Source organism: Pagrus major, chromosome 14, assembly GCF_040436345.1.
Source record: "Pagrus major chromosome 14, Pma_NU_1.0".
In the NCBI taxonomy this organism is placed as follows: domain Eukaryota; kingdom Metazoa; phylum Chordata; class Actinopteri; order Spariformes; family Sparidae; genus Pagrus; species Pagrus major.
In genome coordinates, this window is record NC_133228.1 from 24,908,317 (window position 1) to 24,980,405 (window position 72,089).

General features: G+C 43.6%; 4 protein-coding genes across 6 annotated transcripts in view; all 4 read right to left on the bottom strand.

Moving 5' to 3' along the window:
* LOC141008613 (protein NLRC3-like) overlaps positions 1-4,109 on the bottom strand; it is an 11,537-nt gene extending 7,428 nt beyond the window's left edge. The window contains exons 1-5 of one of the 2 annotated variants that reach the window (XM_073481055.1): positions 3,854-4,109; positions 3,394-3,529; positions 2,963-3,082; positions 2,263-2,441; positions 1-1,656 (exon numbers count right to left, since the gene is read on the bottom strand). The exon at positions 1-1,656 is cut by the window's left edge and continues 259 nt beyond it. In XM_073481055.1, the coding sequence (XP_073337156.1) occupies positions 1-1,656; positions 2,263-2,441; positions 2,963-3,082; positions 3,394-3,529; positions 3,854-3,959 (2,197 nt within the window). In that variant the 5' untranslated portion in view covers positions 3,960-4,109. Of the gene's footprint in view, positions 1,657-2,262; positions 2,442-2,962; positions 3,083-3,393 lie in introns of both variants that reach the window. The other variant, XM_073481054.1, reaches the window with a different exon arrangement.
* Positions 4,110-20,413: 16,304 nt separating this feature from the next.
* On the bottom strand, positions 20,414-38,103 carry LOC141008612 (NLR family CARD domain-containing protein 3). Of its 2 annotated transcripts, XM_073481052.1 has the most exons (9): positions 37,130-38,103; positions 35,493-35,628; positions 34,793-34,971; positions 32,298-34,185; positions 28,800-28,973; positions 26,665-26,838; positions 24,785-24,958; positions 22,379-22,556; positions 20,414-21,244 (listed from the first exon to the last, which is right to left on the bottom strand). In XM_073481052.1, exons 1-9 carry the CDS (start codon positions 37,233-37,235, stop codon positions 21,221-21,223), a joined length of 3,033 nt encoding a protein of 1,010 aa, XP_073337153.1. In that variant the 5' UTR covers positions 37,236-38,103; the 3' UTR covers positions 20,414-21,220. The 2 variants fall into 2 exon arrangements, with proteins under 2 accessions (XP_073337153.1, XP_073337154.1); XM_073481053.1 differs by lacking the exon at positions 37,130-38,103 and having other exon boundaries at positions 20,414-21,270; positions 22,383-22,556; positions 35,493-37,117.
* A 1,473-nt stretch (positions 38,104-39,576) lies between these two features.
* LOC141008635 (histone H4) lies at positions 39,577-40,301 on the bottom strand. Its single transcript, XM_073481081.1, has one exon. The coding sequence runs from the start codon at positions 40,145-40,147 to the stop codon at positions 39,836-39,838; it is 312 nt and encodes a 103-aa protein (XP_073337182.1). The 5' UTR covers positions 40,148-40,301; the 3' UTR covers positions 39,577-39,835.
* A 545-nt stretch (positions 40,302-40,846) lies between these two features.
* On the bottom strand, positions 40,847-41,669 carry LOC141008633 (histone H2B-like). The gene has a single exon (XM_073481078.1). The coding sequence runs from the start codon at positions 41,664-41,666 to the stop codon at positions 41,292-41,294; it is 375 nt and encodes a 124-aa protein (XP_073337179.1). The 5' UTR covers positions 41,667-41,669; the 3' UTR covers positions 40,847-41,291.
* Between the last annotated feature and the right edge of the window lie 30,420 nt (positions 41,670-72,089).

Below are 72,089 nucleotides of genomic sequence, written 5' to 3' on the forward strand. Positions count from 1 at the left end.
TCTCATCACTGTTCATCTCCTTCAGGTTGTTGATGGCTCTCTGGATGATTTCTGGACTGTTGTCTGTCTGACCCAGCAGACCTGCTAAGAGTCTCTGGTTGGACTTCAGAGAGAGGCCATGAAGGAAGCGAACAAACAGGTCCAGGTGGCCATTTTTACTGTCGAGGGATTTCTTCATGGCGCTCCTCAGGAAGACATCCAGGGATGGGCAACAGATCTCATGGTCATCAACACTTCCAACAAAAAACGTAGAAATCTTCTCAAGAAAAGACTTTGGTTCTGAGTCCCTGTGTTTGTAGTATTTTCCTGTGAAGTCCTTCAGCACCTCTGTGTTCCTGTTGGTGTGACAGTGGAGCATGTAGACTGCAGCCAGAAACTCCTGAACGCTCAGATGAACAAAGCAGTAGACTGTTTTCTGGAAGATCACACTCTCTCTTCTGAAGATCTCTGTACAAACTCCTGAGTACACCGAGGCCTCTGTGACATTAAGACCACACCGCTCCAGGTCTTCTTGGTAGAACATGATGTTTCCTGTCTCCAGATGTTCAAACGCCAGCCTCCCCAGCTTCAGAAGAACTTCCCTGTCAGCCTCCGTCAGCTCCTGTGGACTCTCACGTCCCTCATCGTACTTCTGCTTCTTCCTCTTTGTCTGAACCAGCAGGAAGTGTGAGTACATGTCAGTCAGGGTCTTGGGCAGCTCTCCTCTCTGGCCTGTAGTCAACATGTGGTCCAGAACTGTAGCAGTGATCCAGCAGAAGACTGGGATCAGACACATGATGTGGAGGCTCCTGGAGGTCTTGATGTGTGAGATGACTCTGCTGGACAGATCTTCATCACTGAACCTCCTCCTGAAGTACTCCTCCTTCTGGGCGTCAGTGAAGCCTCGTACTTCTGTTACCCTGTCGACACGTGAAGGAGGGATCTGATTGGCTGCTGCAGGTCGGGAAGTTATCCAGACGAGAGCCGAGGGAAGCAGCTTCCCCTCGATGAGGTTTGTCAGCAGGACGCTGACTGATGACTCCTGTGTGACATCAGACACGACCTTCCTCTTCTTGAAATCCAGTGAAAGTCTGCTTTCATCCAGGCCGTCAAAGATGAACAGAAGTTTACAGACAGCGAGCTTCTCTGCTGTCACCTTCTGTAATGTTGGATGGAAAACATGGAGCAGCCTGAGAAGACTGTACTGCTCATCTCTGATCAGGTTCAGCTCCCTGAACGACAGCAGAACCAGCAGACGGACATCTTGGTTTTCGGAGCCCTCGGCCCAGTCCAGAGTGAACTTCAGCACCGAGAAGGTTTTTCCAACTCCAGCGACGCCGTTGGTCAGAACCACTCTGATGCGTCTCTGTTGGTCAGGTGAGGCTTTAAAGATGTCGCAGCACCTGATTGGATCGTCATGGAGGGCCTCCATCTTGGAAACTGTCTCAAGCTGCCTCACCTCATGTTGGGTATTAACCTCTTCACTCTGTCCCTCTGTGATGTAGAGCTCAGTGTAGATCCTGTTGAGGAGGGTTCCACTTCCTGTTCCATCACTTCCTGTTCCATCACTTCCTGTTCCATCACTTCCTGTTCCATCACTTCCTTCAGTCACACGTTCACATCTCCTCCTCAGACTGATCTTATGTTCATCTAAAACCTCCTGAAGACCAACATCCACTGAAAAGAGACAAATGTTGGAGAAACGTTGACAATCTGTGGATTATTTTCATGATCAATAACAATCCATCAGTATCAGAATATATAAAGTTTGAGTCTCTTCAGGTCTTTTCATTGACTTTGTGTGTAATCGAGACAATCTAGTAATTTGTCCTGGTGTTTGTCTGAATGCCTCCTGAGTCTCTAAATAAATGTAATGACATGTAGAAGGTGAGATGTTTAAAGCAACATTATGTAACTTTGTGAGGTTAAAGTAGCAGCTTCAGAGTCGTGTTGATGGTCCAGTGTGTTGTAACAGGTGAACGGTGTCTCTGTCACTTGTAGGATCGCAGCCTTACATACGTGTGGACTTCAACACGTAACACTGTGATGATGTCATGAGTTGTGTTTGTAGTCAGCACCTATATTACGTCTGACAAACTGTGACACACCTGGATTTGTTTTTACTACAGTGGTGTTGCACTCACAAACTGTGGGGGGCGCCAAATCACACAACGTGACAATTTCTACATAATGTGGCTTTAACATGTTCAGATGTTCAGTCTGACTCGGTACAGTTTGTCTCTGACTGTCTGTCCACAGTCCAGCTGTTGTTCTGGGTCTTACCTCCACACTGGGGACAGGAGGAGTCTCCTGGTGAAGCAGACTGGTCCCAGTCTGAGGTGATGCAGCGTCTGCAGAACCAGTGTCCACAGCTGGTAGAGACCGGATCCTTCAGGACGTCCTGACACCGAACACAGCAGGTGGGCTGCTTCTTCACAGAGACATGACTCCTCTTCCTCTCTCTGTGGACACATTTCTTTATAACTACAATGATTTGATGATTGTTGGTAAAAACATCCAGATTTGGTCGACGCTGCTGAGAAGCTCAGATGGTCACAGAGAAAAGTCAAAGTGTCGATACTTTTCAGCTTGAATTCAGCGTTTAGTCTGTCATGAAAATGATGTGTGAAGATTATCTCTCAGAACAAAACGTGTCAGTATCATAAACTTGTGTTTGTCACAGACATTATTTTCTGCAATAATCCAAAATCCAACTCAAACATCTCTCAGGCTTTTTGTGGAGGGAGCCAGAGCGACGCTGACTTCAGGTCAGCCTACAAAAACACGTCATGGTGACACCGATCTATTTCATCCTGGTGAGATCTGTTAGTGTCCTCCAGGATCTGACTGAGTTCAGACATGTTAGTGTTCAGGAGACTTTCAAAGAGTTTCTGTTAGTGTGTCTTCAGTCCTGGAGCCTGATGTTACTCTACAGCAAAACATTACCAGCAAACACTCAATGAGTCCGTCTCAGTCCTCTTACTTTGTGTCTGATGGTCCAGGTTCAGTACTGAAGAATGGAGGTTCACTTTTGGACCGGTCACTCTTCATAGAGGGACAGATGGATCCTGGAGACTCTGCTCTCTGTCTGCTGGACTGAACTCTGCAAACACCAACATGTTTTTATTCACATCACATGAATCCTTCATCAATAAAGTGATTTAAGAAGCTCTACACACACAAACTGCTGCTGCTGTGGATAAAAAGGAGGTTTCAAAGTTTCTGTTTGTCCTCTTAGATCAGATTACAGATTTATAGCAGACACACAGAGGAACATGAGGCGGAACAAGTCTTCAATATGGACAGAAAAGACATTTTAGTGGAAATTTGAACACATGAACACAAAATCAACTAAACAAACATGTGATCATCACTGAAACATGAGTCATATAAATGAGTTAGTATCAGTCTTACTTTGTGTCTGATGGTCCAGGTTCAGTACTGAAGAACAGAGGTTCACCTTTGGACCGGTCACTCTTCATAGAGGGACAGATGGATCCTGGAGACTCTGCTCGGTCCTCTTCCTCCACACAAACACTCATCTTCAGGTCTGAGAGGTGAAACATGAACTGTGAGCTCAGAACACACACACACACACACACACACAACACACACACACACACACACACACACACACACACACACACAGTATACAGTACCATAGAGCAGGTCAGGGTTCTGGTCTTCACCTCTGGGCTCCTCGTCTTTAGTTACAGTAGTTTGAATGTGTGTTATTCAGCCTCTCAGGACTTTGTGTCCACAGAAGAATCAAAGTGTTGAGTTTATTCTAACATGTGTTTCCTCTACAGTCCACAGACACACACGGACTCACACTCTCACAGTCACATCAGAAACACGTTGTTTGAACACTCACCTGCTTCACACTTCACTTCTCCTGCTCCGTCTTCTTCTGTCTGCTCTGATCTCAAAATGGAGTCTGAGGACTGAACACTTTCACTTTCAGCCTCCTTCCTGTTCATGAGTCTGGGTCACATGATCAGTGTTGCTCCTCGGGGTTCTGACTTCTGAGCTTTGTGGGTCTAATAAGGAACCGGGAGTGACTGGAGGAGCGGAGACAGATGACTAACACCGGCATTAAAGGCGTCTCCACATGGGACTGACTGACCTCTTGTACTCGGGTCTCTGTGCAGATACACAGCTGCATCTCAGAGACGAAACGATATCAAAGAAAGACTTATAATCATGTGTAACGTTTGCCGAATTAACAAGTAGGTCCAAACAGTCCAGAATGTGTTGTATACAGCATTTCACACAGCTCACACAGTTTCTCCTGACGCGATGACTCTAGAAAATGAGCATTTCTTAAGGGAGTCTGGTGACAACGACGCTGAAGTTTGCATCAGATGCACAGCTTCTTATTGACCAGTAGATGGCGCTGTTCAGTCGGGTTCAGCCCAGTTCACGGACTGGAAACCGTCATAAATGTGGGAGGTGAAATGAACCGGTCTGTAACTGCTCTACAATCCTAAACTTTGATCATTTAAACTCCAGCGTTTGTTCTTCTTGTCTCGCTGGTGGTAACTGAGTTCAGTCTTATTTCCTGCCTATTGGTTCTGGTTCTACTGGCTCAGTGTTAAAAGCCTCAGAAACACTCCAGTGTGACAGGAGACATCACAGGGTGTGATAATCCTGACTTTTATTCATATTTACTGCAGCATTTATCTCCTGTTCACCGAAAAACCTCGATTATATTTGTGAAATGACAAAAAAAAAAGGGCCATTTCACTGCTTTTTTTTGACATCTAGAACACAAGGTCCAGATCAAAAACCGGTATACTAAGAATCATCAAGTGTGGACTGTCAGCCAATTACAGACCGGTTCATTGTATATTTCATTCTCATTTCATCACCTTTACCAAAGGGGACTGTCATTATATCATCATTTCACTTCAGTGCTCTCTCATCACCCTCTACACCAACATGAGCAGGAACCCAACAAAACTGCACATTAAGTCCAAGTCTTTGTGGTGTCAGCAGCATCATCATTTATATTTCCATCAACAGATCCTCTCTGACTGTTTCTTTTGAATTCAAGCTTTCCAGAGCTGCAGCTGAATCTGAGCAGATGACAGCTCTCTCAGGCTTCACCTCCTCCATCCACTGCATCCCTAAAATTACAGCAGTGAGTTCTGCTGTAAACAAGATAATCCAGTATTAATTCTTTTGCATGTGACGACATCAGACTCCGGTATGAAAACTCTCTGGCTCTTTGGATCCATCAGTAATTATTGGTATGAAGTTATAATAATGCCAAGAGTCCAATATGACCCTCATTTCTTTTAATCCATTCAGGCTTCTGGTCCACAAGTTGTAAGTCCACATTGTGCACTGGAAATATGGAGGAACATTACCCCAAACAACATTTGGCCCAAACTCTAACTTATTTATACCATATTCTCCTGCCACTGAATTCATATGGCAGCCACATCCTTCACCTTTTCACTGCTGCGAGTCCTCCCAGTAATCACTGACCACCTTAGCACGACCCTGAGGAACACCATTTACTATATCAGCCTCTTCTGACACAACATCTCCAACTTTAACACAGAACGTCCTGTTAGATAGGAAACCCAGAACCCAGTTATCCAGCTGACCACCAACACACATTTTAATCAGGAGTTGTTTTCTCTCTTGATTCTACTTCTCTGCTTGCACCTGTCTGTACTGGCAGCCGTTCCTCATCACTGCTACTCTTCCTCACTTGAGTCTGGAAACTCCTCTATTACCCTGTATGCCTGTCTTTTTGAGCCCTGCAAAAAATATGGATATAAAAAAAAAAACTCAAATTACATTCTAAAAACATAAAGCAGTTGATTTACAGCCAAAACATTACAGGATATGAATTATTTTCAAGAACAACATTGGTAGAAATTGACATTGTATTGAAGTTGAAACATAGCTTGTGATGCATGATGTACAATTGAGTGGACAGATAATTAATCGGTATTTCCTCCAAATATAAAATCCAAACTTGGAAAATCTTTACATAATATGTCACCTTAGATGTTACTTGATGTGATTATATTTTTTTCACCTGCAATGGCATCTTTTTATAGAAGGTAGAAACCGAAATAGCTGAGCTGGTTGGTCTTTCTCTCTGTCTGTCGGCCATCTTGGTTTCACTGACTACTTTTTCCCATTGCAATGACCTGCCAATGGGATTTTTTTGTATGGGATGATGCAATCGCTTCCACTAGAGTGGACTATATGCAGCAGTGCCCAAAATTGCTGGTATATATAGAGAAAAAACACTTTTAAACAGCCGTACACTGTAGTGACCTCCATGCATGAAAGGGTTAAAATGACCCTGCTTGTAGTGAATTGTGAGACACATGAGAAAACCCTGCCTGAATAAACTCAGTCCACTGCAGACAGTTTAAAGGTGTATTTACTTGTTACTTTAATACAGTTATGAAAAGACAATTGTAGAAGGGAGAGAAGGAAGATAACTGGATAAAATGGAGTTGTAGAATTAGAAATGTGAGTTATGGTTAAGGCGTCAACAATGTCCTTTGGGAGGTGAACATAGGTGTTTAGTTTAGTTTATTAAGATCCCCATTAGCTTTTGCAAGGCAGCAGCTATTCTTCCTGGGGTCTTTCATTTACATAAGTGACAAATACAAACCATCAACAAACAACACATACTTAATACATCAAAACAAAAATACATACAGAAAACACATACTTAATACATACACATACAAACAAAACATCCAAGACAAACACCTAACAGACATTAAGCTCCTACATTCAATCACTACACAACATTTACTGTGTATCCTGTCACACAGGATGCCAAGACCCAATTTACAGATTTATACTAATGGTTAAAATTACGATCTAAATAACAATCTCTTAGTTTCATTTTAAAACTAACCATGTTTCTTTGTTGTATAACATAATTCGGAAGGGCATTCCTCTCCTTCATAGCTCTGTATAATCCTGTACATTGAGAAAGTGCCCTGGGTAAAATAAAATAACCTCCAGCAGCATGTCGAGGTGAGTAATTATGTATGTCTGAACTAAAAGATAATTTTCTATAAAAAAATATGTGGCATTTTAGTTGTTATAATATTTCTAAGAAATACCATCAACAAATATGACAATCTGTGCTTAACATCCAGCCAACAAAGACTGGCATGCATTTGACAAATATTCGACCTTATTCCACAAGTAAGTGCAACACGTGCTGCTTTGTTTTGTATAAGTTGCAGTTTTCTGATGTTGGCTAGTGAAGTATTGGACCAAACAACTGTACAATAATCCATATGTGACAAAACCAGTGCTTGAATGACTTGTTTAGTAATTTGTACTGTTAGATATTTAGAGCATCTCCTAATCATTGAAAGAATGTTTCCAATTTTGGTTATTATCCTCCTAATATGCATGTCCCATGATAGTGTATGATCTATGATAATTCCTAATAATTTTACCTCTTTCACTTGTTTGATTAATTGATTATTGATCATAACATTAAGCTCTGAGTTTGAACGCAATGAATAGTTTGATCCAACAACCATAGTAGTTGTCTTTGACACATTCAAAATGAGTCCACTGCAGCTAACCCACTCAGAAACCAACTTCATTTCTTCACTTAGATTTCTATTTAATTCATCAATAGTTCCTTCAGCTAAATAAATTGTTGTATCATCGGCATACATTGTCATGCGAGCTGTTTTTAATGCCAAGGGAAAATCATTGGTAAAAATTGAGTACAACAGAGGTCCAAGGCAACTTCCTTGAGGTACTCCATGTTTAACTTGTTTTAAGTCTGACTCAGTTCCATTAAAATAAACCATTTGCCATCTTTCACTCAAATAACGTTTAATAATTAACAATGCTGATGATGAAAACCCATAATGTTTCAATTTTGCCAATAATAATAATTCATGATCCAGAATATCGAACGCTGCAGAGAAATCCAGGAAAACAGTTCCTATAATTTTCTTTTGCGTGATTTCATTACACCAGTCATCTAACATTTGTGTCATAGCTGTTGATGTAGAGTGTTTTTCCCTGTAAGCTGAAAATCTGTAAATAAACTATTATTAGAAAAATATGACTGAATTTGTTCATACACAATTTTTTCCATGATTTTACTCAAAATTGGCAATAAACTGATAGGTCGACTATTTGACTCAGAAAACTGCAACTTTTTGTTTTTTGGAATTGGTATTATTTTTGCAATTTTCCATCCCTGTGGCCATATATTTTTAGTCAGACATAAATTAATTATACGTGTTACCACTGGGGCCACAATACCAACAATAGGTTTCAATAACCTTCCATCTAGAAAATCCACCCCAGGTGACTTATTTTTGCAATTCATTCATAATAACTCAACTTTTGAAACTGTGAGTCTTGAAATCAAAATGACATTCTTTACCTTCCATAATTTGGTCTATTAGTCTATCTGCGAGGTCAGTATCATTATGCTGTACAGTACTTTTTAGCTTATCGATTTTATTAATGAAATAATTATTCAAATGATTAGCAATATCCTTGGGTTTGGTCAAGAACTCTCCTCCAGTTTCTAAATAAGATGGTGAAGACTTTGTGTGGCCCTTAACTAAAACATTTAGTGTGCTCCATAATCTTTTACTATCGTGCTTCATTTCCTGAACTATATTACCATAATATTCTTTTTTTTTTCCTATTTAACTTTGTAACAAAATTTCTTAATTTACAATAAATTTGCCAGTCTGATTTAATACCAGATGATAAAGCGATCTGTTTTGCCTGATCGCTTTCAATCATATGTTCTGTTGTTTCTCTGTCCAACCATGGTGAGTTAATAGTCACTGTGGCTTTTCTCAAAGGTGCATGTCGATCTATGACACTTGTTAATGTGTCATCAAAAACTTTAAAGGCAGCTTCCGGATCTTCCAGCAACAGAACATTTGATATCTTAGCATTTGAAACATCTCTTACATATTTTTCTTCGTCAAATGCTTTAAACGACCTCTTTTTAATTATTCTCGACCCTCCTTGGGCACCTTTGATTTCCTGACTATTGCAATTACATTGTGACCGCTGCATCCTATTGGCATAGATATAGCTTTGGATAGAGATGATCAATACAAGTGGCCACTCTCCTGCCATCATCATTAAAGCTAATTCTTGTTGGTTTATTCATTGCTTGGGTCAATCCTGAAGCTGCACATGTATCAACCAATTTCCTTCTCATTGGACAGGACAACGACTCCCAGTTTACATTCATATCTGCCATAAAATATCATTCAAAATTAGTACAACAAGCAGAGTCAAGCATTTCACACATTTTATCTAAATATTCATAATTAGCACTGGGGGGTCTGTGACCACATCCTATGAGTATAGGCCTGAGATGCTTTAAGTGTACTTGCAACCAAAGGGCTTCGATATCAGTTTGCATTAGGTCATGCCTTATTTTTACAGGTAGGTGGCGCTGCACATAAATGCAGATCCCACCTCCATAAGCATTTCTGTCTTTCCTATAAATATTAAACCCCTCTATCATCAGTGATGTGTCCTCAAACGTAGAATCTAAATGCGTTTCAGACAAAGCTAAAATATGAAAATTATTTGACAAGATTATGTTCTCCACTTCATTTAATTTATTCCTAATACTACATATATTTATATGGGCCATTTTTAGACCTTTCCTTGGTAATTTATGTGACATTAAACAGGGTGTACATTCTTATCAGTCTTATTCGAATTGATTTAACTTCAGAGCAACATAAAATACATTTAACATTATAACAAATACCCACAAACATTAAAAAAACAAATAAATTAACACTTTGTGTTGTCACAGAAATCATACAACTCGTCTATCCGTGAGAATCAACCAACCTCCTATATTGACATTTAGTAAACTCAGTTCTGTTTAATCCTCCTGAAACCACACAATCACATCACTGAGCCGATAAACTGCAAATGCATTTAATTAAACTTTTTTCTGCCCTTTTATCACTCTTTTTGGGTTGGAAATAAATATGAGATAATAATGATAATCATAGCGGAAACCTCACTTATTTCTTGATATAAACGAAATCATATGTTCTTTATTGATCACCCATAGTTTATCCAAGTTTAAATTTAAACAATTAATCATCACACATATGACGAGTGATCATTCAGTCTGTATTCCGCATGCTTACCACACAGGTTTACCAGGAGTCCACTGACTTTTTCTTTTCAGGGTAGATCATATTGAGTCCGTCTCCACATTACGCACCAGCTGCGCTCGCGCTGTTCGCCACTCTCCCGCATCTCTGCGACTGCGCATCCCCTTGAGATTGTCTTTGGGTTCAAATGTCCTTCCATAAACTTAATCCAAAATCCAAGTCCTGTTCCTGTCCATTGCTCAAACACACACTGCTTCATATGAGCTGCGATGGTTTAACCTTTTCCTCGAAGAATTTCTCCGCTTCACTAACTTTCTGGAAGATCCTTTTCTCTCCGTTGAGAGTCAGGATAAGAGTGGCCGGATGAAGGAAACCACTTTGTATGCCAGCCCGATACAACCTTCCTCTGACGTTGTTAAACAGCGCTCTCCTCCTTGCCATTTCTGTTGTCAGATCAGGGAACATCTTCAGTTTCATGTTTTTATATTCTAGCACCTTTTCTAATTTTGCAGTTTTCAAGATGGCTTCCTTCACCATGAACCGCTGCGATCTCACGATCATGGGTTTTGGACCAGGGCCTTTGCCGGCGACTCTATGCGCAATCTCTACGTCGGGAGGACCAGGGAGGTTCTTTTGTCCCGTGGAAACGTCTCTCAGAAGCGCAGACATGTATTCAGTGGCATTATCACCTTCGACACCCCGTCCAGTCCAAAGACCCTGATATTAAATCTTCGACTGCAACTTTCCAGTCTGTCGGTTTTGTCTTTTAGCTCTTGATTTTCCTGTTGGAGCGCGTTACATATTTTCCAAAGCGCACCACATTCTCTCTCCAGTTCATTTACTTGGTCAGACTGACGAGAGAGCACCGTCTCCATGCCAGTCACTTTTTCTGCACATGACTTCACATCAAGTTTTATAGAGTCAAGCTGCGGTTGCAGTTCATCCATGTGTACTTTTAACTCCTCCCGTATTATCGAGCGGATTCATTCAGACATTTCTTTTTTATCCATCTCTTTTGCTGGTACCTGTACCGCAGTTGAAACAGGTGAATCAGGTAAATCAGTGCCAGGTGGAGCGGTGATTGGCGTCTGCTTCTCTCCTCGCTTTCTTCTAGGCACTTAAAACCTTCAGACCACTTTGCTTCGGTTCAGGTCAGAGGAATCCACAATTCTATCAGGGATCAGGAGTTTTTCAGAAAAAATGCATCACCAAACTCGGAATTTATCCATAATATCTTGGATTTTTGGCGCGCTCCGCGCACTCCTCACGTGCCACCGGACATGACGTCTCAGCAGTGTGTCGGGGCAGGGTGCTGCTCCCATTGAGCCTCCCCCCTGTTAAAAATGAACAAATCACCTACTGCTCGCAGTGACAGCTGAGGAGTGTCTCTTCATGTGTGAGTCAGATGAAGCTTCGGAGGTTTTTGTGTTTTGGTTTGAAGCCTTTAAAGCCCCCATCTCCCGCTGTGTGAGGCACTGCTGCGGGACTTCTTCTGCTTTCTCTCCTGAATCCTTTCAAACACTTAAAACAGTTGAACAGTGAGACGAGATGTTCGTTCAGACACACAATGTAAAAACACTCCACTCATGTGGACATTTCCTCATTAATCAGAGGTTATTTAGATTTCTGCAAACACACTCGGGGTGGTCACTGCCCCAAACCTCCTGACACAGGCTGTGGCCTTTATACCACCGTTGTTTCTTGTTAATATATATTATAATCATACTTTGATCATAGTTATTATAATGAGAGATTTATAACTGCAGGCTCCTCCACACACTGACACACACACTTCATTAAACTCATCTTGTCCATGGACTTTTCAACAATACCAAGAAACTCTAATTCAAACAGGGTTTATGAAACACACACAGCTGGGCAGAGGCTCAGGAAGGACAAACAAGCGTCATCCACTCACATAACAGACTGACTGCACACTGAGGCTCTCTGGTGATATAAAGACACTCTGTAGTTTGAAACAAGGAAGAAGAAGAAGAACAAACTCAATAATCAAACTGTCTTTGTGTTCATGACTGAATAAACTGAATCAACAAACTGACCTTAAAGGACAACACACTTTATACTGGTTCACTGTGTGTATCTGTGGCGGACCCTGCCACCTCTCTAGCTTCACACAGTGTTCTGGGACCTTATTTTCCTCTGAGAACAGCTGCTTTATTCACTGATGGAGAAAATACGTATTTCTGAGTTTGTGTTATTAACTCATTAATAATCAATGAGTTTGGGTTTCTTCTCTAAAACTACATGTTGCCCCTTTAAAGTACTTTAAGTAACATTTTCACACACAAACCAGCCCAACGTCTGTAGATGTGTCCCTGAAACAATGAGTCAACTAATCACAGTCACTTTACAGACAATGAATGAGCAACTATTTTAATTTGTATTATAAAAACATTTGATGGTTTTCAGCTGCTTCACCTTTTAGTCACAGGGGACATTTTTTCTGCTCTGATGCTTTTATTTTGTAGACTTTAAGCACATTTCCTGATTAAACTGATATACTTTCACTTAGGCAACATTTTCAGTGCCGGACTTTAACTTTGAAGAGGTTTTATTTGTTGCAGAGCTGTATCAGTACTTTTACCTGAGTAAAGTATCTGAATACTTCCTCATCACTGACAGCCGTCATATCTGTCATGCTGTTAATACACTCAGTTATGAGGTACAACTAAATTAATGCAGTTTAACTTTAAAAGCATAAAGTTGTTAATGGAGTGGTGAAGTAACGAGTGTGAAATAGGTGCAGATTTGAGACCCTTTAATGAATTGAGCTGATTCTTTTTAACTGTCTATCTGCAATCGCCACAGGCTGTCCTGCCAGAACAGTTGAAATTATGATATTTCAGTCAATGATGCACACACTTCCTCTCATGCCACTCATTTATTTATCAGATGCTTGATTTTACTTGTGTGTGGTTTCTACAGAGAATTAAAAGAAACATAAATGAAAATGAATTATATGCATGGTTATTATTGCATTATTATGAACATAAAATGTGGCATAAACAGACAAATTATATAATATTAATAAAGAAATATTGATACAGTAATGTATGCATTCATTTAACACAATGCAATCATTAAACACATCCCTGAAAGCAGTGCACACTGAAAAGGCATGCAACAATTGAGTGACGGTCCCTTAATTATTTATTATCCCTCGCAAGCGGCAAAATATAAACAATTAACTCCGGCGACGCCGTCACATATTAATAAATGGACCGGGCGGCCCGTGCGAATATTAACCGCCACATAAACATACGTCCTCAACAATAAACAAAACAACTTGAACACTTACAGTCTCATGGACGCACAATCTGAATGAATGAAGGAAGAATGAATGAGTGAGTCCCGACTCCCGACTATGACGGCTCCTCCGCTGCTCTCCCTCCGTCGATCACTCAGCCAGGTGATCTGATTGGTTAGGAATACCGCGGGTTCACGTGAACACTACATGCGAGCTGAGTGCGAGCTGAGTGACCTTCTGTACAGCCGCCCCCAATTTTGCAAAGCAAAATTGAATCAGATGAAGGTCAGCCAGGAACATCGTGAGGAAGTGCAGGGAGTCTAATGAGCCGAGCAACTGCACGTGTGTACATCTTGTCCTTAACTTGGACCTGTGCAGTTCGCACCTTGCCATCAGAACCAGAGATGACTGCTGTAACTTTCCCTACTGGCCACAGAGCCCGTGGTAGTTGCTGATCCACTATGAGAACGATTGTCCCAACCGTTAGGTCATCTGTGTCTTGTTGCCCCTTGGAACGAGTCTGGAGGGAAGGCAGATAGTTCCTGATGAAGTGGATCCAAAATTGATCAGCCAAGGCTTGACAATGCCTCCATCTACGACGGCTGAGGAGCTCTGTATCTGAGTAGATGACCTGTGGTGTGGAGGGGTCAAGCCGCCCCATAAGGAGCATATTGGGCGTGATTGCATCTGGGTCTGCAACATCCGATGAGGTGTAACCCAGGGGTTTGGAGTTGACAATGTTCTCCACCTCAGTCAGTATCGTCCTCAAGACTTCTTCTGTGACACTCTGAGACCCCAGTGTGGTGTGGAGAGCAGACTTGATAGAGCGGATTTCTCGCTCCCAAGAACCACCGAAGTGTGGTGCATATGGGGGGTTGAACCGAAAATGAATTTGCTGACTAGCAAGCTGTTCCTGCAGAGCTGGCGAAAGTGAGGTGAAAGCATCTTTAAGCTCAGAGCTGCCGCCTTTGAAGTTTGTACCCTGGTCCGATAATAACTCGAAGGGCTTTCCTCGCCTCGCTATGAAGCGCCGAAGGGCCATCAGAAATGAGTCAGTGTCCATATTGGCGAGCAGATCAAGATGGACACCATGAGTTGTCAGACACTTGAATACTATCCCCCATCTCTTCTCTGTGCGCCGCCCCATCTTGACATGGTATGGTCCGAAACAGTCCACACCTGTGGAGTAGAACGCTGGACGGTGTAGTCGCAAGTTGGATGGGGGAAGGTCAGCCATCTTGGGGATGATTGGACTGCTGCGCCATCGGCGACATTCAGGGCAGTTGTATTGATGCTTCCTGACAGCTTCTCTTCCACGAAGGATCCAGAACCGTCTGCGTAGCTCAGCAAAGACTCTTTCTGGTCCTGGGTGAGCAAGACGACCATCAAAATCCTGAATGACCAATTTGGTGATGTGATGATGGGGATCGAGTACGATTGGATGTAGATTGTCTTGATTAAGCTCATCGCATCTGCGAAGGCGACCCCCGACTCGGATCAACCGAGCTTCCTTGTCGTACTCAGGTGCCAATGTAAGCAATCGACTGCTGTTAGGGACTGATTTCTGAGAGGCCAGGAGAGCGAACTCTTCCGGGAAACAGTCTTCCTGCACTTTCCTGAAGAGTGCCATTTCAGCTTGTCTGTAGTCGTCTGCTGTTGGGCTTGAGGAGGCGGCCGCCCCATTACCTGCCTGGACTGAGGCTTCAAGCAGCTCCTTGAAGTTGTTGAAGGTACTAGGATCAGGCAAAGGTTTATCAGTAGTCACTGAGACATGTCCACAGAAGTTGGCCTTACGCAGTTCAACTGGGTCCTCTGACAGGGAGATGTCTGGAGAGGCTGGCCAGGATGATTCGTCCTGCCACAAGAAGAGAGGTCCGTGGCTCCACCGGTTGCGACCAAGGAGCTGTGACAAAGCCAGCCCTCTGGTTATGTCATCAGCAGGGTTGTCTCCAGAACTGACATATCTCCAGGGACTATCCTCAGTCAGCTCCTGAATGTCAGCAACTCTGGACCCGACAAATACCTTGTAGCGACAAGATTGTGACTGCAGCCACTTCAAGACTGTGGTGGAGTCTGTCCAATAGGTGATACTGGAGACCTGGACAGTTAGCTCCTTCCTTAGGACAGCAGAGAGCTGTGCTCCAATATGAGCAGCACAGAGTTCCAATCTTGGGATGGACTGCTGGCGAACTGGGGAAACTCGGGATCTGGCAGCTAGAAATGCCACTTGAACATTACCTGAATGATCCACTGTGCGAAGATAGGCTACAGCCCCATAAGCTTTCTCCGATGCATCTGAAAAGATGTGAATAGTCTGAGTGCAAGCTGAGATGTCTGTCGCCAGGTCAACATAACATCTAGGCAGAGAGATAGAAGGGAGCTGTTGTAGTTCACTCTCCCAGGCATACCATTGCTGGAGCAGATCATCTGGCAACTGTGGATCATCCCAGTCTCTTTTCTTACTCCAGAGACGCTGCACCAATATCTTGGCTCGAGTGGTGAAAGGGATGAGCAGGCCAAGGGGGTCATATTGTCTCGCTAAGACCCGATAGATGCTGCGCATCGTTGGTTGGTGCTGCTCTGTTTGACGAAGCTGGTAAGTGACGGTGTCAGACGTGCAGTGCCACAACAGCCCCAAAGCTCGCTCTGGTGTGTCAGCTCCATCCAGTGATAGCCACAGTTCCCTACTCTCTGCTTTTGATTCTGATGGCAGGTGACTGATGATGTCAGGAACATTGGTAGCCCACTGGCGTAGTTCAAACCCACCTGAGAGGAGAAGTGGGTGTAGCTTTGTGATGAGCTGCTTGGCTTCTTGCTCGGAGATGAAACTCTGGAGAAGGTTGTCTACATAAAAGCAGTTCTCAACAGAGTGACGGATGTCCTCACCTGGGCTACTATGATCTAGGACGTGTCTTTGAAGCGCGAAGGTGGCGCAGCAAGGACTGCACGTTGTCCCGAAGGGCAGCACTTGCCACTCGTAGATGTCCGGTGCTGCACTGCGATCCATCTCTCTCCAGAGGAACCGGAGGAAGGGCTTGTCCTCATGCAGGAGGCGCACTTGATGGAACATCCCTTTTATATCGCTACTCACTGCCACCGGATACTCCCTGAACCGGAGCAACACTCCCAGCAGAGTGGATCCTAATATGGGCCCGGGAAGTAGCTGTTCATTCAGGCTCGCACCTTGATACGTGAAAGAACAGTTGAACACAATACGATCCTTACCATTATGACGGACCATATGATGAGGAATGTACCACGAGTTGACTTTGGCTTGTGCTCCATCTGCGGTTAACTTGACGACGTAACCCGCATCCAGCAAATTCTTGATCTCCTGGTTGTAGGTGTCTGCTCTGACAGGATCCTGGGAAAGGCGCTTCTCAGTCCCGCGCAAATGACCTAGCACGGCCTCCTTAGGAGAATGGAGAGGAGGAGCATCTTCCTTCCACAGCAGGGGCGTTGCGTACCTTTGCACACCATCCACTTCCACTCTAGTGGTCTTATCTTCCAGTCTTCTGATTGCTGCCGTGTCCTGTTTTGACCGAGTGATGAGCTTCTCGTTCCGGTACGGCAAAATATCCATTTGCCAGAGTTTAGTCACATGACTCAGGAGTTCTGCAGATGGTGATAAGGTGTTGGTCAACAGACACTGAGGAGTGGAGGACTGATGCATGAGGACTTTAGCAGGCCCCTGGAGTGTCCAGCCGAGGCGTGTCTTCAGTGCAGCTGGTCCGCCTGGTGGTCCTAGATGCACAGGCTCAACTGGGGTGATCAGGTGCGGATAGTCTGAGCCGATGAGCAACAATGGTTGCTCTTGATTGAATGACTGAAGAGGGAGACCTCTAAGGTGACGGTAGGTCTTCTGGAGAGCTTCAACGGGATGAGAATGTTTAGAAAGGCCGAGCTCAGTTGCTGTGAAAGCCTTGTGGATCCGGAAACGCTTCTGAGGATGAGCGACAGCGGAAACTGAGAATGAAACTGATCTGCCTGGCACGGTTCTAGTATCTTGACGGATGGTTCTCAGAACCAAGCTCTCAGTCTGTCCCTGGAGTCCTAGTTCTCTGGCCGCATCATGGAGGAGAATTGTCCTTTCGGACCCGTCGTCCAGGATGGCATATGTTTCGATCCTCCTTTTCCCATTGTAGAGGCACACTTTGACCATCTTCAGCAGCACGCAACTACTTCTCCAGGCTGGGTCCAAGTAGTATGTTACTGGCTGAATTGGTTCTGGGCTTGGTCTCTCTGGTCTCATGGCTGAAGATGAATTGACCTCGTGTAATACTTCCAGGTGAGTTTTGTTACATTGTTGACATTTAGCCTTGAGATAGCACTGTGCCGCTTGGTGATCTCTTCCACATCTCCAACACCGCTTGCCTGTTTTGATCCAAGTTACTTTCTGCTCCTTTGTGAGTTTCTTGAATTCTGTGCACTGATTGAAATAATGCTGAACATCGTCACAAAAGGGGCAATACTTTTTGGGCTTCGCTGGTTTGTTGACTTGAGATGTGAGTTGTGAAGGAGGCTCTGATTCCCTCATTGCAGGTTCATAGAGGACGGTGGTAGAGCTGACAGCAGGTTTCTGCTTGGGCTTGAACCCTCTCAACCGGTCTGACCGCCCCTCTGGTATCGACCGGGGCTGATGAGTTAGTATGTCATCATCTTGAACACGGACTTCATACTCTAACCACTCGGAGAAATCCAGCAAAGTTGGAATAGGTGTACGAAGGGGGTTAATGAAACGCTTGAATTGTGCTCTCAGGTCGTGTGGAAGTTTGGACAGCAAGCGGGATATGTGTGACCCACACTCCAGTTCTGTTCTGCCCTCTCTACCCAGCTGGTCGAGCATACCAACTAGCGCTCTCACCTTCAGTGCGAACAGCCGGAATCCCTTACTGTCACCACTCTTAATGGCAGGTTCAGCTAAGACCTCAGTGATGCGCTGTAAAGCCAATTTGTGAGGCTGGCCATAAAGCTCTGTCAGGGAGGCCATGGTCTTGCTATAAGGGTGGTGGCTGTTACTGTAAGAGTCCGCAATCAGGAGGGCGTCTTCCAGCTTGAGATGATCAACGAGTATCTGATATTTAAACCTCTCAGTAGCATCTTCAGGTAAGATATTCTCGAGCGCTATCTTTAAGCGTGCAAACTGACGAGGGTCTTCGGCGGTGAAGCATGGAATCTGAGGCTTTGGTCCACGATATGTGGTCTCCTGATGAGATTGAGAACGTGGTTGACTGTAGCCTGTTGATTCCTTCAGGTCTACAGGTGGCCACTGAGGTTGCTCATCTGCCTGATGAAAAGGGTGAGTAGGTGGTCTACGATGACTGGTATATGGCTCGACATACTCAGGTGTGGACACCCAGCCATGGGGAGGATACGAGACTGGCGGCGGTGGTGGAGGGAATGACTCTTCACTTGGATGGAATGGAGCTGAGAAAGGTGGGTCTGGCCATGGCACACCCTGCAGGTCATCCTCTGGATAGCTGACAGGTTGGGCTCTATAATGCAGTGAAGTGGATGTGAAGTCTGGAGTTGGAGCCTTTAGAAAGGAGCCACGGTCCTCTGCCTGGTGAGCATATGTGTGGGTGAATACACTGGGCCTTGAACCATGAGGCTGAGAAACAGCTGAAGGGTGTGGGGTGAGAGCACTGATGAGGGTCTGCATCTCTCGCCTGAGTTGGTTATTGTCCTCCCTCATCTCTTTCAGCGCTGACAAAACCACCTCTGGAACAGGGCTCCGTGTTGTCAGTCCATCATGAAGGAGCTTAGGTGATTCATGAATGTTAATGACTCCCTCGTTGGAGTGGTCATGGAGTGTGTGTGACTGAGGTAATTGACGTCTTGGAAGATCTACCAGGAAGTCGTCTAGATAACGAGGTCGACGAACTTCACGGCGTGCACGGACATTATCAGGAAAAGCCATGATTCAACTGTGGAAACTGCAGATCCGGCTCGAAGGACCATGTGAAATAGGTGCAGATTTGAGACCCTTTAATGAATTGAGCTGATTCTTTTTAACTGTCTATCTGCAATCGCCACAGGCTGTCCTGCCAGAACAGTTGAAATTATGATATTTCAGTCAATGATGCACACACTTCCTCTCATGCCACTCATTTATTTATCAGATGCTTGATTTTACTTGTGTGTGGTTTCTACAGAGAATTAAAAGAAACATAAATGAAAATGAATTATATGCATGGTTATTATTGCATTATTATGAACATAAAATGTGGCATAAACAGACAAATTATATAATATTAATAAAGAAATATTGATACAGTAATGTATGCATTCATTTAACACAATGCAATCATTAAACACATCCCTGAAAGCAGTGCACACTGAAAAGGCATGCAACAATTGAGTGACGGTCCCTTAATTATTTATTATCCCTCGCAAGCGGCAAAATATAAACAATTAACTCCGGCGACGCCGTCACATATTAATAAATGGACCGGGCGGCCCGTGCGAATATTAACCGCCACATAAACATACGTCCTCAACAATAAACAAAACAACTTGAACACTTACAGTCTCATGGACGCACAATCTGAATGAATGAAGGAAGAATGAATGAGTGAGTCCCGACTCCCGACTATGACGGCTCCTCCGCTGCTCTCCCTCCGTCGATCACTCAGCCAGGTGATCTGATTGGTTAGGAATACCGCGGGTTCACGTGAACACTACATGCGAGCTGAGCGCGAGCTGAGTGACCTTCTGTACAACGAGTCCTAAAACCTGGAAATCAGTTTGCATTTCTGCACATCTGCTTCCCTCGTCTCAAAGTTGATGAGTTGTTGAATGTGTTTTCAGTTAAAAGCCTGAAATAAGGTGTGTGGTTACCACAGGCTGAAGATATCTCCACCTTCTGCTCTACCACATAAAATACATCATTAAATGTCCAACAGTTTATGTATAAAGCGCTCACGTGTCTTAAAAACACACCATCACCTTCAGTAAACTGGAGGATTTCTCTGGTTTGAACATTGTTGTAATGTAAGAACACAACTCAACAACATAAAGAACAAAGGTCGAGTCGTTCTGAGACATTTTAATGCAGAAATGTTACATATTACATCTTTAAATGAAGTTGAACTCGTTTATGATGACATTTAATTTTGTACCAAATGCAGTCAGAGAGAAATCGTTCACATCATGGGTTCAGTTAAACCTCAGTGAGGCGACACAATGGAAACGGTGACATCTGCTGGCAGGAAGCAGCTCCACAACATGAACGCAGGTGAGAAGAACGGCTTCAACACCGACCTCAGAGGGGAGAAACATCCACAGGTTGACTTCATGTGTGTGTTGATCATGTGATGTGTAAACCAGCAGGGTCGCACGTTCAACTGGAGTTCACTGATGCTGCAGGAAACATGATGATCAAACTGGTGTCACGTCTAAAACGTTCCCCTCAAGTACAACGTCAGGCTACAAGTGACACACGGACACTGAGGTTTAACTGTAATGTATGAAAATAGCTCATTAAATATATATTTGAAAAGTATAAACACGTTCTAGTTCTGGTTCTGAACGTCTGTTTGGACTGGATGGATTTGTTTGTGTTCTTGTTAAATCCAGGGGGCAGTAGGGAGGGCAGTCAGTGGCCCAACACATGGAGCTGGATGCTGGACTTGGTGACAGTGGAGCTGATCTCAGAGCAGTTCAGACTGCAGCACTGACAGTCGTCTCCACGTGTTGTGATTGGTCCGTCAGTCACTGCTGGATGAAGCTCTCCTCTCCACTCCACCTCCCAGTAACACGGCCCAGTCAGAGCCTCTCCACCCACCAGCTGATGGTGCTGCTTCAACCTCTCTGGATCATCAGGACACAGCTGATCCTCTCAACACCTCCACCTTTCATCACTCTAACAGAGATCACCAGGACCACCAGCTGATGAGAGAAGCAGAGAGAGCAGCAGACACATGAGTGTTGACAGAGACTCCCTCCATCAGCTGTCAGTCAGTGATATAAAGACCAGCAGGACTTCAGTCCTGTTCAGACCACAAGTGGAGCGGCTGTGTAGCGTAGCCAGCTTCCTTTCAGCTCATGTTAACGTGTTGGAGTGAAGCTCACAGGTTTACTCTGCAGGTTTCACTCAAGTACACAGTGAAATAAACTGCAGAGTCCCTGAACGCATCATCACTGCAGAAACACTTTGATGATGATTGACTGCTGTTAAAAACCAGAGTCTCAGTCACACCTGAATATTTCATCTGCTTTGAAACATTACAAATATGTAAATATGGAGTCTGCTGTAAAATGTGTGGAGCAAACAAAAGACAGATGGACGGATGAATATATGATGTTAAAGCTCCTACATGTCCACACACAGACTGACAGTCCAACATCAGCTGGTTACTGGACTTCAGCACAGCTTCTGCTCTGTACAAACACCACATGGTTACTAAATGTAATGATGGTTCTCTGAAATCAGAGCAGTGATTTGCAGGCTTCAGTCAGACTGATCTGTACGGTGGCCCTGAAGGTCCAAACACATCAACATCTCACATCACAGAAAAGGTGGGACGGCGTTCTTGTCTGTAATTGGACAGAACCCGAGTCCCTGTGGACAGTTTGATGTTTGTGAAATGTTGTTGTGTTTTGAGCTTCAGGGCCACCGTAGACCTGAGAGCTGTGACACAGATCAGCTGATCAGCTCTTTAGTGTTTTAGAGAGATCACGTTTGATGGATGAGGACGACTGTCTCTACACATCCTGTGATGCTGTCAGCTGTGATCCAGCTTTACTTCCTGTAGACATGAACACAACAACAACAGTCGTCTTCACATCAACTCAACACGAGATCACAACGAGCTTCTGGCTCGTCTGATTGGCTGACTGCTCTCTCTCTGTCTTTCTGTCCAATCATGAAGCCTGTCACCGTTCTCCTCTCACAGCTTCACTGAGGAAAACAGGAAATACTGGATCTTTACTCTGATACTGACTGTGTTCAGTACAATACTGCTGAAACCAGCGTGGACTGACTCCAACCCTCTACTGACCTCAGAGTCTCCAGTCGACAGTGAGGACTGTCCCTCAGATCAGACAGCGGCTTCACGTCTGAATCCTGCAGGTTGTTGAGACTCAGGTCCAGATGTCTCAGGTAGGAGGGGTTGGACTTCAGAGCTGAGGCCAGAGAAGCACAGCTGATCTTTGACAACCTGCACCAACTCAATCTGAATAAAGAATAAATGATGAAGATAAAAATCAATTTATGATCCAATCAGATGTGTTCAGGTTTAAATGTGCAGCTCAACATCACTGTGTCCTAATTAAGGGCGGTCCGATTGTTATCAAACGATATTGGTTCTGAATAGTTTGATGGGTGGTCTCTAAAAGGACCAATCAGAAGAGCCGAGAAAGATTTTGAAAGTATCCAGCCAGTAAACTCCGCCCCCTGCACTCTCCAAAGCCCCTCCCCCCAAACAGTGTTGCCAACCCAGAGACTTTGTCGCTCTGTTTAGCAAGTTTTCAGACCCCTCTAGCGACTCTTTTTCAGAAAAGCGACTAGCGACAAATCTAGCGACTTTTTCTGGTGTATTTGGAGACTTGTGGAGACTCTGACGTGAAAGCACGTATCGTTCAACGAGCAGCCGGTGCTGCCGTGGGACCGTCCCAAAGCACTCACAGTCCTCGCGCAACAGCCCCTCCCAGCTGCAGTCAGAGCAGGAGAAGTTCACCCCTCGGTCAGACTGCGAGTCGCACATGCGCGAAGCCGGCGCTGGCTGATCCCACCCGGGGTCACAGTCTGGGCTGGATGTAAATGTAAAATGTTCTTTGTCCAAAATAAATCACTGCACTAAAATAAGTTCATTTGTAGTCTTAAACATATTAAGGGTGTTTTTTATCTCTCCCACGATGTTATTCCTCTCTCCTACAGCGTCCATTACAGTTAAATGCACATGGCCAGTTATGCAAATTAGGTGATGACGTCATTTAGCGACTTATAGCGACTTTTAGGACAGCCAATAGCGACTTTCCTTACTGAGGAGTTGGCAACAGTGCCCCCAAACCATGAACGTGCACTGTCCGACAACTGCCGAATACCGCTGTCCGAGTCCGAGTCCTCACGAGCGGTGGGAAGAAAAGTACCAGTGCATCATTTTCATCACAACATCTAACTACAGGTAGCTACCTCATGTCTCATTCACCTGTAAGTAAACACCTAATATTATCATATCAAACGTAAACGACCAACATAGCCATTGCTAGCACTGATAGCTGTCAAGCTAGCTTTGTTAGCATTCAGACATTGTTTTGAAAGTGTGTTTTGATGTCGTAACTTATTGCTGGTTAGCTGGCAGCAGCTGGCTATGGTAACATTAGATATGGCAAAGCTAAAACATCATGATTAGTGGTGGGCCTGCTACGTCATCATTTTTTCCTGATAACACCACCTACAACTACTTGTGTTTGTACAGTATATTGACCAGGCATGTAACTTGGACACATGTGCCCTAATCAGAATCACATTTTTTGCCAAGCAGTTTTTCACCATTTGAATTTGTGTTTTGGTGAATAACAATAAACACAGTAAGTAGAAACATGTAAAGAAAGATAAAGCGATGGTACCTCAAAAAAATGTCATATAACCTGGGACATCGGTACAGTTTTGTCCAGGAATGTCTAAAGTATTGACCGTTGAAAGTGTATATGTTCAGTGTGCTGAGGACAGTCGAGCTCTGTTCCATAAAAATATCTAATCATGTTGCTCATCTGTTGCTTCACAGGCCAGAATTCAAGGACTACGTTTGGAGCAATCACATCAAGTGCTGAACTCTGCCTGACACCTATTTATTTGTTGTTCTATATTTACTCCTTGTTTTGCATTTTCTCTAACGTGTTTGAATAAAGTCTTGAAAATGATAAATGCCTTTTCTTTACACTTCCAGCATAAACTATTATTTGTTTTGATTCTTTAGTGTTCACTTTTTGTTCTCAGATGTTGCACTACTGTTAAAAATGTTTAAAAGTTTATTTTTTGTGTAAATCTATATTGAACAGGTTTATTCATTTGCACATATTGTTATATTGTTTGGATTATCATTGTTTAAATGTGCAATTCTGTGGACGTGAAATCTTTTCTCGTGGGGATGGGGCGCTACCAGTAAAGCTCGCCTAGGGCACCAAATGGTCTAGGACCACCCCTGAGCGTGGCTTCACCTGTCTATTGTGGATCATCGTCATGGTGACATCATCCTGTCAACACAACATTCACCCACCTGTTCACATCAACACAGATTAATAACATGCTGCTGATCTCAGTCAGGTCTGGAGTCATAGTGTGTGTGTGTGTGTGTGTGTGTGTGTGTGTGTGTGTGTGTGTGTGTGAACTGAAGGAAATTTAAAAATTCTGTTCGAGATTTAAATTTAATATAAACAGAGAAAAAACACATGAACTGACCTCAGAGTCTCCAGTCGACAGTTTGGACTCTCCAGTCCAGCACACAGACGCTTCACTGCTGAATCCTTCAGGTTGTTGAGACCCAGGTGCAGCTCTCTCAGGTGGGAGGGGTTGGACTTCAGAGCTGAGGCCAGAGAAGCACAGCTGATCTCTGACAAACTGCAGCTCCACAATCTGAATAAAGAATAAATGATGAAGATAAAAATCAATTTATGATCCAATCAGATGTGTTCAGGTTTAAATGTGCATCTCAACATCACTGTGTCCTAATTAAGGGCGGTCCGATTGTTATCAGACGATATTGGTTCTGAATAGTTTGATGGGCGGTCTCTAAAAGGACCAATCAGAAGAGCCGATCAGATAAACACAGGAGACAGTTTGTCTTTAACACATGCAGCATGGAGAGAAGAGCCACAGTGCTCTCTGCAGTCTGCAGGTGGTCTTGACTTCTACACAGCAGAACAGTGGTTACAGACTTTATGACAGTTGTTACCCAGGCCTTCCCCAAGGCAGTGACCCTCTGATGTTTGACTGGACAATAAGTGTCATCCTAGCTGCTTCCTGTCATCATCCTCATCTGAACTCCTGACCTGTTCTGTCCCTGACAACTCCCCACAGCTCAGGTGAAGGGAATCTCCCCTCCTCTCACATCCTCACATCTTCTCTACCATACATTGATATTTGAGTCCAACACTGTTTCATTCCCACCAGTTAGAACAGTGTGTAACTAAAGTGGCCTGTAAACACGGACTAGTGAGTAGATGAGTCTCCGTGTTCGCTGTGAGGACGTTTAATGTCCCGACAACCTCTGTGGTCTCATTTAGACACTTGTTAGCAACCGCTAACAGTTTTTAACACATGAAGAGCTTCATAATTAAACTGTGGACATTTAATGATGGATTTTATGTTGGAGAACAAAACGTGTAAATATGTTCAGCCTGTGGTGACCACACACCTTATTTCACACATTTACCTGAAGACACATTCAACTAACTCACAGACTGTAACAGGATGTGCTAACATGCTAACATGCTAACAGGTTTCTGGTTCAGGACTACAGACTACACCTCTCTATAGGGAGGGGAAGCCCCGCCCCTTCAGGTGACCTCATGGACCTTATTTCAGTCAGAAAGTGTCTGTTTGTTGTAAATAAAGTCAAATCTCATGTAGTTTCTGTGTTGAAGCGCTCAGTGAACTACTTGGTCTCACTCAACATACGTCACCAACAGCAACATGGCCGCCGCCTCAACACAGAAGAAGGTCTGGTCACACTGACAGCTGCAGTTATGTGAAAGGAGAGTTGGTCAGTTCTGTGAGCTGCTGATATTCAGGACGACTCTACAAGGTTTCAGTCAGCGTTAAACCAGACGTCACTTAACCACTGTCGGCTGTGTCGTCTTTATAATTACAGATTTTCACTCTTATATTTTATTAGTTTGATGACAAACTGAGACTTTCTGGAGAAAATGTTTCTTTTAAACTGACAAACATCATATGTGAGATTCATGACACAATTCAAACCAGAGCAGAAAATTATTTGTGTCATTTTTTCTGAAATCAGGTCCCAGGTGGTCGACCAGAGGGGGCGTGGCTTCACCTGTCTATTGTGGATCATCGTCATGGTGACATCATCCTGTCAACACAACATTCACCCACCTGTTCACATCAACACAGATTAATAACATGATGCTGATCTCAGTCAGGTCTGGAGTCATAGTGTGTGTGTGTGTGTGTGTGTGTGTGTGTGCGTGCGTGCGAGCGAGTGTGAGCGAGTGTGTGTGTGTGTGTGTGTGTGTGTGTGTGTGTGAACTGAAGGAAATTTAAAACTTCTGTTCGAGATTTAAATTTAATATAAACAGAGAAAAAACACATGAACTGACCTCAGAGTCTCCAGTCGACAGTTTGGACTCTCCAGTCCAGCACACAGACGCTTCACTCCTGAATCCTTCAGGTCGTTGTCACTCAGGTCCAGATGTCTCAGGTGGGAGGGGTTGGACTTCAGAGCTGAGGCCAGAGAAGCACAGCTGATCTCTGACAAACTGCAGCGCAACAATCTGAATAAAGAATAAATGAAGTGAGTTTAGAAAACAATGTTCCTGCTTGAAATCATTCAGAGTTTAATCATCTGTTCAGAGCTGAACACGTTTAGAAAATGAAGCTCCAAACACCTGAACCCAACAGCTGCAGGTTCAACACTGTCAGACACACAAAGTGAAACAGAGCTCTCATTAATATTAATGACAACGTGCTGCTGCTTCAATAAAGACGTCGTGACTCCACCTCTTAAACTCTGCAGCTCCACCAGAGGCTCCATCTGTACAAACTCATGTTGTGCAGCCAAACACAAACCAACAGGAACTGACTGAAGATCTGATTCTGCTGTTTCAGATCAAAATCATCCTGAGTTTAAATATTTCAGTCAGTATAAACGTCACATGTCATCATAAAGCTTCTGTTTGTTATTGTCTGACAGAAAGGAAAACACTGGTTTCTGTTTTTATTCACAGAAGCACGAAGGACTCAAATGATTCAGAGTTCAGAGAGAATCAACCAGTGATGAACGTTTAATGTTATATTACATCTGTTTAAATATGAAGCTGAACAAGACGCTCAGAGTCCATCAGCATCAAATCTATGAGGTCAGATCCCCGTCAGACCTGATGACATGAAAACTAAGACTCACAGTTTGGAATAATGTTGTGAAAGTGTGAACAAAGGTTTCAAATAAATATTAAAATGTGACTGAAACATGTGAAAACAACAGTAACATGTCTGAAATAATGCGTCACATTTATAATTGACATCAGCAGCGTAATATGTTCAATGTTATAAAGTTTGTCTTCAGAGGTTCAGACAGTCAACACGTGCAGCGAGTTCAATCAGAGATGACATTAAATTACATTCATGTGTCTTTTGTCCAGCGTGACTTTACCATCATCAAAGATTCAACACTTTCTATCCAGAGATTTAAATGTGAGTGGGGCCGCACCTTTCTGATGTCAGACTAGGACGCTGTGTCCAACAGTGTCTGTCACTTTAAACCCAACAGCACAACATTAACACACACCTCACTGTGTGATTGGTCACCTGAGTGCAGGTGAGAAAGGAGGCGGGGCTTGAACTTCTCTCTCAGCTCTTTGTTCATTTGTTCCACAACTATTTCTGTCACTGTTCATATGAACACCTGAGTGAAACACTGTGAATGTCTTCAGGAGAGACTGTCTGAACATGTGACACCTTTTCTCCACATTTAAACCATCGCTGTGTCTCCAGCAGCTCTTCACTCCACCTTCGGCTGTTTGGACCAGCTGTGAACACTCTGAGCTCCAGATGTGTTCGGACAACACGTCGCACCACTGAGCTTCTTTCTACAAATATCCGAGCCAGCGGCTCTTAAAGAAAACCAGTTGAGTGGATTTGCAAACAGAAGTGAGTCCAACATCCTGCTTCTGTCCGCTGATGCACAGTGAGCACGAGAGCCAGGTGACCTCTGAAGCTGCCTCTGGTGCACAACTGACCACAGTTACTGAGAAGAATTATTTCAGAGCTCCAGCACCGATCCATCTCATTCCTACTCGCTGAGGAGATGACGTGAAGGACGCTGCAGAGGAATTATGGGATTGTTCCCAGGGAATTGTGGGACTTGTTGTTGGATGTACGGACTCTAAGCAGCCTGGGACGTCATTTTAATCACACGACAGACTTCAACGACCAAACAGAAACGTTCTACACCATCGATCCACCTTCAGCACAGACGAGCAGCTCTGACTCACACACATAGAAAGCTGTGATCAAAGCACAGATCTTCATCACCACTGTCATCTCCATCAACACACAGCTGACTGACTGTGAGCTTCATCCTCCATCATCTTCATCACTGATCAGACGTGCACTGAGCTGAGTGTGAGTGTGAGTGTGAGTGTGTGTGTGTGTGTGTGTGTGAACTGAAGGAAATTTAAAACTTCTGTTCGAGATTTAAATTGAATATAAACAGAGAAAAAACACATGAACTGACCTCAGAGTCTCCAGTCGACAGTTTGGACTCTCCAGTGCAGCACACAGACGCTTCACTGCTGAATCCTTCAGGTTGTTTCCACTCAGGTCCAGATGTCTCAGGTGGGAGGGGTTGGACTTCAGAGCTGAGGCGACGACTTCACAGTGAGTCTCTGAGAGTCGACAGTAAGTCAGTCTGTGAATACAGATAATAAAACATTTAAATGTGATAAAATCTGACTCTTTACTATGAAAACAGACTCTAAACATTTTGCATCACAAAGCACATGAACATGAGCAGCTGTAGCTCAGCTGCTCAGTTGTTCAGCTGAGCTGCTCAGTCACTGATCACAAGGTTTGTAGTTTGAAACTTGAGCTCCTCCGCTCCACATGAGCCTCCAGACTTTGAGCTGCCTGAGGAGATCAGCTGGGCTCAATCAGTGCCCCATTTTAAATCCCCTCAAAACACACCTGTATAAAATGGCTTTTAACGGCTGATTCTGATGATTTCATCTTTGTGTGATTTTGGTTTGACATATTTGTGTTTGTCCGTTTCCTTCATTCTGCTGTCTTTATATTTACATCTGTAATTGTCCCTGTAATACTTTTCTTGTGACTCTTTCATTGTTGTGCTGTTTTATTTGTGTCCAACAAACTGATGTTACTGCTTTTAAAGTGCCATATAAATAAACACAAACACATGTTGAAGTGTCCTTGAGGGAAATAATGAACCAGAAATGACAGTTTAGGACAAAAGTGTTGAAATAAGTGAGACGTGAACGTGTCAGATGTTAGTTTACAGGCTGCTGTGATTTATATTGGTTCAGCTTCATGTTCACATGATGATCAGTGAACTGTGAAGTCACTGTAGGTTGTAACTGCACTCGTATGTATTGACTCAGTTATGTGTTTGTGTGTATTGTCTCAGTCTTTGATGCATTTTATTCTGTGGCTCCATCTGCTTTTCATCTCCCATTTCATTCATTTAATGCCTCCCACTGCACAAACACAAGAATTACAACTAAACATTGTGTTACTGAGCTGTCAACTGATCACCACCTGGTGGTGAGTTGGTTTCGCTGGCAGGGGAGGAAGCTGGACAGACTTGGCAGACCCAAACGTACTGTGAGGGTCTGCTGGGAACGTCTGGTGGAACCCTCTGTCGGGGAGGCCTACAACTCCCATCTCCGGGAGAGCTTTGACCAGATCCCGAGGGAGGCTGGGGACATTGAGTCCGAATGGGCCTTGTTCTCCGCCTCCATTGTTGACGCGGCTGTTCGGAGCTGTGGCCGTAAGGTCTCCGGTGCCTGTCGTGGCGGCAATCCCCGAACTCGGTGGTGGACACCGACAGTAAGGGATGCTGTCAAGCTGAAGAAGGAGTCCTATCGAGCCTGGCTGGCTCGGGGGACTCCTGAGGCAGCTGACGGGTACCGGCAGGCCAAGCGTGCTGCAGCACTGGCGGTCGCGGAAGCAAAGACTCGGGCCTGGGAAAAGTTCGGGGAGGCCATGGAGAAGGACTACCGGTCGGCCTCGAGGAAATTCTGGCAAACCATCCGGCGCCTTAGGAAGGGGAAGCAGCACCCCGCCAACACTGTTTACGGTGGAGGCGGGGAGCTGTTGACCTCGACTGGGGATATCGTCGGGCGGTGGAAGGAGTACTTCGAGGATCTCCTCAATCCCACTGACACGTCTTCCATAGAGGAAGCAGAGGCTGGGGACTCGGAGGCTGATCCATTCATCACCCAAGCCAAAGTCACCGAGGTAGTCCGGAAGCTGCCCGGTGGCAAAGCACCGGGGGTGGATGAGATCCGCCCTGAGTACCTCAAGTCTTTGGATGTTGTGGGGCTGTCTTGGCTGACACGTCTCTGCAACATCGCGTGGCAGTCGGGGACAGTGCCTCTGGACTGGCAGACCGGGGTGGTGGTCCCTCTATTCAAAAAGGGGGACCGGAGGGTGTGTTCCAACTACCGGGGGATCACACTCCTCAGCCTCCCTGGTAAAGTCTATTCCAGGGTACTGGAGAGGAGAATTCGGCCGATAGCCGAACCTCGGATTCAGGAGGAACAATGCGGTTTTCGTCCTGGCCGTGGAACACTGGACCAGCTCTATACCCTCAGCAGGGTGCTGGAGGGTTCATGGGAGTTTGCCCAACCAGTCCACATGTGTTTTGTGGACTTGGAGAAGGCATTCGACCGTGTCCCTCGTGGCATTCTGTGGGGGGTGCTTCGGGAGTACGGGGTCGAGGGCCCTCTACTAAGGGCTGTACGGTCCCTGTACGACCGGAGCAGGAGCTTGGTTCGCATTGCCGGCAGTAAGTCAGACCTGTTTCCAGTACGTGTTGGACTCCGGCAGGGCTGCCCTTTGTCACCGGTTCTGTTCATTATTTTTATGGACAGAATTTCTAGGCGCAGTCATGGGCCGGAGGGGATCTGGTTCGGGAGCCACCGGATTTCATCCCTGCTTTTTGCAGATGATGTTGTCTTGTTGGCTCCTTCGAGCCGGGACCTCCAGCATGTTCTGGGGCGGTTTGCAGCCGAGTGTGAAGCAGTTGGGATGAGAATCAGCACCTCCAAGTCTGAGGCCATGGTTCTCGACCGGAAAAAGGTGGCTTGTTCCCTCCAGGTTGGGGGAGAGTTCCTGCCTCAAGTGGAGGAGTTTAAGTATCTCGGGGTCTTGTTCACGAGTGAGGGAAGGATGGAGCGTGAGATTGACAGGCGGATCGGTGCGGCGGCCGCAGTAATGCGGTCGTTGTATCGGTCTGTCGTGGTGAAGAGAGAGCTGAGCCGAAAGGCGAAGCTCTCGATTTACCGGTCAGTCTACGTTCCTACCCTCACCTATGGTCATGAACTTTGGGTCATGACCGAAAGAATAAGATCCCGGATACAAGCGGCCGAAATGAGTTTCCTCCGCAGGGTGGCAGGGCGCTCCCTTAGAGATAGGGTGAGGAGCTCTGTCACGCGGGAGGAGCTCGGAGTAGAACCGCTGCTCCTCCACATCGAGAGGAGTCAGCTGAGGTGGCTCGGGCATCTGTATCGGATGCCCCCTGGACGCCTCCCTCGGGAGGTGTTCCAGGCATGCCCCACCGGGAGGAAGAGACCCCGAGGAAGACCCAGGACACGCTGGAGTGACTATGTCACCCGGCTGACCTGGGAACGCCTTGGGATCCTCCCGGAGGAGCTGGAGGAAGTGTCCGGGGAGAGGGAAGTCTGGGTATCCCTGCTCAGGCAGCTGCCCCCGCGACCCGGCCCCGGATAAGCGGTAGATAATGGATGGATGGATGGATGGACATTGTGTTATTATCATTTTAGGAGCTGAAGGTTTTGGAAACAAGACAACTTCATGTCATTTCTGCTCTGAGCTCGGTGACGATAATTGATTCAATCAGCAGGTTTAATACTTGTTTTGGTAAACGTGTATAGTGTCGAGCTTTTATATTATTCATGTGTGTAAAGTGTTGATCTTTAATACTGAAGGCTTCAGCTTCACCTCACTTTATAATGTTTAACACATCTGGACTTACTCAGCCTTTCTACAGTTCCTCACAGCTGGAATCAGTCTCTGTCGTCCCTGTAGAGATGTGTTGTACTTCCACAGGTTCAACTCATCCAGAACCTCCTCTGACATCTGCAGCATGTAGGCCAGAGCTGAGCAGTGGAACTCAGACAGTTTCTTCTCTGATCTGTTCTCTGACTTCAGGAACTGTTGGATCTCCTGATGGACTGAGTGGTTGTTCATCTCCGTCAGACAGTGGAAGATGTTGATGCTTCTGTCAGGAGAGATCTCATCACTGTTCATCTCCTTCAGGTTGTTGATGGCTCTCTGGATGATTTCTGGACTGTTGTCTGTCTGACCCAGCAGACCTCCTAAGAGTCTCTGGTTGGACTTCAGAGAGAGGCCATGAAGGAAGCGAACAAACAGGTCCAGGTGGCCATTTTTACTGTCGAGGGATTTCTCCATGGTGCTCCTCAGGAAGACATCCAGGGATGGGTAACAGGTCTCATGGCCATCAACGCTTCCAACAAAAAACTTAGAAATCTTCTCAAGAAAAGACTTTGGTTCTGAGTCCCTGTGTTTGTACTTTTTCCCTGTGAAGTCCTCCAGGACCTCTGTGTTCCTGCTGGTGTGACAGTGGAAGATGTAGACTGCAGCCAGAAACTCCTGAACGCTCAGATGAACAAAGCAGTAGACTGTTTTCTGGAAGATCACACTCTCTCTTCTGAAGATCTCTGTACAAACTCCTGAGTACACCGAGGCCTCTGTGACATTAAGACCACACCGCTCCAGGTCTTCTTGGTAGAACATGATGTTTCCTGTCTCCAGATGTTCAAACGCCAGCCTCCCCAGCTTCAGAAGAACTTCCCTGTCAGCCTCCGTCAGCTCCTGTGGACTCGTCTCACGTCCCTCATCGTACTTCTGCTTCTTCCTCTTTGTCTGAACCAGCAGGAAGTGTGAGTACATGTCAGTCAGGGTCTTGGGCAGCTCTCCTCTCTGGTCTGTAGTCAACATGTGGTCCAGAACTGTAGCAGTGATCCAGCAGAAGACTGGGATCAGACACATGATGTGGAGGCTCCTGGAGGTCTTGATGTGTGAGATGACTCTGCTGGACAGATCTTCATCACTGAACCTCCTCCTGAAGTACTCGTCCTTCTGGGCGTCAGTGAAGCCTCGTACTTCTGTTACCCTGTCAACACATGAAGGAGGGATCTGATTGGCTGCTGCAGATCGGGAAGTTATCCAGACGAGAGCCGAGGGAAGCAGCTTCCCCTCGATGAGGTTTGTCAGCAGGACGCTGACTGATGACTCCTGTGTGACATCAGACACGACCTCATGGTTCCTGAAATCCAGTGAAAGTCTGCTTTCATCCAGGCCGTCAAAGATGAACAGAAGTTTACAGACAGCGAGCTTCTCTGCTGTCACCTTCTGTAATGTTGGATGGAAAACATGGAGCAGCCTGAGAAGACTGTACTGCTCATCTCTGATCAGGTTCAGCTCCCTGAACGACAGCAGAACCAGCAGACGGACATCTTGGTTTTCGGAGCCCTCTGCCCAGTCCAGAGTGAACTTCAGCACCGAGAAGGTTTTTCCAACTCCAGCGACGCCGTTGGTCAGAACCACTCTGATGCGTCTCTGTTGGTCAGGTGAGGCTTTAAAGATGTCGCAGCACCTGATTGGATCGTCATGGAGGGCCTCCATCTTGGAAACTGTCTCAAGCTGCCTCACCTCATGTTGGGTATTAACCTCTTCACTCTGTCCCTCTGTGATGTAGAGCTCAGTGTAGATCCTGTTGAGGAGGGTTCCACTTCCTGTTCCATCACTTCCTGTTCCATCACTTCCTTCAGTCACACGTTCACATCTCCTCCTCAGACTGATCTTATGTTCATCTAAAACCTCCTGAAGACCAACATCCACTGAAAAGAGACAAATGTTGGAGAAACGTTGACAATCTGTGGATTATTTTCATGATCAATAACAATCCATCAGTATCAGAATATATAAAGTTTGAGTCTCTTCAGGTCTTTTCATTGACTTTGTGTGTAATCGAGACAATCTAGTAATTTGTCCTGGTGTTTGTCTGAATGCCTCCTGAGTCTCTAAATAAATGTAATGACATGTAGAAGGTGAGATGTTTAAAGCAACATTATGTAACTTTGTGAGGTTAAAGTAGCAGCTTCAGAGTCGTGTTGATGGTCCAGTGTGTTGTAACAGGTGAACGGTGTCTCTGTCACTTGTAGGATCGCAGCCTTACATACGTGTGGACTTCAACACGTAACACTGTGATGATGTCATGAGTTGTGTTTGTAGTCAGCACCTATATTACGTCTGACAAACTGTGACACACCTGGGATTTGTTTTTACTACAGTGGTGTTGCACTCACAAACTGTGGGGGGCGCCAAATCACACAACGTGACAATTTCTACATAATGTGGCTTTAACATGTTCAGATGTTCAGTCTGACTCGGTACAGTTTGTCTCTGACTGTCTGTCCACAGTCCAGCTGTTGTTCTGGGTCTTACCTCCACACTGGGGACAGAAGAAGTCTCCTGGTGAAGCAGACTGGTCCCAGTCTGAGGTGATGCAGCGTCTGCAGAACCAGTGTCCACAGCTGGTAGAGACCGGATCCTTCAGGACGTCCTGACACCAAACACAGCAGGTGGGCTGCTTCTTCACAGAGACATGACTCCTCTTCCTCTCTCTGTGGACACATTTCTTTATAACTACAATGATTTGATGATTGTTGTTAAAAACATCCAGATTTGGTCGACGCTGCTGAGAAGCTCAGATGGTCACAGAGAAAAGTCAAAGTGTCGATACTTTTCAGCTTGAATTCAGCGTTTAGTCTGTCATGAAAATGATGTGTGAAGATTATCTCTCAGAACAAAACGTGTCAGTTTCATAAACTTGTGTTTGTCACAGACATTATTTTCTGCAATAATCCAAAATCCAACTCAAACATCTCTCAGGCTTTTTGTGGAGGGAGCCAGAGCGACGCTAACTTCAGGTCAGCCTACAAAAACACGTCATGGTGACACCGATCTATTTCATCCTGGTGAGATCTGTTAGTGTCCTCCAGGATCTGACTGAGTTCAGACATGTTAGTGTTCAGGAGACTTTCAAAGAGTTTCTGTTAGTGTGTCTTCAGTCCTGGAGCCTGATGTTACTCTACAGCAAAACATTACCAGCAGACACTCAATGAGTCCGTCTCAGTCCTCTTACTTTGTGTCTGATGGTCCAGGTTCAGTACTGAATCCTGGAGGATCATCTTTGGACCGGTCACTCTTCATAGAGGGACAGATGGATCCTGGAGACTCTGCTCGGTCCTCTTCCTCCACACAAACACTCATCTTCAGGTCTGAGAGGTGAAACATGAACTGTGAGCTCAGAACACACACACACACACACACACACACACACAGACACACTGACACACAGACACACACACACACAGTATACAGTACCATAGAGCAGGTCAGGGTTCTGGTCTTCACCTCTGGGCTCCTCGTCTTTAGTTACAGTAGTTTGAATGTGTGTTATTCAGCCTCTCAGGACTTTGTGTCCACAGAAGAATCAAAGTGTTGAGTTTATTCTAACATGTGTTTCCTCTACAGTCATAGACGGATTATCATGACCACGGGCCCTGGACACAAACTCGCCACGGGCCCCTGCCTACACACGCAAACAGTGCGCGCGCAAAGGCGCTCTTCCCATTACGCACATAACAACACCGGGCAACACACAACCACGCAAAATTACTGTCATTTTAGGTCTGTTTCGTTTGGCATCTGCCATGTACAGGACAATATACATATTATGGGAGAGACAGCAAGCTCAAATAGCCAGCCCTTGCAGTATTATGGAGTAAAACACACCTTAATTAAAATATAACCACCTAAAACAAATTGTGAAAGTAATAAAGGCAACATGAATGAACATCAGTAAAAAGCCACAGCTACGACCACACAAAACCAAAGTGAAACTACTCACCTAAACCACCGGCTTTTCCTGACAAACTGTAAAGGTGTCTCTGTGTCATTTTTGTTCGAAGTTCATTTTTTATCCTGGCCATTTGAGAAAATGACGGTTCTCCCTCGCACACCAGGAGTCTTCATCATCATCCCTCTGCTGTACGGCACTCTCAGGTTCGTTCCCGGCCGCCAACATCTCATCCTCCGCTGGCAATGTGAGAGGACTTAGCTCAGGCTGACCTGGCTCGGCCGCCCGGCTGCTGCCCACCGTAGTACTGCTAGCATTGTCCGCTACAGTGTCTGTAGGAGGCAGCGCCGCTCCACCACCACCAAACATATCCGGTGAACTTGCGCTAGCAGTGTTAGCATCCTGCGGGTCGTCCCGGTGAGTTGTAGTACCGGCACCGCTGCCATGAGTACCATCATCTTGCCTCACTTTTCTGGTGAAAAATGTTGAGATGGATGGAATTTGCTGCACCAAAGCGGCATCTTTGGCTTCTTTTTCTTTCCTTTTTTTTCCGTTTAGCTGATCCACTGAGCGCCCGCTTCTCCATTTTGAAAACGCACTGTACGTTTGACCCCCAGCGTAGTAGTACGTCATTGTGTCATCACACATTACTGATTTAATCTTATAATTTCTAAAACATTCAAATGATTTTATTATTATACTACATTTTCAAAACCACATTCATTCCAATATTTTTTTAAATTGTACCAAAAAAAAAAAAAAAACAACAACTCTGAAGGCCAAGGGCCCCTATTGGCTCTGGGGCCCTGGGCACACGCCCACTTTGCCCATGCGTTAATCCGTCTATGTCTACAGTCCACAGACACACACGGACTCACACTCTCACAGTCACATCAGAAACACGTTGTTTGAACACTCACCTGCTTCACACTTCACTTCTCCTGCTCCGTCTTCTTCTGTCTGCTCTGATCTCAAAATGGAGTCTGAGGACTGAACACTTTCACTTTCAGCCTCCTTCCTGTTCATGAGTCTGGGTCACATGATCAGTGTTGCTCCTCGGGGTTCTGACTTCTGAGCTTTGTGGGTCTAATAAGGAACCGGGAGTGACTGGAGGAGCGGAGACAGATGACTAACACCGGCATTAAAGGCGTCTCCACATGGGACCACGGATCTATTATAAATGGATACCAGACCAAAAATGGCGGCCGTTGATTTCAACGGAGTTGCTCGCCTGGCGCATACGCCCATGGATCTATAATAAGATTTAATAATAGATCCATGCATGCATAGACATATATTTATATGTCTATGCATGCATACGCCGAAAAAGTTTCTGACTTCCGGGTTTACTTCCGCGTTATGGGGCCCATAGAGCATGCGCAGTTGAGTCACCCCCCATGATGCTCTGGGGCCTCCCATCATGCCCTGCGGCAATGAGAACGAGCAAATCGCGTTCTGAACAAGCGCTGCGCGCTCATGAGAGCTTGTGGATGAGTTTGACCGGTAATGACAAATCTACACAATCAAATGATGGATTTATAGGTCACATCAGCCGGTGATGTTCTCAAAGTCATGGTTATAAACTGTACGTGGTTAATTTGTGTTGTTTTATGTTTTTAAGTAAGAATAAAACGTTGTTCTCCGCTGTTTTCCTCACCCTCCTCCCGGTCAGCCACAGTAATTATGGCACATGTTCCACCAAATACTAACAAAGTGATCCACCATGTCCAGGATCCTGACTGTCTCCCTTTCAGGCGGAGCTGGTGTGATGTGTAAACAATGTTGTGTGCGAATCCAATAAAGTGCGAATATCTCTACCGAAGTGCAAGCGCCATTATTCATGTGCATTGTTAAGTTGATTGTGCATATATGTATAAAAATAATTGTAAAATATTTCCAAGGCTCAAACAAATCTGTCCCAAGTAAAAATTGTTTAATTTGTGATTACAGTCTGCACAACTGAGAATAGTTTGTAAGAGCCGAGTGAGAGTAAAACATGTGTAACTGCATGTTGACTGTTGTTTCTTACTTTCTTTAAATAGAGAATGCTTTGACATTACGTAAGTAAAATGTGCATTTCTTAATGAATTAATTTTATATTTTTATATTTTATTCATCTTTATTATTTATTGCGTTGTAGTTTATACTTCATCATCATCAGTGTGCTCTGCTGCAGATTGCATGTTTCCAGGTCATCAGACTGAGACGGTTCAAACCGTAATAAAAGGTCGTTATAGGATGAAAAGGATATTGAACATGCAGGTAAATAACTTGGACTTTTACACAGCAGTGGCACTGGCAGTAAGTGAAAATGTCATTGAGCGGGTGATTTAACGCCAAAATACCTTTAGAGTTGCATTTAGAAATACATGACATTAAAATATGAAACTTGTATCACAACTCTGTCTCGAAAAAAACTCACCCTGGACTCGTTTAATTCACTTTTCCGTCCACGTTTAGCCCCGTTCAGAGCTGTCATTAAGCCAACAGGCATCCGCGCTCCCGAGGCACAGCGGGACCGCGCTTGGGAGTGCACGCACACAGCTGTGACGTCACCATGGAAAATTAGACTTTGGGGGGGCTTTTCTGGCCTTTAGAAAACTTTTTGACGGTTTAAAAGTCCATGACTTAAAAATATGGAATACAAAGATTGTCCATTAACAGTGGTTACAGCTGGAGGTGTCCTGAGAACAGTTTTACAGGCTTCTCTTTTACTATTACGGCCTATGGGAAAAATGCTTTCTGGCCCCCATGGGATTTTTTGTTGCAATACCACGAGTGGCCACTGGGAAAAATCGGCGTGTCTGCTGAGAGGCGTCGTCATATCCAGGTCTTATTATAGATCCATGCATGGGACTGACTGACCTCTTGTAATCGGGTCTCTGTGCAGATACACAGCTGCATCTCAGAGACGATATCAAAGAAAGACTTATAATCATGTGTAACGTTTGCCGAATTAACAAGTAGGTCCAAACAGTCCAGAATGTGTTGTATACAGCATTTCACACAGCTCACACAGTTTCTCCTGACGCGATGACTCTAGAAAATGAGCATTTCTTAAGGGAGTCTGGTGATTATACAGTGAACCGGTTCACTTGAAAATGACTGAACAGCGCCTTCTACTGGCTGTAGTTGTGCTGGTAAACAGTTCTGAGAGCACAACAAACCCAACACAAGTTGACCCAACAAAACCTGACTTATTTACGTAAATTTATATAAAATCATTCCTTGTTTGTTGACAAATGTTTCGTCAAACATTATTTGTTCCACCATTTCGATCATTTCTTTTTAGATGTGAATCTAAAATGTGAAGTCTGAAAATACATTTGTTCAATTTTGAATAATTTAGGGTATTTTTATTGGGGGGGGATCTGCAGCCATGGCCGAGAGGGCACCAGCGACGCAGAGCAGCGGTTTAACCCAGTTTGTTAAGGAGGTCTGGTGCAGTTCTCAGGTCCATAACTGTTTCAGGGGTTTGTATAATTCTTTTTTCGGTGTTCTGTTCAGTATCGTGTCCACACATCACACTTCTTAACCATGACTTGACAGCAGGAAGGATCTGTTTAGATGAGGTGTGTGGCTCTTAAAAGAGCCGTTGTGTTGCAGTTGCAGCAGGCGGTCGTGGTTCAGCCTCCGAAGCCGTACAGGGTGCGGCCCTGCCTCTTCAGCGCGTACACCACGTCCATGGCGGTGACGGTCTTCCTCTTGGCGTGCTCGGTGTAGGTGACGGCGTCACGGATCACGTTCTCCAGGAAAACCTTGAGCACCCCGCGGGTCTCCTCGTAGATCAGCCCGGAGATACGCTTCACTCCGCCGCGGCGAGCCAGACGGCGGATGGCGGGTTTGGTGATTCCCTGGATGTTGTCGCGGAGGACTTTGCGGTGCCGCTTGGCGCCTCCTTTCCCGAGTCCTTTACCTCCTTTCCCGCGGCCGCTCATTGTGTCAGAGTTTAGTTTGTTGGTGTCGAGTCGAGAGCTCTTGAGCTGGTGGCGCCGCTCAGGGCGTCCGCCATTTTATACCCATTGTTGTGGGTGGAGCTTGGTCAGCGGCGAGAGGTGGGAGGAGCCGGAGGAAGGAGGAAGGCGGACGTAAGTGAACAAAGGCAGGAGACAGACAGACAGACAGACAGAGAGAGAGAGAGAGAGAGGGAATAAAAGAAAATAAACAAAATAAAATAAAGTGCTCATGTGTATTTAGTGCAGGCTTGTGTGTATTTGTGTCTTAAGTGATCTATTCATGTTCTATTCTTATATTCATGTGTCCGTGTGAGTGTTTGGTGGCCTGTGTTGTGTGTTTTTGTGTGGAGCTACTCGGCCATAGAAGAGGGGGGATCAGGGGATGGAAGGGGGGACCAAGTAAGGAACAAATATGAAAAGTAATGCTATGATTATATATTGTTACATATTAATTAAAAGTTGTTATTCATTACCAACACGTTACAGTAATACATTACCTTGAACGGTTATAGAGTAATATAACATGTAACTAATAATATTTCAGTAATATGTTTACACAGTTATGTCACATAACGCCTCACCAAAGTGTCCAACATGACCATGATAATATAGGTTCTGTGTGTTTAATACCGAGCCTATAAATTCTGTGTTCAGTCTCTGTGACTGAAATGAGCCTCATGATGAAGAATAATCCTGTGAGCACTTTAATTTACATCCTTGAATCACATCATGCATTCATTGTTCTGTGGACTAAAATACACAGGCAGAGCAGATGTTTGTCGTGTCATTGCAGAAGGTTCAGGTCTGTTGTGTTTCATATGACTGAGCTACAATTAAAGACATTTACTCCCCATCTCATAACATCAGACTGATCCTGTCTGATCGTCACAGTCCAAGAACATTTAATTAATTATTCTTAAGAGGTGATTTGAATGTTTTGTTGAATGTAAGTAATAAGTAGCATAATAAGTAATACATTACTTTACTCTAATACTTTTAAAGCAGTGATCACACGGGGCTCTGACAGCATCCCGCCCCGCACGGCTCAGACTGGAAGCGGCTCCTTAGAGAAGGTGGGTGGCTCTGAAAAGAGCCGTTGTGTTGTGTTGGGGGGGGCAGCAGCGGTTTACTTGGAGCTGGTGTACTTGGTCACGGCCTTGGTGCCCTCGGACACGGCGTGCTTGGCCAGCTCCCCGGGCAGCAGCAGGCGGACGGCGGTCTGGATCTCCCTGGAGGAGATGGTGGAGCGCTTGTTGTAGTGGGCGAGGCGGGAGGCTTCACCGGCGATGCGCTCGAAGATGTCGCTCACGAAGGAGTTCATGATGCCCATCGCCTTGGAGGAGATGCCGGTGTCGGGGTGGACCTGCTTCAGCACCTTGTAGACGTAGATGGCGTAGCTCTCCTTCCTGCTCTTTCTCCTCTTCTTGCCTCCTTTGGCGGCCGTCTTGGTCACGGCCTTCTTGGAGCCCTTCTTGGGCGCAGACTTCCCGGGGTCAGGCATGTTGCGGCGCGGCAGATGCTCGGTGAGGTCTCGCTGAGCGCAGGCTGCTTTTTTAGACGCTGGATGCAAATGAGCTGCGCTGTTCCCGCTCTGTCATTGGTTGATCTGTATTTAAGCGCGGCAAGGCGGGAGTGCACGCGGAAGTGAGTTAACGCCTGCAGCCTGAGAGGAGAGATTATTGTCCTGTTACTGACTGTTACTGCCTGTTACTGACTGTTACTGCCTGTTACTGCCTGTTACTGACTGTTACTGCCTGTTACTGACTGTTACTGCCTGTTACTGCCTCAGTGTCGTCCACGTGCTTATTGTATGTGTTTCTGTCACGAGGTCACAATCATTTGAGTTCATAAAGTCAGTGAAAGGTTGATAAGAAATGTGTCACTTAAAGATGTTTGTTGAAAACAGACTGTCCTGTGAGGTCTTTCCTGCAGGATGAGACATTGCAGTTTAATTAAGGGCATTGTGGGAAGTGTGATGTCGTATGACGAGGTAATGTTCTTTATATGTTTAATGTATAAAGTTGTTAATGTTCCTTTGTATGGACGTTAATGATGCATTTTAATTTGTGTTATTTTACTTCAGTCAGACACTTTTACATCTTTTATTTTTGCTGCAGTCGTCACGGTGTCTGCAGAAACAGAGAGAGCAAATAAATCGTCATGAAGACGTCTGTTTGAATCGTGGCCGGTATTTAATTGGTCCGGTGAAGCTGCAGTGACCTTCTACACGACAGGTTTGTATTTGAGGTGCATTTTCTGTTCATCAGAGGCTGAAACCATCCACCATTTATTTTGTGTGCATACTAACTTGTTTTGGTCTGATGTCCATGGTTGGTCGTCTTTAAACGTAGACAACATATTTTGTTTAACTCTCTGTACACTGTGTAGTGTGTGTGTATCCAGTATCCAGGTTGTATTTCAGCAGGAGTGTCAGTGAGTCTCCAGAGCAAACAAACAAATGATCCACTGACGCCATCTAGTGGGTCAAATCTGACGCCTCCACACTGAGACGACGTCCCCAGCGAAACATTCAGTCAGCTGTTATAATGTGGTGTGAAAAGTTCAAAGGGAAGAAAGAGGAACTACAGTTAAACCTCGTTTATATCAGCGAGGACAGGCGAAGTGTAATCGCTTCTAGATATCATCAATCAGTATATTATATATTATTCTCTGTACGTTCACTTCTCAAACGAGTTATTATAAAAATATTGATTGTAGCTGCTTTAAATGCAACAAAGGAATGAAGCCAAATTAACTCAGAGCAAGTTAATCTGGTTTAGAGATGGTTTCATTGTTCCGGTTGTATCCTCACGTCTGAATGCACTTATTTTAAGATAATGAACGTAATGTGAGGTGCTGTGACATCTGACGATCACAGATGGACCAGGACGTAAAAGTATTCACGTTAAAGGAGCACTCTGTAGTTTTGGGCAAGAATAATGTGATCAGAGGAGAAGAGACAGATCTGATCTCCACTGACTGATGACGATGTGAGAATAAGGCGACAAAACTCACCGAAGAGCCAAAGACGAATCTCGTGTCGTGTCCACACATCAAACTGCAGGACGGACCTCTGTGCACAGAATCATCTGCTTCCTGCCCAGTAATCAATGAATGAACTTATATTTTTGTATGACAAAGATAAACGGTAAGTTTCCTTAGTTTAGGACAATTAATTAGAGAATAGTGGGATTAGTTAGTTTTTTTGTGGCGACACAAGCAGGTATTTTAAGCCAAAACAGGACATTTGTAAGCGTGACACCAGTCGACACGTTGAAGGAGATATCGGGACAATTTCCAGTCGCGTTTGTGGCGACAAAAGCTGGATATTCTTGCAGAGAAGTTGAGACGTCGCTAAACACATTCGTCTTTACAAAACTGAGTGTTTTTGACAAGACTTGGTTTTATCTCCAGCGTGTTCGACAGGACAAAAAGCTGGATATTTTCAACAAGACACTGAGACTTGAAACTAGATATTTTTGGTGAGACACCTCCAGACGTGTTTCTTTGCAACAGAATGACGACTGCGTATGTTTCCAGTTGTTTCTTTGTGGCGACCAAAGCAGGAGTTTAAAGCTAAAACAGGACAGGTGGACAGGTGTGACGCCGCAGGTGTGACAACACGACATTTTAAGCAGATATGGAAACAAAGTCATCAAGTGTTTGACAGTTTCTTTTGCTTAATGCTTCTCGTTGTCTGTAAATATCATTTCTGTCTGTCTGCTCTGCTTTTCATTTATTTTTTGTGTTTGTTTTGAACTCTGATTCTTGCCTGTCGTTTCTTGATCTTTAAACCTACAGAGTATCCTCCAGGGGTGAGCTACATCTGCCTGCCCGTAACATAGATTCATTGAAAAATACTCTAATGTAACTGAAGTACAGTACTTGAGTAAATAGACGTAGTTACATGCTATCAGTGGTCAACAGCACCATCGGTGAAAACAACAACACACTCTCCTCCGTCACGTCTCCTCCGTCACGTCTCCTCCGTCACGTCTCCTCCGTCACGTCTCCTCCGTCACCAGCCAGGAGACACATCTGAGTTTGTTTCAGTTTATTTCATAACTCTTCTGCATATATTATCAACAATTTAACAAACAGGATTCTTTTTGTTAAAAACACAATGTAACATTAACGGGATGAGGTTTAACATGTGATACACTTAAACCACTTATACACAGAGAACGTCAGAAAATATTTTGGCTTTTTCAGACCAATTTGGCAGCGTTGTTTTGGGGAAACGGTGTCAGTAAAAGGTACTCGATGGACGGAGGCAGCTTCACGGATGATTCACACTCACAGGCAGCAAAGAGTACGGACTGACTCCACACAGAAGGAAACTACCTCCACTACTGTTGGCAGAACACAACATCCCTCCATGGATATGAATGTAGGGCTGTATTCACTCCCAACCATGCATTTAACAGACAGTTACACTTTGCAGGAAGGTACTCGTACAGCCACTTTTAAGATAATAATCAAAAATGTCAGAAATGATGCAAAAATGTGGATTTGATTGAAACAAAATGAGTCTGTGGACCGTGAGCTTCAGTTTGTGTCTCTGATGGAATCACAGTTTTTACACCTGACGGTTTTCACGTTCACGTTACTGATTTGCAGGTCGGCGAGCAGGCTGCCCGGCCACGTGGTCGCGGGTCGGGACTGTGTTTCAACACGCGTGTGATTTAAACCACTGGATATTTTTGGCAGGAGGTCAGGACATCTCCGGACGCCTTTGTCAGGAGAAGCCGAGTGTTCTTAACAAGACCTCGGGACGTCTCCAGTCATGTTAGCGGCAACAAAAAACAGATAACTTTGTGGAGAGCTGGGGACATTTTAAGACGCATTTGTCACGAGTGTTTTTTAACAAGACCTCGGGACAGTGTTGGTGGGGACAAAAGCTGGATATCTTTGATGAGAAGTTGGGACATTTCCTGACGTGATTGTCGCAACCAAGTCAGGTACTTTAAGCCAAAACAAGATATCTGCAAACGTGACAGAACTGGAAATGTTTAAGGAGATATCGGGTCAATTTCCAGCTGCGGCGGCAACAAAAAAGTGCTTTTTTTTGACGAGACCCGGACATTTCCACTGTGAACTGTTCCTTTAAGACTCACCGTCCTGCTGAATGTATGAAAAATATGACGCCTGTTTCTGTTAAAGTAGATTTTTACTCTTTTCCTTCAACAAATGAAAGATGGCAACCCTACTGATGAATTCCCACTATTGTGCCGCACGTCATCAGAACTCCAGTTATTTCTGTTTGACTATCGCGGCCTTGATTCTCACATATTCACACTGAACGTCTCCACAGTCGGTGCCGTCTTCGCTCGGTCAATGGATGAAAACAATTCTCGACTGTAAAGACGACGATTCTCTGAGAGGCCCAAACTGAAGCAGAACCACCGATGATGAACCTTCAAAAAGAAAGTGTGTGTGTGTGTGTGTGTGAGCTGTATGAGCGCTAATGGAGGATGTTTGCAGGACTTCAGGGATAAGGCTGGACATCTCCGATCTACACAGTACAGGGATAGCAGCTTCAAGGATACACAGAACACAATTCACAACCGCAGAAAAACAGGATTGAAACAATAAAACAGGAAGTACTGTAAATTCTCCAATAGCTGCCAAAAAGTAAATCCTCTGGTTTTTTAAGATAAATGTGATGGTACGTCGGTCAGATGTCTCCTTGTTGTCGTCAGTGAAAGCTTCCTTCTTATCTGTGTCTACATAATGAATATTTTCTCACGGGTGTAACATTAGTATCCCTGATCTACCGTTAGCTAACATACGAGCCACCTAACATCTGCTAACAAGGCACAAATCCAGCATGAACTCATTGGAGGGGCCGACGCTGCGCTCACGTCGTCGTGTGGTACAGACGAGAAGATTTCTGTGTTTATGGCGACATCCTTCGACTCCAGATGGTCGAGTGATTGAAGACTTTGTGCTTTAAGTTTCACTCACAACCTTCAGTTTGTGATTTAATAACTTTGAACAAACAGGCGACACGTGTCCCTGAGATGAGCCTTTAACTTAGGACCAGATAAAAAAAATAAATATATAGAAATTAAAAAACATTTAAAAAACGTAATTTATTAAATGGTTCAGTTTTGGTTTTACAAACTTATAAAGCAGGTGACTGAACTCATGGATATCATCATTCTTTGTTTGACCTCGTGACTCTTTGTTGCAACAAAAAGCTGATTTTTTTGGGGCGAGATGTCTCCAGCGCAGCTTGGGGCGACAAAAACTGGATATTTTTGACAAGAAGTTGGGACATCTTCAGTATATGTGGGAACAAAAAGCTAATTTTGGCAAGACAGCAAAAGATCTCCAGACGTGTTTGAGGCAACAAAAAGCAGATTTTTTGGGGCACGATGTTGGGACGTTTCCAGCCGTAAATGTGGGAACAAAAAGCAAGACGTCAAAAGATCTCCAGGCGTGTTTGTCGTGACAAAACTGAGTATTTTTAACAAGATCCCAGCCTCTTCAGCCATGATTGTAGCAACAAAAAGAAGATTTTTTGGGGCAAGATGTCCAGACGTCTCCAGCTGTGTTTGTTACGGCAAACCTGGATGTTGTTGACGAGACGTCGGGACATCCAGCCTCGGCATCCCGCGTTAATCCCTTTATTTAAGATCTGGGAATAAATTATACTTCAGCCTCCAAACATTGTGCTTCATGAAGACAGTGGAAACCATTATGACTTGGATGTTGACGTGAACGGTATTTACGGCTCAGAAACTAATTACAGGAGCTCCCATGAGACACGACCACCTGGTTCACATCATCTAACTAACCAATCCATCGTCGTTTCCTACATCTGGTAACGTTGTCCTTCATTTTAAACCCGGCTATCGCAGGAGAACCGACCTTTGTTCAGCTTTTTATTTGAGAATTTACAGTACTTTATCTCCCATTCTGGCGAACTCACGCATTCGTTTTTTCTCACGTACACACATACTCATGCCACTTATAGTTGCTTGATTGATATGTAGGAGGAAGTACAAAATAACAGCAAGAAGAACAGGCCACACAAAGGTAGATAATACTAAATACTTCAGATTCAAGCCCCTGAACATACAGTAGAAACCAAAACATCACTCAAAAAATCCAACAGCTAAGATGAGCTGACGCGAGGAGCCTGTGGTGTCGGCCCCAGACTGTGAGACCCTGAATGCATCTTGCTGTTCGGGACACTAGTGTGTTTAAAACGCCCGGTGCATGTTATCTGAGATAGGCTATGGCTTTGGCCCTGGTCAGAGCAGGAGGGGACGTATCGAGGAAAACTAAACTGGGACAGATCGTCTACAGCATCAACCAAACCTCCTCTCTCCCTTAAAATGTGTTCTGATGATTTTTTTTCTCCCCTCATCTCTCTTTACACCGTCGTCATTTTAGAAAAATAGAAATCAGGAAAACATCGTTACAAAAATAAACCAAAAAGTCTGTCCGAAGTCTACATCCACACGACAACTTCACATAAATATGGACTGATATTGCACAGCGAGGGATTTCTTCTGATATGAAGTAAATCACTGACACAATTTGTAGAAAAAAAAAATGAATACGTTAGGACGTTAAAATGATCAAAATTTGCATGTCCTGGTTAGTTTTGATTGTTTTTTTTTGTTGTTGTTTCTCCAGAGAGACAAAGTGTGAGAGCAGCAGAACGATCCCAGGCCCTCCGACATCACGCAGATTTATCCTCAGAGTCCTGCTCGAAAGAAAAACAACAACACAAAGCAAAAAAACCAAAAGAAAGAAAAAGAAAATATTCAGAAGTATCACTGGTGAATTTTTGGTTGAAGGCACAGATTTCCAAAAAAGGGTGTTGGATGTTGATTTTTATCGAAGTGCAGCAGCAGTTTTTAGTGAGTGTGTCCTGGCGGAGGGGATTCCTGCGGGCCGATCGACGCTCCTGATGATTGGAGGGCAGGGCTTCAACTCTCTGTGGAGACAGACACAAACAGAGACGGGAAGAGATTTCAGTGTTCGTCTCATCTCAGAGGGCAGGATGCATAAAAAATGGCCGACCTCATATCAAACCTGGAAAGTCGTGTAAATCATCCTAAAATAAATCCAAAGCTGTGTTTGAACCATTTCTGTACAGACATGATTTCGGGCTCTTCTGAAAGGTTATGAGCTGAATTTTTACCCCAAACAGTCAGAAGCTCTTCTACTGCCCTATAGCTGGAGAAGACATTATGTCCACATCATGTCATTTTACATGGTCCAAGTTCAAATTTAATAACAATATCACTGAAAATGAACACTTAACACATGTTTTTCTGAGGAAATATTCAGGCGCCTGGTAAATAAAAGTCCTGTTATGTCCTCAGAGTCCTCGTGCCTGAGAGAAACAGCAGCATTAAACTCATTATAGTTCTTTATTTTCTTATTCACACTAACTTTGAGCAGATAAAAGAGTCAGAAACAAGACCTGAGCTGGAAAAACAGACTATTCAAAGAGCAAAACACAGAAAACTACATCAACTTGCATCATTTCCAAGTTCAGGGCTTTAAAAACTGATATAAACTATATATTACTGGATCTGAACTCTCATTGGCTCCATGATGCATCAATCATCTCGAAGCTGGCGTGTGATTGGCTCAGGAGAGAGGAGCAAGAAGAGAGAGTGGGTCACTGGTCTACACCATTACTCATTGGCTGTTGCAGGCTTGAGGGCGGGCACAGAAGCTCATATCTGCTCAAACGAGCTGTCAATCACTTTTTCCATTTTGTCTCCATTTATTGATGAACACTGTTTGAGACTAAACGTGTGACTGAGGTGGATCTAGTGGACGTTTTGGAATGAGAGAGGACAGATGTTGGAGTTTGATGCTCTACTGAAACACACGGACACTTTATTGGTGAGTTGGCAAAACTTTGTACGTGCTAGTTTGTTAGCTCGTTGATTGAACCTTGCTGATGTGGTTTTATCTTGATATGTTTGCATGAACAGCATCACAAGAGTCAAAGCTTTCTAACGACGCGTGGCTCGACTGTACACTTGGATCGAGGCGTTTGCCTGTTTGCTGGACGTGAAACTTTTCTCAGCTGGATTCCAAGTTGTTGTCTCACATTCATCTACGCTGTCTGCGGATCATTAATCCTGATGAGCATTATGAAGCAGGACAGTTTGTACACATTAGATCAGCTTTTTAACTTGTGAAAACCATCATTAATCAGACCTGAGTTTGGCTCTGTGAGACGTAATCGTCACACATTCAGTTGAAGAATGAGACGTTTTTGGTAAAGTGAACGTTTCCTGGCGGCGGGTGGTTTCTGCTGGTGGTCGGCAGCTCAGGGTCTCTACATGTGCCTCCCACCCCCACCTTTCACCATCTTCCTCGAAGTTAATCCTGCCCACAGCGGCAGATGGTGCTGGGAGCATCCATGGCTGTGCCCTCAACAGCTCCTGTAGTTATGAATGATTGCATGGTCTTAGGCATTAAGTTGGATCAGTGTAATCCACCGCAGCATATGCAGCAGCCTGCAGAGCCAAATCCAGCAGGCAGGAGAAGTTTCCTCCTCCACTTTCCCTCGTCCGAGGAGGCCACGAGGTGTTAGCGCGACCTCTGACACGTCACCCTGCCGCTCAATAACCACACCTGAACGATGAATCATGTCAGGCGTGGCTCCCTCGTCACTACCAGCTCTGGAGTTGTCCCTCTGTGGGGTTGAGATCAAAATAAAAACTAAACTGAGATTTGAAGGAAGTTTAATCTCGTCCTGCTAACCCGAAATTCACACCAGAGGCGAGACAACAGCAGCGTGAACTGTGAGGATCACCGAGGCGTCCGTCTGTTCGGCCCACGAACGCTCTGCAGAGACTCTGAGATGATCGAACAGCTCCGTCACCGGAAGGAAGAAAGTTTCTGTCAACCAGACACGTTCAAATTCATACCTGTCATATGAGCCAAACATATGTGGACAACACGCGTCACGTCCAAATAACATATATTACACTGTTAAAATGATGATTGCAGTTATTTCAATTTAGAATAACATTTTCGACTCCACAAATTTGTTCAATAATGTTCAGATTTTCTTCTCTTCTGTCACGTTCCACCTTTCTTCTCCTCCAGGTCGCTGTCACGTACGTTATTGTAAAACATTTTTCTATACACGTTTTTCTAAATCGCCTCTCCGGCATGAAGATCTTTTAATAACAAAATTCTTTGCAGCTTCAAGTCTTCGACTTCATACACACTCAGTTTTGGTGTAATTAGTTTAAAATGTGTCCAGAGTGAGCCCTCTTCACAAACAAACCAATAAAGGATCTCTGATAGAGGAAATAACCAACATGTCCGACGCTGTGGGAATAAAAAACAAAACAAAGAATCTCTGATCCTGCTTTTGATTCATATTGAAACTGAAGGTCATTCTGATCAACTCAAACATCTGGTTAAAATAAATAACCACATTTCTTCTTGATGCATCAGGACGTGAACAGCTGCTCAGACAGAGCGCAAACACAGAGTAACTATCAATGTGAGATTATAAAATCCCTCTCGCTTCTCTCGTGTCTGTGTTCTTATATTTTTGTAGACGATGTGTAATGAGGTCTGGACGTTCATGTTCATCCCTGCACATCATCATGTTCTGGCTTCTACCTGCTTTTTCTGAACTTACTCTCTGAGTTTGATCTGACCTCAGGTGTGACATCATGACTTACTGAAGCGTGCTTGCTTGAAAATGCAAATCCAAACCTAAGGATTCAATCAGACATCGAACATCATTTCCCCAACAGATGGCGAAAACAAATACTTTGAATTTAAGCTGTGAAGTTCAATTAAAACAGTCTCACTCAGTCTTCAGATATTTTCCTGCTCTGTACCATTTCTAAGACCCTCCAGCGACAGAAGACGTCCTCAGCAGATATTTCACTGAAACAAGACGTATCACATTCTTTGGAGGTTCTGATCAGACTTCAGCCGGTCAGGAACAAACCTCAGAACCACGAGCCTCGATAATAAACACGCTCTTAGATTTATACGTGAACTTGAGGTAACAGCTGACAGCCTGGAGAAGTTGCTTTCTTTAAGTTTGACTTGTTGATGTCAGAAATGAGCTCAGAGTTTGACACTGTGATATAATATATGTGTATTGAGCTGAAGGACTTTGTCCAGACGCACAGAACAAACGATGACATCACCTACATGCAACAAACCATTTCAAGCTGTAACTTGCAGATCTCCAGGCTCAGTAGGTATCAGACAGATAAAAACACACAGAACAAATATCTCCTGATGGAATAAAACCACTGAATGTAACTTTACAGTCAGTGAAAAGTGCCACAAAAAGAAATCATAAACGGAGGAGTAATATAACATCTTTGAATTTTTTATGAGTATCAACACGTTCATGAACAAAATTGAAAAGATAAATAATAAAATAACCCTTCTTGGGAAAATCTACAATGTGTTTTTCAGCTCTGAAGCTATTTAACAAGCTCTGTGGCACCAAACTAGTGGAGATATGAATTTTTGAAAATGTCTTTGTTCGGGTAAAAAATGACTCCTGCACCTCTAAAAGATCCAGAGCAGACAGAGAGGAGGAGACATCATCATTCTCTATGTCGCAGGAACATCTGAGAAACACCTGAGAATCATATCCTGGTTCACTTTAAACCGACCAGCACCCTGAGGCAGAACGTGTCCATCCTAAGGACAAAACTGAAGAGAGGAGACAACTCATTCAATGTAAACATCTTGTCCAGAGAAGACAGACGGTTTGAAAGAGGAGTAAAAGACTCCATCTATGTCAAACTGGAACGACCGTCTTTGAACAGAGGAGGAGGACTAAGACATCACTGATCACCCACCTACAATGCAGTACTGAGATCTCCACACAGCTTAACAACCACTCACACCTGGGCTCACCTGGGCTCACCTGGGCTTAGACACCCACATGAAGGCCGGTTGGACCAACAACCCACAAGTGGCCCTAACGACTCTGTGGGGACACTCCCATACTATGTGAGGACACTCCCACACTATGAGGACACTCCTACACATGGTTTAAAAGCCTGCGACTCCTCTCCAAGGATGAGAGGTGAGACGTCTTCAAGAAACTGAAGTCCAGTTGCCTACGATACAGAACGTAGAGGCACCATGACCTGGATGAACCTTCATCAACATCTGAACTTTCTCCTCCTCACAGCTTCAAACAGCCTCGTTACTTTAGTTTGATGCATTTGAGGTGAATTATGGATTATTGTTATTTCCCAACATCACCAGACTGATGTCGACCTATCAGAGCACATCACGCACGGCAGACGCAGCGAGACGTAAGAAGACGTGAACAGACAGAGAGGGAGGCTGAATGGGGAGAAAAGACGTGTTAGTGTCTCGTATCTGCAGAGAGTTTCTTATTTTCTCTCTTTGTTGCTGCTCGGACGCTTTACCAACCCAACATGTGGCTGTTTGACGTCCTGGGAATGAGACTCAACAATCAACTATTTTTGTGGTGCGTTCAGGAACAGCTGGGACAAATCCTACTGACTCTACCTTTAACTTTATTAGTCTTTGAATTATATTAATATGACGTGAGCTTCAGTAGCTTTGACCACAAATGTCCTTCAGAGGGAGACTTTCTACTCTGATACTCTGAGTACATGTCAGAGCCTGTACTCGATTACTTTTACTGGAGTAAAGAAGCTGAATCAGTACTTCTACTTTTACCAGAGTCTGTTTGATACAAGTATCTGAACTTCTGGAGAAAAGAATAAAAGGAAATGTCTGTAAAGCCAGGGAATCAAGCAAAAACTGATTACTAACTGTAATTATAAGGTGATTTTTTTTTTTTGCAATATTCACTAAAAGTGAGCTTAGAAGAGTTTCTGGCTCATGAAATCTGCACAAAGCCGAGGAAGAAGAAAGAAAAGGGCGATTGGTCAAGAGAGGAATGCACCAAGCTGCTCGCAATCATTAATCAGGAGCTTCATCTACAATTTATTTGTTTATTCTGTTTTGTATTAATCATCTGTAAAGTGGAGTAAAAAGTCCAATATCTCCCTCTGATATAAAATGAAGGAGACAAATCAAGTAACATAAAATGAAAGTACTCAAGTGAAGTACTTAGTAACATTCCATCACTCCCCTCAGTCAGTGACTGACCTCAGCTCACATTCTCACTTTTCATTCATAACAGAAACAAATCCCTTCACCTTCCTGTGACCTCGCTGACGAGGGTTTTTCTGAATGGCTTAATGATCGATTATCCTGCGATCACTCCGCCTGGAATCACTCAGCCTGTTCTCTCTGACGGAAAAGAAGTCAAATCAACTGACGACGAGAGAAGACGTGACATGTTTAGCGTCAATAAAATGTTTTTTCTTTCATAAATTGTGTGTAAATGGTGAAATCAGTGTAAACAGTGTGTTCAAACAGCTGCTAAATGTTGGCAGGTCAGACTTTAGCACTTTAGACACAGAAGCAGACAGGCTGGTGCAGCCATGCTGCCACAAACTGACACTTTCTACAAGGAAACACACAACTTACTGTTTTCATTTAATGCTGAATTTACAAGAAGGAGACAATGATTCAGAATCTGTTGTAGCTGTTTCACAAAGTTTGTTAAGTTTCTCCTCACTCAACGATCCTCTTAAAATTGTGCAATATGTTGAGGGAGTCTGGTGATCTCAATGTATACATTTACAAGAAGGCCCAAATGCTGAAGAATTTGTCAGAGACAGTGTTTCACAAAGAACGGAAAGAAAAACTTCATGTATGAATTTGCCGAATTAACAAGAAGGCCCAAATAATTAAGAATGTTTTGTAGACAGTGTTTTACAAAGTTTATAAAGTTTCTTTTAACTCAACAAGTCTCAAAATTTAACGTTTTTTTAAGGGAGTCTGGGGACTTTGTCCAAGAAGTAGTCTGTATTGGTTACTGTTTACTGTATTTGTTAAATTTGACAAGTTAACCATCAATAAAGTGTTGTTTACATGCATGTAGCCTAACCACGTCATGTTTTTAAAGTAATCCATTACATTACCCATGCAGTATTTATTCGTTTGCACTGTCTACAGAGACACTTTTACACAAACACCTATTTTTGTATGTCCAAAATAGTAAAATGTTTATTTTTCACTAACTTTTAGTCTGTTTCTCCCTGTAAATTGTTCTGTGTTGATAGTTACTTATATTTAAACACATCTCTGTAATATCTTCAGATGCTCTGGTCATTCTCAGGATCGTCCACTAGGTGGTGCTGCAGTATTTCTCCAGATTCTCCTCCTCTGTTGTGGGGGAGGCTCACTCCTTTTTTCTGTCTCAGAGGAGAGACGATGCTCTGTTTGTTTACTTCATGTGTTGTTGTCTCTGATGTCCTTAAAATGTTTGTACGATCAAGAAGTTTTCTTTTTCTGTCTGTCCAGGAAGTCATTTTATTATGAAAACCCTCGAGAACAGGATGAGCTCGGTTTGAGGAAACTCTATAGGAAGCTTTAGATTTCAGATTAAGACACACACACACACACACATACACACACACACACACACACACACAGCCTGACCTCTGCAGACGCAATTTTACATTAAGATGAAAACAGTGACATTTGGACGCTCTCTCTCGCTCCAGCAGTCTCATTCCCCTCTGGACTATTTTAAGCATGAGTGTGTCGTGCGTTTAACGATGCAAAGCAGATTAAATACTCTGTATATATGTATGTGTGTGTGTGTGTGTGTGTGTGTGTGTGTGTGTGTGTGTGTGTGTGTGTATGTGTGTGTGTGTGTGTGTGTGTGTGTGTGTGTGTGTGTGTGTGTGTGTTGTTGGTTCAGTGCAGGCATGATGGAGCTAAAGCTGAAGACGTGTCCTGCATGTCTGGTGTTACACAGTGGGAATATATGCAGATTAGATTACAGAAAAAATGAAATAAAATACATGATGTAATATATGGAGAGCCAGGAGTGACAACATGTTCATGACTGGACAGTAAAGTGTCTATAATGTGTCTCTTGTCTCTTCTGGGTCTCCGTACTTCTACAACCCTTCGATCGGTTTTATCAACATGCAGCGTTTTTTAAAATGTCTCTGTTTCCTTTGATTCTGACTTTGAACACAGCGTTTGAACATCAGCAGTTTTCATTCTCTCTTTAATCATTCGTATGTCTTGTGTGACATTTGTCTCTTCTGGGACTCCGTACGTCTTCAACCTTTGAGATCATGTGTGTGTGTTGTTGGTTCAGTGCAGGCGGGATGGAGCTAAAGATGAAGAGGTGTCCTGCATGTCTGGTGGTGCACAGTGGGAATATATGCACAGAGAAAAGCAGTGTGTGTGCGTGTGTGTGTGTGTGTGTGTGTGTGTGTGCGTGTGTTAGATTTGGATGATTCACTGCTGGAGTTGTGAAACATCACGCTAACCTGGAGGCTGTTTTCTTTCTCTCTCTCTCTCTCTTTCTCTTCTTCTTCTTTCTGCTGTTTCGCTTAGAAACGAGAGATTTCATGTTTTTATTTTCGTTCCACCACTCATTTGGATTTATGCGCGGTTGCCGTGGTTACCGTTTGAGTTTTCGCAATAAGCGCTTCTGACCTCGACTCTCCTTCAGCTCACATGTTTATCGCCATAATAGTAATGAGAGCGGCTGCTGAAGGTCATTGGCTGCGATCGGTTCTTGGTCCAGTGTGACTCAGAGTTTTATTAAACCCTCTCAGACTGTTTTTTTCTATCGGTCAGCATCGAGTGTCACACATCATTTAATTCAGGAGAAGCTGAAGTTTCAGTCTGGATCATTTAAAGTCTCTGTTTTATACTTATTTTGTCTGAAAGTGGATGAATTTATCAGTCAGAATTTGGTGTTTCTTTGCTGTGAGCTCAGACAAGAACCTCAGGAAGTTTACTTTATATTTTTTTATTAAAAAGATGAACTTGGATGTTTTTTTACTTCCATATCAATTTTTGTCTCCACCTGATCTTCTCTAAGCAAGTTACAACTGTTTATTATAACATTATTCTCTGTGATAAACAGCTGTAATCCCATATTTCATGTACTGACCATGTAGATGTTTCCACACAACAGTTCAGAGATTAAACAAAAAGTTACTTTTAACACAGCACTGGATTAAAAGTGTGTATCTATATATATATGTGTGTGTGTGTGCGTGCGTGCGTGTGTGTGTGTGTGTGTGAAGGGCCCTATATGTGGTACCAGAGGTGACGTTATTTTTCATTATCTGACAGTAAAGTATCATTTGTCACTTCTGGGACTCCGTACATCTGCAACACTTAGTGTTTTTAAATTTACACATGTATAATGAAGTCTTTCTTTTTCTTTAATTGTGAAACATCAGATTACAGAAAAAATGAAGTTAAATAGATAAGGGCTTTACACGAGGTACCAGAAGTGACAACATATTTCATGAGTGGACAGTAAAGCACCGCAGGCTCACACAAACAGACACATGAAACATGTTAAATGTTGAATATAATCCGTCTATCTGCAGCTTTAATATAAAAATATAAGTATTGGAATTAACAGACATGTTGGAGCCCTAAAATAAACCGTGCTGACTGAAGAGGTGTGGCTGTCGGATCTGTTTTTCAGCAGGAACCCTCCCTGACCTCTGGCTGGGAAGATGGCTGGCGGATCACGTAGCGCGCTCGGCATTATGTACTTAATAACAGACACCGTAAATCCGAGCAGGACGGGTCCCGGCATCAGCCGGCACAGCGCCGCAGCCTGCGCGACTTAACTTGAGCCAAAGTGTTTTTGCAACCATTACACAAATACGACTGCAGTTTTTAAAAGGATCTGCACACATTTCAGACCTCAGCGAAAACACACACACACACACTCAAATGTGGTTGCATAAATTGACCGTATCCAAATCTGTTTTCACACCCAAACTATTTAATCCAGGGACGGCCTGGCTGTATTTTGCATGGAAGGGAATCATGGGAAATCTGACAGTGACAGGCGCTCAAGAAAAGGCCATCGACAGTGTGACGCACACGTAGTTACGAAAACATCCGTATTGGCTGTTCAGATGCATGTTGGTGCTGAAACGATGATCACAGATGGTTTGACTGTTTTAAGGAGCTTCATCAATGAAGTAGTTCAAAAACATGCTGTGGATTTATATCATGTCTGATTTTAAACAGTGGATAAACTCTTTTCTGCAAACAGTTAAAGGTGGTAAACAGAAATGTGACCATCTGAATGAAAATATATCATTTCATGTGATGTTTTTAGCGTCCAGATGTTCAGATCAATGTGGATCGGTCTGAGCGAGGCCCAAATCTGAGCCAACAAACTTCTTTTCTTATTTCACGTTGGCTTCAAGTCACTCAGTGTCACATATCACAAGACAAGCAGTCTGCGGCCATGTTAAAGGCCCTGTGAGGCTGTGCAAGCTAATGCTAATGTGCTAATGTGCTCACACTAATGCCAAGTTCCAGCCTGTCGGCCATAGTGATTATAACAGTAGCAAAGGAGGAAGTCAGGCACAAACAGTTTGAGGTCCGGCTGGACGGTTTGGCAAACGAGCGCAGGACTTTGACCCAGGAGACCACTGATCCACTGGTAGGAAACCTGCCCTGCTAGTGGAGAACGTGAACACAGTATCCTTCTCAGTGAAGCAGACGCCTTTGCTCAAAGACAGAAGATATAATTCTGCATTAAATGTCTAAAAACTACCGGACCTTTGTTCTATGTGTTGCTGAGTTGTGTACTTGTGTTATCCCAGAGAAAACCAGACACATCCACAGGTTTCCTCGAGGTAACGGTGTGATTTATGTGGTCACCGGTCGCTATAACGTCCAGGAGAGAGTCAGAGCGAAACATAACGTGAATGAAACTTTAAAACATGACCAGGCCTGAGTCATGTTAGATGGATTTCCATCAGCAGTGGTGGCTGTTTAACAACGAAGACAACAAATCCCATGATCCCACACTGCTTCTGTCGTCTGTTTTGACTGAGAGACGAAGAAGCTGAACATGAGCTCTCAGGAGGTTTGTAAAATGTTCCTGTGATGGTTCTGCTCCCATCTCTTTCCCTGTTTTTCTTTTTCTAACCCATCTGAGATGAATGAAAGAACATTCGGCGCCGACACAGCCCACGACTTCACACCCTCGTCTTCACCGACAGGGAAGTGTGATGGAGATGAAGTGCAGAGAGACTGTCTGCTACAGAGACGTTCAACAGAGTCACAGAGGAGACACGAACCCATTTTATCCAACAGCAACACGCTGCTGCCAGTCGCTCTCATGAAGGCCGGGTTCTGCAGCGGTTACATCACCGAAATGACCAAATCACAGAGTCGTGCCTCTCAGTAACTGTAGCATAGATTAGATAACAGCTAACTACATGCAGGAGAGAAGACTGTTTTACATAAACACTTCATACCCGTTTTTATATTTAGAAAGGCTCATTGAGCGAGCAAAGTAACGATTCAAGCTCAATCAATCAGTCGATTTGAGATAAAAATGCCTTCTCTATCTTCTAGTGGAGAAAGCCTGATAAAGTGCCCCTCGAGTGGAGAAAACAGAGATAAAGTGCCCTGCTAGTGGAGAAAACAGAGATAAAGTGCCCCTCGAGTGGAGAAAACAGAGATAAAGTGCCCTGCTAGTGGAGAAAACAGAGATAAAGTGCCCTGCTAGTGGAGAAAACATGCCCTTCTGCCTTCGTAAGGAATAAAACTTGCCTGAAAAATGTCCGAAATGATGAGTAATGTTAGAAGAATCCCTTCTGGAGAATCGTCGCTGACTTAAGTAAAAATAAAAGATACATATATTTACATGTATTAAACTAGAATCACTGTTTCTTCTTTGATTACAGATACATGTATTTGATGCCGGCTGAGTGTCTGCTGCTCTGACGTGTGTTCTGGTATGATGAAGATGATGATGATGATGATGATGATGATGATGATGATGACGATGATGTGCAGCAGTGAGTGCTGGTTCGATGGCTCTGGGTCTGAACCCTCCATCTGTCTGACAGGACGGACAGTAATGGACCCGCTCCCTCAATTCAGCAGCTATTTTTAGGCTTTAAGAGGGAAAATCCTGTTTGATTATCCACAGACGAGGTGGCACAACTGCGTCATGTAACTCTGTTTTTATTTAATTTTTTCGGCTGACTGGCACGTTCGGCTCCATGTGCCACATCAGCCGAGCATGAACGCACAGATTTGATTGCTCAGTAATAATATTCACCACGTCTAACCCCAGATATAAATAGACAATATGCGAGTGTGTGTTTGTAGTAATCAGAGCGGAGCTGCTGTTGGTGTCACAGCACAGCCAGCTCACACACACAGGAGGCGGGGTCACGTGCCTCCAGCGGGCCAATCGCAGCGGGCCTTGCTTGATTGAGTTTCATCGGTCGGCCACCGTTAACGACACGCCGTCCAATAAAGCCTCCGGCAAACTGCTGCCGAAGCTGGTCACAGATGTGTGTCAGCTCTGATGCAGACACGACGCTGGGTGGGACCGTTCTGTAGTGATGGAATGTAACTAAGTATATTTACTCAAGTACTGTACTTCACTACAATTTTGAGGTACTTGTACTTGAGTGTTGTCATTGTCTGCTACTTTATACTTCCACTCCGCTTCATTTGGAGGCAGATATTTTTACTCCACTACATGTTTTTTTAATCATTTTAGTTACAAGTTACTTTGCAGACTACGTAATATTTTAACTCGATACCTTTACTTTGACTCAAGTATGACCAGTGATAGAATGTAACTAAGTACATTTTCTCAAGTAAAGTACTTAACTACAATTTACAATTTCCATATTCTGATACTTTATACTTATATATACTTTATACTCCATTACATTTTGGAAGCAGGTTGGAAGTTTGGAGGTCTGCCCCAGCAGAAGCTCCTCTCTCCCACAGAAAACAATGCTCCTGAACGCCTCGTCAGCAGTCCCGCCTTTAGTTCTGTGACTTTGTGACATCACACTACATCACAAAACACAAATACAAATTTAAAAGAACATTATTGTTATTATTATTCTGTATTTATCACTAACAAATACATGTAATTAAAGTATAAAGACACATGAAATGGAAATACTCAAGTATGTAAGTAAGTACATTCGGCTACTCGAGTGAATGTACTTAGTTACATTCCACCACTGCTACTTCATCCAGTACAGTTTAAAACATAATTTAACTGGCTGGATGCAAAGAAAGACAAACATCTGGATTCTGATGGGTAATAAAAAAAATACATGTTCACATTATTTAGGAGGAAAAACCCTCAAACTGCAGCAGCCACAGTATCAGTCGGCTCAGAGACGTGATGTTACACAAGACAACAAAGACGAGGCGCTTCATGTCCGATCCCAGACGTTTGACGCTCATCAGGACGGACTGTGAGCTGGAAAAGATCCGCCTCAGTTTGACCTTTGGTCAAAGTGAATTCATTACGCAGCCCTGCCGAACGCTGCACATCAGTCCTCCACAAACCGCAAATTAGGGTGGACGGCGAGGCCTCCGAGGGGCCTCGCTCCGGCCCCGGGGCCAGATTCATGTGTCTGTCATGGCTGCAGCTCAGTGGTCGTGTCTGAGGGAGGCTCCGGCCTCTCTGACCCGCTGCCTCATGCTCACAGAGGCTGAAGGTGACGCAGCCTCGGTTACTGCAGAATCTCCTGGTTCTGTCTGAGGCGCCACGTCTGAGCTCGACCTTTGGACCGACTCTGTCCTGCATCGCACCTCGTACCAGGTCGTCTGAACACATCGGTTAAAGGATTAATGCTGATATTATTCCACGAGTCCCACAAAAACACTCAGACCAGCGACACGTTAATCCGTCCTGCAGTACCGTCTGACTTCCTGTCTGCTGAAGACGTAAATCTTTAAAACCTCCTCACAAATATGTAGTCGTCAGTTATTTCCTCAAACAGCTGCTCGCTGTATTTTCATCAAACATCCAGGAGGAAACAGAGCAGCTGCTGGGGACTATTTTCAGCGGCGGATTAATCCACATTTGTTGCTCTAGTGAGTATTTGTGGCAGCAGGGCGGTGTGTGTGTGTGTGTGTGTGTGTGTGTGTGTGTGTGTATCATTCAGAGGAAAAATGGTAATTTTGGTTTAACACTGAAAAAGTTGACAAATGTCGCGGTGCTTTGAGTTACTGAAACATTATCACAACATGATAAACACTGTAAAAAAATATATTTCAGTATTTTTCTGTTGTTTTTTTAATTCAAACTGAATTAAAAAAATGTGTTGTGAATTTACATATCTAATGTAAAATAATAATAAAAATCCATAACTGTGAAAAGCTAAAACATCTTCAAAAGTTTATTTTTTGAATATATATCAGATGAATAAGTCACATTTTAAAGATTATTCAGATACAATAAGTGACAACAGTAAAAGAAGTGTTGATTCTGTGGTTTTATAATTATAATTATTATGCTGATTTGTATTATTACAGTGTTTGACTATATTTAAAATTAATTCCACTGTTTCACTGTTATTTTACAGACTCTTTCTGTGTTTTTGAAATACACGAAAATTCAAACAAAGTTCCCCAAAATGACTGTAGATGTGCATATATAATGTAAATTAACATGAAATATCTGTAACTGTAAAAAGCCATAATATGTTCTTATTTTTATTGTTTACAGAAAATTGACTTTTTTTCTGCAAATGTATCAAAATTTCACACGTGTTTATTTTTTTACTTAATTGATGAAACTGTGACAGTTTCTATAATTATGGAAGTTTTCACAGTGAAACATGTATCATCACAGTGTTCGACCATCTCTAAAGGTGATATCACTAAATGTTGTTTATTAATCGAGATGTCGTTCAAATTTAAGCTTAAAAGAGTATTTTAATTTTCTGCTATTTTACAGACTTTTCTTGTATTTTTTAAATACATGAACGAATCCATTAAATTACAAATAATTCAAATAATGTCTCAAATCTGTAACATTAATAACCACGACATTTCATTTGTCACAGAAATGTAACTTTTTTCCCCAAATAATAAAAACTTAACAAATTTATCATGATTTCACAAGTGTTTTTTTTACTTAATAGATTAAACTTTTACATCCATGTTTATTTAGAAAACATTTATGACAGTTACTTTTAAGGAAATTTTGATTCTGCAGTTTTACATTATGTTTTTATAACTGACAAGTTTTCACAAAGAAAAACGCTGTTATGTGATTTTAAGCTTGAACATTTGATTTGATTTCATTATTACAGTGTTCGACCATATTTTAAGTCAATTTCAGTGTTTTAGGTAAATTTCCTTCATTTAATAAAGATCTCATGTAACATTACAGCCAAAAAGTGTATTTTAATTATGGAAAATATGTTTTTTAAATGCACAGAAGAATCAACAAAATAAAAAAATTAAAACTGTTACTTTAATGTAAAATAACGTGAAAAACTTATAACTGTGAACAGCCATAACATTTCAATTTTTCTACAGAAAACTTACTGTTTTCCACATAAAAATACTTCAAGGTAACTGCAGTGTTTTTTGTGTGTTAATGTCCTTAATTAAACGTTAAAGACCTACAGCTGAGAGCTCTTAATGATGGTAAGTTACTGTGTTTTTATAAGCTGCAGTGGTGTGAAGTTGTCAGTAGTGAATATTTTAGGAGAAGAAATGTTATAAAACGCTGCAGTTATAATAAAAACACATTTTCTAATAACAGCTAGTTGTACGTGAACATATTTTGAGGTGATAATGTTGTTTGAAGTGTTAATTAAAGTCTCCGCTGCTATAAGAGAAGCATGTGGGCTGCTAAACATAAAATAAGTAAAAGTGTAAAGTGAGTCTGAGCCTGAAATAGGAGTGAAGCTGCTGAGCGACGACAGCTTATCACCACACACGCTGCCAGAAACCAGAGTCTGGTGGATTCTCACCTTAATGATCACGATGAATCACAACTCTGCTCTAACTGTGACTTTACTGGTCAGTCTTGTTTTTGTTTCTGTCGACTGAACTGCTTCGTCTTCACGTCCACGTATCATCGAACAGTCCAAACGGACCTCGGCTCTGCCAGACAGACGGTCTGGACCGGATCATCATATTTACATGTTAACAGACTTTCAACACTAGAAGATGAGTTCAGTCTGGTCGGACAGGAATCCACTTCCAGTATTAAAGGGTCAGTTCACTCAAATTATTAAAAGAACATTTTCTCACTTTTTTAATCTCTCCACGAGGAAAATATCGGTTTCATTAATCTGGATTTTAAAGGTGCAGTACGTGAGAAGTTTCTTCAGATAAAATACGCAACAATTAACAGTGAAAGAAGAAGTAAAGGAAGCAGTTACACATAGCAGTTACTTTTTAATATGTTTGACTTGAGTCTCTTTTTCAAATTCAACACCAAATGAACGATGCTTTACTGACACTTTAACGTAGAAGGATAGAAAACTTCTAGCGCACCAACGTCCTTAACTTCAACACGTTACAGCACGAAATTAACATTTCAACCATCAGGAGCTGAGGCCAATAAACACTACGTGTAGAAGAAGACGAAGAAGACGGAGAAGAAACTACAACAACAGGCAGCTTATACACAGCCTGTTTCACCTGATCCAGCCACTGAACGAGTCTCCACAACATCACCAGACTCCATTAACAAATGTAGTGATTTTAAGAGTTGCTGAGTTAAAACAAACTTTATAACGTAGTGAAACTCTGTCTCTGACAGATTCTGAATCATTGTCTCCTTCTTGTAAATTCAGCAAATGTTCTACATGAACTTCTTTCTGTCTTTGTGTAGAAACCTCATGTTTGTCCCAGTGATGGACGAGTTAGTCACAGAAAACACATGATAAAATGGGATAGAAACACAGATCTCGTAAACATCAGCGTCATAAAGTAAATCTCACAGTGAAGACACGCAGCAGCGATGCTTCAGGAATGAACCTCTAATAAATGCAGTGAATGAAGGTGTTGTAATCTTATGTAACTGCATGAAACACAACGCCTTAACGGTACCGACGCTTCTGTAGGTTTAATATCTGATTGGCTGTCAGCAGCAGCAGCACCCTGAGGTGTCATCATCTTCATCCTCATCAGTGTAGGTGCTGCGGTGCCCTGTGGCCGACAGCTACGGTGCTGCGCTTAAAGCCGATGATGCAGAAGTGATGGCAGCAGCCGCTCATGTGGAAACGCTGCATTCAGTCAGTCTGGTTAGATAACGTTCACTGATGCCTCTTTGTTTGCTTGTTTTCTGCTTATTTGATGTTTTTTGCTCTTTGCTTGCAGAAGAATCACAGACAGCGATGATCCAAACTGCTGCTGAGTTATAATCTGCACTCAGAACGTTTTAATTTACAACACTGAGCTCATCGACCTCGTTGTTACAGCACAGTATTTATCTTTTTGTTTTATTTCTTATCTTTTTAAATTCATTTCCTTGAACATAAAAATAAATAAATATCATGGCTTGTTCTTTTAATGGTTTAATCTCTTGTCATGCTGTCTTACAGTACGCTGACTGCATTACTCTCAAGGTTTTTATAAATAAATATATAAATATAAATGAACTTGATAAATTCAGTCAGTTTGTGTTTTACGAAGAAGCATTTTGTTCCAATTCAAGCACAAAAAACACTGAAATATTAATATTTGTTCTTTTTTTATTTGATATTTGTCCTTAAACTCTATATTTCTTCTTCTCCTTGCTGAAGTCTCAGTGACAACATTTATACAGAAAGGATTATTTGTGTTTTAACATTTACATTTTTTTAATACCTAATAAAACAGCTACTCTCTCTCTCGCCTCCTTTCTTGTCATCCTTGACTTCCCAAATTCATAAAACCCCCAAAATATCTCTGTAAAAAATAAAATAATATTATGTCCTTTATTTCCTTTTCCCCCCAATAAACATTATCAACTAAAAACTGACAGTGTGCAGCTGCTAAGCTAAAACTATTAGCATGCACCCCGTCTGAAGTGGGTGCAAACAAGCTGATGAAACCACTGAATGCAGAACGCTGCAACTCTGTTTCACTGTGAAGCTCCAGAAATGTTTTGTGGACTACGGCACTTCACCTGACTTTACATCAACACAGAGGGAGGAGATGATGACTGAGTTTTACTTTCTGGGTGAACTGTTCCTTTAATTTACACAGCTGATTCCTCGTGCAGCCATGCTAGCAGGCTAACCTAGCTTTTACCAGCGGTCTTCAACATTTTTCATACGTAGATATGGAGCAGGGAGCCCTACAGTGTCATGTTGCATTTTAAACCGGGCGATAATAACGTGTAGCTAACAAGCTGATATATTCGATAGCACGTCTCCTGTGGGGTTCCTGCTCCTCGTCCTCAGTCTCTGCTCCTCTGAGCACAATTAGGAATCTGTTTCTTTGCATCTCATACACGCAGCGTTGATTAATCACAGAGACGTTTGACAGGATGAGTCAGAGCTCTCAGAGTGGAGGTGATGTGACCGTGTGAAGCTCCTCGTGTATCCAGAGACGAGGGAACACTGAGAGGGATTAATTAGCATTTTCACTGGCGTTTACATATATTTGATTAATTCAGGCCCTCACAATGCTTCCCGTTTTAAAGATAACCGCTCTTCTCCGAGGCTAAACAATTAGGTTACATAAGCTCATCTGAGTCTTACGTTCCCATGTCACAGACCTCGAGCCAGCTGAGCAGCTCGGCTGAAAACCCTTCATTATCACACGCCGATGAGGCAATCGTTTCCTATTTACTCGTGCGCTCTCTTCTGCACACACGGCTCCAGTTAATGACCCGGTACAGCCCAGGTTTAAAATAACCTACGTGAAGATATAATGAACTTCACGTCGCCATTTTCATCTGTCTTCTCCACATAATTGTGGGTGAGCGCTGGCTTTGTGTTCAGGGTCTATTGTTGTGTTCACGGTGTTTTTAAGTCAACGAAACCGGTTTAATAACTGGCACCAGTGTCCAATAACTTCTGCCATCTGCTTTTCAGTATCTTCTCATTTTATCTGCAAACGCCTTTATTTTGATTATTGAATAATAAATTAAAAACAGATTCAAACACGTTCCTGCCTCCTCACAACTGTCCACCATCAAACTGAAGGCACAAACATCCATAAAGATAAATAAAGAATAAAAGCATGAAACAAATGGATTTTTATAATACATTACTCTTTATGATAGAACGTACGGAGGCCAACAAATGATCTCTGATAATTTGACTGTTTCATTGATGAACTGAACATAATCAGTTTATTTCTGATAACTTTCTTTGCGCCACACCGCGATGAGAAGGCTGCGAAGCCAGTGACCACTGCTCGAGACTGCGTTCCAACATTTGTGAAGGGGTGAAACCAGCGGATATTTTTAAGGAGACGTCGAGACATTTCCCGCCATGATGGTGACAACAAAACCGAATACTTTTGACGTGACGTCGGGACATGTTTGTGGCGACAAAACCAGACCATTTAATTGAAACACTGGGACATTTTCCAGCCATTTGAGGAAAAACCAGGTATTTTAAGTCAAAACTCGGCACGTTTGGACCAAACGCACAGCGCCGTCACGACATCAAACTGAAAATTACGCCTAAAGAAACATAAAGTTGCGACAAAAATAAATTACGTACCAACGTGCCCAGTTATTCTGGCAGCTGGGTTGAAAAGCAGCACGTGAACTTAAATCCAGGAGAGTTCAGGCAAACTGATTGATTGATTTAAAGTATCATGTGAACGTTCTGGTTCGCTGGAGGAGAACTGCGGGGTTATTGCACATTAACAGGAGTCACATGAGATCCAGTGCTTTCAGGTAGATTCAAACACGGCCTGTGAGCTGCGATGACGACCTGCGCTCCTCAGCCTACGACTGAACCTCCACGCAGAAGATTGGCTCTTATGCAACGGGAGGCTTTAATCCTGCCCGTCAGCGTTACAGTGGGGGGAGCACTGATGGACAGAAGAGCCCGAATCTGAGGAGGAGAGAAGATCTCTGTGCTTTGAACTATAAATTAAGTATGTTTCACTCACATTTAATCCCCAGCTCCACGCAGAGTTCAGCTTGTGCTCCTGTTCAGATCTCTTTGTTTCCAGTGAAGCTTCGTGATGACTCAGCTGTTGTTGATCAGAGTGATTGTCTCCAGAGAAACACCTGAATGTGTCGGACTAACCGCTAGTTTGTGTTCGCCCATGAGCTCACTGTTGGTTTTTATGTAAAACAAATGTCTTCTTGTTGTTTTTCAGATCAGATTTATACACAAGAAGAAGGAACAAATGGTTTCATTAACAGCCAGGCGACAAACAGCTGTTTTGAACGAGACGACACAATCAGAAACTTTTGACGAGAAGCAGAACATTTGCCACGTTTGAGGCAACAAAACCAGATATTTTTACTGGGACGTCAGGACATCTCCAGTTACATTTGTGACAACAAAAGAGTGATTTTATGAGAGGTCGGGACAAAAACAGATCATTAGATGAGATCTCAGGACTTTTTCCAGCCGTGTTTTAAGCAACAAGACCAGCTGTTTTTAACGAGACGACAGGTCATTTCCAGACATTTTTGCAATGAAAAAAACAGATATTTTTGATGAGAAGTCAGGAAATCTGCAGCCGTGTTTCTGGGGACAAATCGAATATATTTGATGAGACATCAGGACAATGTGCAGCCATGTTTGAGGCGACAAAACTAGATATTTTTAACAGCTGTATTTAATGACGAACCCGGATATTTTTCTGAAGAGAAGTCAGGAAATCTCCAACTGTGTTCGTACCAACAATACTGGGCGATGTTAAAGGAGACGTCGTGACATTTCCAGCCGTGTTTGAGGCCATAAAACAAAAACATGATCTTTTTCTTTGCTGAACCAGGTCATAAGCACAACGGTGTGACGACATTAAAGTCCCTAAAACTATAAATATTAATATATAACACGTCTGATTTATTTGTTTGCATCTGCATCTCAATCGTGCCTGTGACACAATGTGAACTACGTGTACGACACCGGCCCACGTTTGAATCGGGTCGCTGACTCGTCTTTTCTGGGAACCTCATGAGAAAAAACGCTTGAATGTTGTGTTCACTTGACTTCTTATTTCACCACCAACAGCCCAGATTAGTTTCCTTTAATCTGTGCCTGACCCTGACCCGGCAGGTCTGTGGGTGTTTCTGGAGCGACAGTGACTGCCGTCGTTTTAAAAGCCTCTGACTTGGAGAAAGTGGAGACCACCGTGTCCTCTGGAGTCATCGCCTGTCGTTCACGTCGTGAACCAGGACGAGCTCAGCCTCATCTTTGCTCTCTCACTGATTTCCGGCTTTTTTTGAGCAGCAGTGGAGGTTGCAGCTGAGGACTGCCACTGTGTGTGTGTGTGTGTGTGTGTGTGTGTGTGTGTGTGTTGTTATGTAACTTCCTCATTGCATTGTCTCTCCTGCTTCCAGCGCTTTCCCAGCCTGTGCCGAGCCGAGTCGGGTTATAGGAGTCAGGAGGGCTGCAGAGAGAGGCTCATGTTAATCACCTGACCCTCAGAAGTCACAGAGATGCTCGGCAGCCTCGGCTCTGCCTTCACGATCCACTGCTGCATCCAGAATTAATACCAGAACCATCAGTCATCCGTCTCCAGCTGAGCCACGGTGTCACATATTCGCTCCTGACTGTCATGTTTTAACAGAACTAATCATGGTCGAAGGGTTTGTGTGGTAACAGCGGTGTAATTAGTTGTGCTGCAGCAGCTCCTCAGTAATACTTCTTGTGTTGCTCCGTGGTCACGCAAAGCATTAGACGCCTCCGGATTAAATACATTTATGAGGGTAAAAATAGAAACATGATAATGCATCACATGTAAACACTGTTCTTCTCATGCGAGTTTATTTATATGAATGGTGGAGCGTAGATTACCGAGCGGTTTGGATTAGTCGGGACACATTTTGACCATCTCGCCGCTCTCGCTGAAATGAGATGTCAATCAGTCCGACAGCTGTGACGGATGTTTCCAAGTTTCTTAATCTCTCACAAGTTTTTGAGGACACGTCTTAAAGTTCAGACTCAAATCCTGGTGAGGCGTTCAAGGACGGACAACAAATGCTGGAAAAGACGGTCGTGGATTAAATTTGAATGAAAACCTCGATCATAATCTCAGAGGAAGCTGTTCAGGTGCAGTTATGAGATTATGAGACGTGTTGGAATGAACAATCGTTACTTTTATGAAAACTGAGGCTGAATACAAAATATATCTCCATGGAAAATCTAAATTATGAAATTCAAAAGTCACGAGACACATTTTGACTTTATAACTGTGACTTTAACTTTAAAATTTTGACTTTAACTTTAAAATTTTGACTTTAATCTGATAATTTCAACCATAATCTCATCATTTTGACATTTAATCTCATCATTTTGATTTATAAATATGAGTTTTTGTTGCATAATTTCACATTTATTCTCATAATTATGACTTTTTATCTCATATTTTTTATCTTTAGACCTATAACTATGATTTGCCATGGGACCTTTTTTTTTTTTTTTTTAAAACAAACTTGGTTTTCATTGTATTTTTCTCTACTGGCAGTAATGGGCTTCCATACCAACCAGACTGGTTACAGACCTCTGACTCGTGGTCGTTATCTTCCCGTGTTAATGAAGTATTTTAGAGATAAACTGCTCTGGTGATGGATGTGGGCCTGTTCCTCTCCCTCCTGATGTTACACTGTGGTGTCAGGGTGTTTCCAGGTTGTATCTGAGGACGACACTGAGCCTCCTCCTTGGCGGTGGACGTCGGACGCCAGCAGCAGACGGCTTCACCTAATTGGGATCTGCAGAGCGGCCGCCAGATCAACCAGATTACACGGCGGCCGCGGCTCTGACAGAATTTATGAGTATTGGACGGCGTCCCGGAGCTCGTTGGATTGTCCTGTTATATCTGGCTAATTGATGGATCCAGCAGATAACGAGCGTTTAGTCTGATGAAACAAACTGCAGCGAGTAGAGGGGGAGTGACAGGAGCACTGCATGGCCAAAAGTATGCGGACATCGAGTAGTACAGCCAGAACATGTGTTAAACATGAGCAGTCATGTGTTTCCACCTGATGTTCAGGAGGAGGAGGAGGAGGAGGAGGAGGAGGAGGAGAAGGAGGAGGAGGAGGAAGAGGAGGAGGAGGAGGAGAAGAAGGAGGAGGAGGAGGAAGAGGAGGAGGAGGAGGAGAAGAAGGAGGAGAGAAAGTAGGATGAGGAGGAGGAGGAGGAGGAGGAGGAGGAGGAGAAGGAAGAGGAGGAGGAGGAGGAGAAGAAGGAGAGAAAGTAGCATGAGGAGGAGGAGGAAGAGGAGGAGGAGAAGGAGGAGGAGGAGGAGGAGGAGGAAGAGGAGGAGGAGAAGAAGGAGGAGGAGGAGGAAGAGGAGGAGGAGGAGAAGGAGGAGGAGGAGGAAGAGGAGAGAAGGAGGAGAAGAAGGTCACTATGGCCATCTATGAGGGAATGTTGGAATTAATCTGGTAATCTCGCTGGAATAAATACACAATAATAAAGACGTTTATGAAGCTGAAATCTTCTGAGCTAAAAGTGTTAGCACGAGCTCGACCGCATGTAGAAGGTTAAATATCATCTCCTCAGATCAGGTTGATGGCTGAGCCTGACTTTATATCATCAGGAGGAGATGATGGCTGAGCCTGACTTTATATCATCGAGAAGAGATGATGACTGAGCCTGACTTTATATCATCAGGAGGAGATGATGGCTGAGCCTGACTTTATATCATCAGGAGGAGACGATGGCTGAGTTTTACCGTTACAGTGAACTGTTCCTTTAAGGACATTAGTCAAGGAACAATTCTGAAAATACATTTTTCAAAAGGAAAATACAAGGAAAAAATTAACCTAAGCTACAAATAAGCACAGAGGGTTTTATGATTTAATAATAATGATGATGATAATTTAGTCCCAGTGCATCTTTCTCTCTTCCTTTCCTCTCATGTCGTACTTGTGAACATTTGGCTTTGTTAACTCTCATTTAGCCTTCAGCCACTATTAACATACATACGCTTCACATCTGCCACTCCTCCAGATTCTATACAGGAAGGAAAACTGGACTTTAACATGTCAGAAGGAGGAAATCGGAGAATCTACCACCAGTTTACAGATATCACAGCCTCACACTGCTCAGTGGGTTTTTTAAGCAGAGAAACACACAAAAGTCTGGCGTTAACGAGCAACCCGGAGCGTGCACGATGCTTCAGCAGCGACACAAACAGGAGGAGATGGTGATGGAGGCTGTAATTACCGAGTTAAATCAGATGAGAGTAATAAAAGATGCAGGCTAACATGTACATTGGCTTCTGGTTGGCTGCGTCCAGATGCTGCGCTGCTGGCCGTGTGTCAGTGCAGGTGAGGCCACGTGGATCAGATTTTTGTCCTGCAGCTCTCTGCTCGCTGACACAAGCTCAACACAACAGAGATGACGCTAAACGACTGTTTTCTTCATGCACAAAGCAAACTGTTGTCATGGTTATAAAGTCCACACACTGGAGCGAGCAGCGGAACAGAATAAACAAAACATTATGTAATGTAACTGGATTCGGGCGGCGAGGAGACCTGGATCGCTCACTGATGTCAAAAGAAGAGCCCCTGAAATGATTAAAGGCAGGCGGAGGGAGCTGATGGGCGATGAGGTCAGCAGGAGCCGAGCCAAGATGATTTAGCTCAAAACAAAAATGCAACTCCTCATTTTTAGATGCTTGAAAAGTTAAACATGAGTTATAAATGTCAGGATATCAGCTGTTCACCTTCACCAGCCTGTGATGATGTGAAGGACAGCAAGTCTCTAACTTCTGTATCAATGAGATTTACGTCTCAAACGAACCCTCGTCCATCACTTTCCTGCCTCCTGGTCTTCACCAGTTTAAATCACAACTAGTTTGGTACTAAATAGAGTGCACACCTCCGCCAAGCTCCAACAGTTACTTTTTCACTCACTCACAGATACCTGTCACCTAAATACACCTGATTCCTTCCACCAAG

Coding starts and splice junctions, on each gene's coding strand:
- LOC141008633 (XM_073481078.1), bottom strand. CDS start 41,666: ATGCCTGACCCCGGGAAGTCTGCGCCCAAGAAGGGCTCCAAGAAGGCC.
- LOC141008635 (XM_073481081.1), bottom strand. CDS start 40,147: ATGAGCGGCCGCGGGAAAGGAGGTAAAGGACTCGGGAAAGGAGGCGCC.
- LOC141008612 (XM_073481052.1), bottom strand. CDS start 37,235: ATGAACAGGAAGGAGGCTGAAAGTGAAAGTGTTCAGTCCTCAGACTCC. Junction 28,974..32,297: donor AGGAACTGTAGAAAGGCTGA/GTAAGTCCAGAT, acceptor CTGTATTCACAG/ACTGACTTACTGTCGACTCT. Junction 21,245..22,378: donor GACTGGAGACTCTGAGGTCA/GTAGAGGGTTGG, acceptor GATCTCTGTTAG/AGTGATGAAAGGTGGAGGTG.